Here is a 72,089-nt window from a genome sequence, read left to right on the forward strand (position 1 = left end):
ATTTAAAACGTTAATAATTAAACTTCCATTTTAGTTGGTTGATATAATACGGAGACCTGTAACCCCTCTTAAGATCGGAGCGAGGGGCCCATCTGAAGTCTGAAAACGAGAAAGAGAGTTATAAATTATGAAAATTATAAATTATGAACAGAAAAGACCTACTGCTGAGCGTGTACATCAAACCATATCTTCAGTCACTTCGCTTCTGTTTCAGTCCATCACTTCCCTTTGCAGTCTCTCCTCAGAGCTGAAACATTGTTCTTGAGTTTAATCATAATGGCATTTTTTTTCTCTCCATAGTTCTATGAAACACATCCCAGGGTTATTTGGTTTTAGAGTCTAAACTAAACCAGGGGCGCTTACATTTCTCCAGAGTGGCGTTTGCCTCTTTATTTATGATGTCTTTTCTTCCACCGATGTAGAAAATTTCTGACTTGGATTTTTCACTCCAAAATTGATTTGACACGGATATCCAGTATCCCTTTAAAGATAATCAAACTGAGTCTCTCCTCATTCCGCATATATCCCCACTCACTTTATGACCATATCGAGTTACCGCGAGCCTGTTGTGTGCAATAGACATTCTTCAATCTGAAAACATTATTATAGTGTTTATTGCACTGTACGCGGGGAAAATATCTCATGTTTGTCCTAAACATTTGTTCATAGCAGGCTTTTCTGAGATATGCAATGCAAAGAATTAATTAAAATAAAGTTTAATTACACCCCCCCCCCCCCCCCCACACACACACACACACACAAGCACGCAGCCTGAAATGCACGAGCAACCACAGGCCAAAGTACAAAGAAACAATTAGTTAACAGTCAGTTGAGCCAAATGTATCCAACCGAAATGCAAAACTTAAGGAACATGCATAAAGGTAAACAGGATGATTTTCTTAAATCTGAAAAACAGCCATATTATACTAACATTTTACAGCACACATGATAACATCGCATTCATACTATGCAAAGCATGCAAAATAATAATGAAATTACTGTCAACGTGTTTTGTCAGGAAACCGAAAATGTGCTTTATGTGGTTACTCTTAAATTAACTGCTTTATGTCATGAAAGCAAGTCATGAATATGATTTATTTAACTTTTAACAGACCTGACTATGGCAACAACGAGTTATTATAGGGGTATTTTGTAGTATTTTCTTCTGATAGTGGGCTACCTTTACATTTTCACTTTAACATTGTATTTAATGCAGGCCTATCCTATATTAAATAACTGCGACGTTTTCGCTAGTTGACTTTCCCTGAGACAAATTCCAGTCTACTAGTTAATAGGCTCAACTTTAACACAACATCACTTTTCCTTTATTATTATGTGACTTAAATGAGTTCACCTTACAACTTAGTTTTAAAAATGAGAGAATTGTTAATAGTGCGTAAATGAACGCCCTTTTCTCCATCTGTTGTCGAAGTTTAAAGTATTATTTTATCTATTATTATTAATGATTAATTATTACTATTATTATTATTATTGCTCAGGCTACTTTTTTGAAAAATTAAGAAAAACACCGATATTTGTTTAAAACAAAGTCTAAATCAACGCCATCAATAAACAATCTTTTTCTTCTTCCTCCACTTCTTGTTGTTAAAAATGATTTAATAAAATATAATACAAATACTATTAAATATGCTATTACTAATATTAATATGGTATTTTATGGGGTTTTCGATAGATAGATAGATAGATAGATAGATAGATAGATAGATAGATAGATAGATAGATAGATAGATAGATAGATGAGAAATTTCCGAAATTTATTCACGAAATATTAATTGCACTGATTTCATTTTCACTTCACTTTTGATGTTTTGTCCCTCAGGCCAATCCGGCAGAAACGGTCAGATGTCAATTAAAGTCAGTTGTGCGTCTGTGGGCTTCTCTTGTTCTTAGGGCAGCCTGGCCTGTGGCGCACCGCTCGGGCTCCGGGCTCCACTCTCCACGCCGCTGCGCTAATCCGTTTATGAAGCACCTGGGATCGCAATAACATGCGCTTATCCGCCGCCGCCGCGAAACATGCGATAATGCCTACATCCCAGAGGACCAGAGGGGCACTTTATACCCTCTGATTGAACTGTCGACGTCTCTGAGATGACAGCCAGCGTATTTGTCACATTAGTCTGATGGAAATCGGATTCAGGACTTTATATCCCCTCTCTCAGTATTGTTTAGCAACAGAACTAAGTTTTTTTTTTTTTTTTTTTTTTTAACTCGGAGTGGGTTCTTCTGTTTGAACAGTTGAAAGTGTGATAGTTTTTCTGTTTGATTGATAAGGGGTCACTCTGAATGAACGGGCCCGTTTGACTGACGTGAGGTTCTCAATGAGCTCCTGCAAAGAAAAGGAACTTCAGTGACTGCGGGGAATAGAGGGGGAGCATCTGAATGTGAGATTGAGAGAGTGTGTGTGTGTGTGTGTGTGTGTGAGAGAGAGAGAAATGCAGAGTAATGCAAGAGAATGAGTGGGATGGATGGCTATATTGAATGTCTCTGTGTTATAAATAACGCTTCTTCACAATTGTACTCGTCTCCACAGACACATTTTACGGCACTCTCGGCGTCATACCCTGCTGAGACCCCCGCAAGCTGCTCCTTTCATTCTGCAGAGACTCTACTGTCCACAAGCATACAATAAATACCTCTGTGCTGTGCAGCTTTGGGTTTTTTTACTTAAAAGTTGGGGTTTGAAAAGGATTCATGTTCAATAGATAAACACGGTTGTGGCAGAAGAACGCAAAATGCATGGAGCAACTCTGAAGTGCTTCCCAACTTTGTTCCCGAAAGCTTACCAACTCGTCCCACTACATTTTGAATTTGTATATCCTCCTCAGCTGACCCTTCCATTGCAGGTCTTGTGGCCTCTATTAACGATAAGTTTGATAAGAAAGGCATCAAAATTGTCTAAATTTGGAGCTTTAGGGAACGGTCGAGAACCACTGATCCAAAACAATGCATTAAAGAAACTGAAATGTTATTGAAATGAAATCATTTTAAGAAAACGTCAGTGTTATCTTCCAGATTGCTCTCAGCATCACAGTTTATGTCTGAGGGTGTTATCAGTGACACATCCCCTTGAACTCCCGAGGTCATGGCACAAGAAAGTTTCGGGATTTGGACCAATCAGAAGGCTTTCCCAGATCTTTGGACCCTCCCTCCTTGACCAATCACAGTCCTCGATGGGTAGAAGGAGCCAACAACTCAACAACTGATAAAATGTTTCGCCACTGATCACCATTTCAATTCACAACAACAAGTGTGTCAACAACAACGGAACTGAAGCTCTGAGAATTTTATCTTCCAAACCGCTTTGAGAAAACCTGGATATCCGTGATTAACTTCAGAGGATTGGCAGCGACGTTTTGACTTTTGAAGTTGACTTTTCGTTTTAAACCGAAGACTAGCTGTACTTCAACAGTCCACTGACACTTGACGATAAGTGCTTCTCCTTTGGATAAATCCCCTTCTTCTATCAAGTGCTCGTGAACCCGTTTATTTCCGCGCAGAGGAGATATGACCGCATTAGCGGGGGGCATTTCCAGGATGATGCGCCCCACGCCACCCCAAAACTACCCGAGAGGAGGCTATTCCTTGGAGGGTAAGGTGTTAGCTATAGCCTACTACACAGCCTGGGCTTAGATGCATTCACAAACTTGATTATTCATAAAGCAGATTTGGTCTGATGCACTTCAATATTCTGATTGGAGAAAGAAAAGGGACATTATAGGCCATAATATTGGAAATTACAGTGTAAAAATTTCAACTCACTAACACTGAAAACTTGAGTTTAATTATTTTGTAGTGTCAAGGTTACAAAATTTTAGTTTTTCAACGACGTTCAAGCTGCAACAAAACAAAGAACAATCAACATAATAGCGAACATTTTGTACAGTGATATAAATTTAATAGAGTAATGTAGCCTAATGCAATTTATTTAATAGCCTACTTAGCTAACATGTTCTATAAAAACTTTGGGTTACACTTTATTTCAAGGTGTCTTTGTTACACTGTAATAATACATTTAAGCACTGAGTAATATTAAGTAACATGTACTTACTATAGGGTTAGGGTTTGGTTGAGGGTTAGATGCTTGTAAATATGCATAATTTATAGTTATTACTATAGTAATTACATGTTACATATGTAACAATGACACTAAAATTAGTGTTTCCAATATATATATATTTTATATATAAAATATTATATATCTATATATATATAAACTTTACAGGTTTTATATAGCTACTTTTTAAATACTTTAAGTGTTCTGGCAACAAGTAAAATTTGCAAATTATTGTTATTAATTATTATTTTTTTGTTAGTAGTAGTATTTATAAATAATTAGCATTTGTTATTAGTATTACGCAATTAGTTTTATTGTTGTTGTGTAGTTGTTTGTAGGCTCGCTGATCATAGGAAAGAACTTACCGCTGTCATGCTGAATATATTTTGACTTTTAGCACAAGGAAATGGTTGAATACAGTGTCAGTCACTGACTTTTCCTCCTCTTGCTGCAGTCTCCACGCCGTTAGGTCAGGGCCGCGTGAACCAGCTCGGTGGAGTCTTCATAAACGGACGGCCTCTGCCCAATCACATCCGCCACAAGATAGTAGAGATGGCCCATCACGGGATACGACCGTGCGTCATCTCCCGACAGCTGCGCGTCTCGCACGGATGTGTGTCCAAAATTTTATGCAGGTACCAGGAGACCGGATCCATTCGGCCCGGTGCTATTGGTGGCAGTAAACCCAAGGTAGGACATATGTATAAGGCTGCATTGTATTATTGACTTTATTAAAGGCTAAGATATTTAATGGTTCTCACCTATAGGTTCAGCAAAAAATAAGTCCATTTGTATGGTTCTAATTAGCCAAAAATGTTCTTTATATCAGTTAATTTGTCTGTGAGTCTTTTGAAGCACCGATGCATTGATTTTTTCTTTAAATAATTAGAAAATAAAAAGGTATTCCATGGCATGAGTTTGTCATGACTCATGCCATGGATTTTTTAAGTGCAATGCGAATTTACTGTAAATTGTTTTACAAAACACAATATATTTTCCCCTCGTTTAATGACTGCCAAACAATGAAATAAACATTATATTCTGTTATGAACTTCAAAAAAATAAATACAAACCGATTATTTTACCCATACATTCTTGTTCTAATTGTTGCTAGATATTTTAAAAGTGTTTTAGAAAACTATATAAGGATATAAAAAATAAAATAAAGTATCGTGTTACCTTTGTAATAAAAGCAGAGCACAACTCCCGATGTGGAAAAGAAAATCGAAGAATACAAGAGAGAGAATCCAGGGATGTTCAGCTGGGAGATTCGGGATAAACTTCTGAAAGATGGAATCTGCGACCGAAATAACGTGCCCTCAGGTACTGAACTTTATCTGGCAATCTCTGCAGTTTAGTTCATGTTTTATTTAGATATTGTTTTACCACACCTGTTGCTTGAAGAAAAAAAACAAAGAAAAAAAAAAAACACGTGTGACTTTAAAACAGCCCTATAATCTTATATATTAAGATTTAAATGCCTCGTGTTAAGTATTTAAATGTTATACTAGCGCATTTTCAGGCGTTTAAACATTCAACAAGTGCAATTGTGTGATGTCATTTCATGAAGCTTTCCATGTCTCTCCGCAGTGAGTTCCATCAGCCGCATGCTGCGCTGTAAATTTGGTGGAAACGGAGATGAAGATGAGGATGATGATGAAGTGGAAAAAAGGGAGATCGAGGAAAACGAAAGACGAGCCAAACACAGCATCGACGGGATTCTCGGCGACAGATGTAAGTTCTGACGAGTTTTATTTTTTGCTTGCGGATTTGAGATAACCACAATGCGTTTAGTTTTATTACAGATAGCCTATAAGATCTTCTACTTAATACCAACAACAACAACAACAACAATAATAATAATAATAACAATACAATCATGCATATTATTATTATTATTATTATTAGATGCTAATATACATATTTTCAGTAGCCTATTAAAAAAAAAAAAAAAAAAAGAAAGCTGAGGGGTTTGGAAGTGCGTGAATGTCATAAGCTCATTAAGGCTGTTTTTTATGGATTTATTTTCCCCCGAATGAATATCGCTTTTAATGTTTCAGTCTGAATCTTTTGGCACCAAAATGCAGTAGGCTAGGCCTATATTTTTTAACGTTTTTGTTGTTGTTGTCTTTCCTTAAACTCGTTGAAACTCAATTGAGGAGCATCGGAGATTAACCTCCTAAAACGAGACGTTCCTGGAGTGAAACTGACCGAATCAGTAAATCAAACATTTGTCCAAGAATAGCGTTCACTAAAAGACGCTCCTGCGGTGCACAATCGGACACTTGAGGATGAACTTGGGAAACAAAAGCGAAAGAGTCCATGAGACTCACGCTTCAGTTTCCCCAGGACAAAGCTCGGCCTAGCAGTAGCTTGGTCCTGACAAAAGACTCCAAGCTTTTCAAAATTTGGAAAGAAAGGAAGAAAAAACGGTCCAACAAAAGGTGCAGAGAGGACATTATGGACGGGCAATGAGAGATGAATTATTCACGAATGACCGTAGTCCCGACTCAGAAGTGTTTTAGACTTCGAGGCCTGAATAATGTGTCCATTTCTAACTAGATCATGTCTTGGAATTTTCTCTTTTACCCTTAAAACTACGTCAATAACATTAAGAGGTTATGCTTAATTTTTAGGATGTTTTAATATTTACCTACATTTAAGCATCAAAGTAACACTTGTTGATCAGCATGTAGGTAGGCTAAGCATTTTAAGATCAAGGCCATTAAAAATAACGTTTCACATTTAAATACTTGGATTTAAATGGAATTCCTTGTTCGATTGTTTAAAGTAAAAGCGATTAATAGGCTTAATAAAAATATTATTTTTTACATAATATAGCCTACATTTTTTATAGCCTATGAAACAAGTAAATAATAGGCTATTGAAAGTTTGATCATCTGGCCCCCATGATGAACCTTCCCAAGGATGTCAAAACAAATATAGGTTGATGTCTGAAATTGATTCTTTTTGCATATGCTGTTTAACAATCGTTTCAGTAACCATAAAATCAAGATTACGAGTTCACATGAGAAGGTAGGCCTATTCATATCAGTTCGCCGCTCTTACGCTTTCCTGTATCAAACGGTAGGCTATATCGACAAACCAGAAGTGGCCTACTCTCAGATCAATTGTTAAAAATGCACACATCACATATATCATAAAAAAACAAAACATTTTTGTGCTTAAAATGTTGCTTGTTTAAAATGCTTTACTGATAGTTGATTGCTAACATTAGTGTTGGGAGACACGATAACGCCGCGAAAATCGCTGAAAAGTTCGAATAGATATAGTAATTCGTTAGATATGCCTAATTAGCGAATTTAAACTGCACATCGAATCTTAATTAGTAACTCAAACATTATCATAAAAACGTTTTTGTGCTTCAAATTTTGCTTGTTTAAAATCCTTTACCCCTAGGCCTAGTTGACAGTTACCACGGCTAACATTGATAAGTGTTGCGAGACACAATAACGAAAATCGCTGAAAAATTCTCACAGATAGTAATTCATTAAATAGGCTTAATTAGCCAATCAAACTGCATTTTTTTTTCATGGAAATGTAATTAGTGACACTCAAATGTCAAAACAGCGTGTCAAAATATCATAAAAATCTTTAACATTCACACAGGCGATAGCCTCGAGGCAAAACCCATTTCCCCAGTTGAAGAAGAAATTGTATGTATTAACTTGGAAATTGATATAGGCAGCGCGTTTTTCTAACCCCCACAGGCCTGAAATTCTTGCGCAGTGGAGTTTGTTCTAGATGTCAAGTGGAGAGAGAAACTGAGCTCTGTGCGCGCTATAGCCGGATTCACCCCGCGTCATGGGCCGCGCTACAATTGGCGCACATTATACTCAGTCATTGCAATGAAAACCTTTTCTAGTAGATTAAATCGAGCCCTTTATTCCTCCCCACTTTCATCTCAGGACAAAAACCCGCCCCCTTCCTCTCCGCCCGGGGCGCGCATTCATTCCTCACTGGCCTTTTCCTTCTCTCTTTTCCAGCACCGCCATCACGAATACAGATCAGTTGGTAATTAGTTTAACAAACGACTGTCGATATGTTGTTGTTGTTGTTTGGAGATTGATGATTGATATGAACTTTTGAAACGCACAACTTTGCTAATGCACTATAAAAACCTTGCTGCGTTAAGAAAAACTAGTGAAGTAAACTCAAAAGTTGTTTTAGTCATTAGTTCAACCCATATTGTTATTGTATTGTATCTTGACTAACTTTAGATTGTGCATTGCCTCAGTTGATATAGGCATTTTATTTAGCTTTTTAAACGTTGAAATGTGTATATTAAACAACATGCACTGTTCATTTGACCTGCTTTATTGTTTCAATGAGTTAATCCAGTTAAACAAACTTCTACAAAAAAAAGTGTTATCAGGTATTTGGAGTGTTTTTTAATCAGATATGAGAAATGTTGCTGATTTGATAAGAGTTTGTTGCAAGCTCCCAACAGGCATTTTTAAGTAATGTGATTGTTACAGTATGTTTTGCTGTTTGCAGACTTTTTTCCCATTACACTTAATCCAACCACTCTGAATTTATTTGTGATGTACTTGCCAGAAATGATTGTGATAAGTCAAAACATAGAACTTTTCTTTTAAACAATGTAGCAGAGCTATTTTTCATGAAACTTTTTAGGGCTAAAGCATTCAAAGCTTTTTGTGTTGTGTTTGCATGCATTTAAACCTGGACTTGCAACACAGTTAGTTAGATGTCTATATCTGCATTGGAAAAAAGAAAGAAAGAAAGAACAAAACAGTGAATGAAAGAAAGGAAGCGCAAGGGGAAAGGAGAAAGGAAAACAGCCTTTTCAAAGCCCCGTTAATGTTTTTGTTTTCCTAGAAGGATCAATCACCTCTGGCTTTTATTCACATGTAGATGTGTCTACATCATAAAACTCAATGAGTCCTGATCTCCATTGACACACTGTAAACTTCTCCTCTCTCCATTCACTCTCGTCCGTTTGTTTGCAGTGGGCTGATTCTGCGCTGGCTGTATTTCACTCTCTCCTCCCTGCTTGTGGGAGTTGTTGTTTTTTCCTATTCGGTACTCAGTTAAAATCTCAAAAGGGTGTTTTCAGAATCAAGAGGGTGTTCTCTAGCCAAATATTGATTAAGTACATGTTTGCTGAGTCTATAGTTGTCGGGTAAGAGGGGTGTGTTGGATCTGGGCCCCTGCTCCTTCAAAACCTATTGTTGGGCCCCTTAAAGGCTTGAGATCAAAGCAAAGACCCCTTCAGATTTATTTGTCTGGGAAAAGGCAGAGCAGAGGACCATTGCTTACTAATACATGGATTGAGCATACGCTTTAAAATATGTTTCTCGAAAGTTGTTTGATCAGAAGGCTCAGAGCAAACGTTTCGTGTAATTATTTAACATTTTTACACTTTTTTTAATGTTGAAATAAGTCTCTTATGCTCAGCATGTCTGCTTTTATTTGATAAAAAAATTCAGTAAAAACAGAAATATTATTACAATTTTAAATAACTGTTTTCTATTTAATTATATTTTAAAATGTAATTTATTCCTGTGACGCAAAGCTGCATTTTCAGCATCTTTACTCCAGTCTTAAGTCACATGATCCTTTAGAAATTATTCTATTTATTTATTTTAAAAAAAAAGCTAAAACTCTCCAAAGACAGTTTTTAAGAACGTCAAGGGACGGTTCTAGTGCCTGGCGTCATAAGTTAATCGATAAAACTTCTCCCACAATGCTGTGTTTGCCTGAGCACATCCCCTCCTTTTTCCTATACCATTAACTTTGGGAAAACTGACAATCCTCGAGCCTCATTTAGCTAATTAAAAGTAACTAAAGTCATCAAAGAGCCACGGCCCCTCTCTCACAGATTCTCATTCACGGCAGGCGAAAAAGAAAACTCAGAAATACAAACAGTCAAAGGGATCAAGTTTTTTTGAAAGGGAGTCCCGTGGAGGCCAATTGAATGAGCTTAGTGCTTTCAGACGTGCCATGGTGAACGCAGTCAACATGTAATAATTAGTTTCATTGAGCTGCATTCCAACAATCTGCTGCTTTTCTCCTGGGCTCATTGTCTCCCAGCAGGCCAATAGCCAGGAGGACAGAGAGAATCAAGCAATGACAACACATGAAAGATTCAGCTGCCTTTGTCCCAGAAAGCAAGGAGGACTTTGTTTGTGTAAATAAAATAGGGCTTTTGCCTGCTTTGCTGACTGGATACCTTCTCAATAGAAAAGGGGGGAGATTGAAGAGAGAGAGCAAAAGATGCACGGCAAAAACAGACAGCTGTGTCACACATTAACAAACAGATATTTTTGGGACGATTTCTTTTTTTCGCAACCACAATTGTACTCGGAGCTGTAAAGCCAGATGTATTTGTCCAAAACTGGACCACAGATGGGCAAGTATAGCCATATCTAGCTCGTTGGGGTCTAATTTTATACATTCTTTTGAGATCTGCCTCTTCGATCAATAAACAAGGGTTCTTCTCTCTCTGCTGGAATGTTCCTCAGTCATGATTCCGGGGCCCTGCGGGGATGGAGATGAGCAATCATCTGCCTTTTATTCAGCAGTTCCTTGAAACCCAACAAGCTTCGCCCTTCTCTCTCCGAGTTCATCGAGGTTACGGATCGCAAAGTTATCCGAACATCAATCGAGGTTTTTAGGCGGCAATAAAGATTAAACGTCTTTTGACCGAGAGACAATGTGTAGAGTCGTTGTTGTCCCATTCGCACGTTTGCGTGGCGTTCTCAGAAACGACGTAGACCGTGCATCATTTCCACATGATGTCATTCCATTTGATTTCAAAGTGGCACGCAAAGGAAGAAAACACGCATGCACGCGGTCGCACCGAGCTTATCTCCAAGTGAATGCCGCCTGTATGCTTCATTAGGTCCGCTTTATACGCTGGCACCAGCATTGTGATCCTCAAATATTAATTCAAAGAACAATTAATGAATGCGAAGCATCTTTGAAGTGGGGGTGCGGGGTCAAACCCGGACCAGCCCCTAGCGACTGATGGACTCCTCTTCCACTCCTCTCTTCTCAAAGACGGTTTGAAGTGTCCAAAAGAAAAAGTGAGCAATAGAAGGTCAATGAGAATAGGGGCTCCTCGCCGAATAGAGCGCTCTGTTTTCTTGCAAGTGTTTGTGTGAGTGAAACTCTGGCAAAGGAGCGATGAAAAGGAGGAGAAAGGAGAGGTCGAGGGTTTCAGGGGCCTTGCCATAAAGACTCACAATGAGCCAGTTAATTGAGAAGAGCTAGACGCCGTTGTCAATCACTTAACTTGAGGAAATTCACTACTTAACTGCCAAATGATGCTGGTGAGAGAGGGAGAGACACCGAGAGAGAGGGAATCTGTAAGAAATGACGGCAGAATCATGTTAAGATGTTTTCTCGTTGTTCTGGAAGGTTCAGTGTTTGCATGAAGCTCCAGCCTTATGACTTCCAGCTTCTACAGTGGACCATTGTTAGCTCACTTTATTTACTCTATGTAACTTAGACGAGCAGAAATCATCGTTTCCAACTCAAATGTGCAATTTCTGATTTGTTTCAGACAGAATTCATTTGGTTTTGGAGAATTTACAGAAGACTGTCAATTGAAACTTCAAACATGTTCCAACTGTTGTCTTCGCCTGTTTACATCATTTTAAAAAGTGAGTTTAATGAGTACAATTTTCAGGGGAAACACTTGTCATTTTACCAAACCATGTCTCAAATATGCTTTGTTTAGTGTCTCTTATGTATTACACGCTTTGTTGTGTAGGTTTTTGAACTTCATGTTTCATCAATGCATCATAGCCTTTGAACTTTAACAATTACGATTCTTCAACGCTGTAAAAAAATATTGTTGCAGTTACTTAAAATTTGTTGAGATAACTTAAATATCAACCTTACCTAAACTTAACTAAAGTTAATTAAACTTACAAACAAACATACTTTTTTTTTAAGTTGAAACAACACATTATTTATTATTCTTAATTTTTTATTTTAAATTGTGATAAATAATCACAGCAATACATTTTTTTTACAGTGAGTTTCTTCAAAGTGCCTTAATTTCAACAAATACCCGTATTCATATAAAGAATTAGGTTAAGTTCACTCAGTGGTATTTTGTTGGTTTAAAAAACTTGATGTTGCATACATTAAATCGATTTGATATTTTAAATAGGTTCCTTTTGGCATTAGACTGTAAACCCCTTTTTGATTCTTTTTTTTTTTTAAATGTGGTGCATATTACCTGTTGTTTAAAGAAACACAAGACGTTTTACCTACTTAGTGTGGTTACCAAGTTCCTGCTGAATCCAAACGTTTGTGTGTATTTGAATCAGGGCCGCAGGCTTTCAGTCTCTTATTTGTACCCCAGAGAGGGTGAGATGTGGCTGGGCAGGGTCAAGGGGGAGTCCTGGGTCAGTGGCTGAGCAAACTCCCTCTCTGTTGGAAGTGCGGGTTAAGATAATGTGTTTGTTCAGTGTGACAGGTAACAGACACTCTATGATGGCCAATAAATGCTTTGAAACTAAAGAACACAAAGGAGAACTGATTTGCATTAAATGGTTGCATTATACTGTGTATTGAATGTGCTATTTAGCATCTTTTTCCACAGAAAACAATGTAAAAAATTAATCACTCATTCTTAATCACTATATTTGTATTGTTTTGTTTTTTGAGCAAAAAACATCTAAATATCCCTAAAACAAGAGAAATGTTGCATACTATATCAGATTTTCAGAGCATTCTTGTTAAATAAAATTATATTTAGTCTTTTTTATTTTTTTATATTATAAAAAACATATTTTAAATATGATTCATTTTAAATATTATATTAAAGATAAACAAAATATTTTTATTTAATTTTTATTTAATTTTTAAGCATAAACGATTCAATTAATTCTATAGTTTATTTCATTTTTTTTTAATGCTGTGTAATAAGTTTTAGTTCTTTTGTAGACGCAGAAGTGAATATCAAAGATAATGTGTTTTGTATGTTGAGAAAGTCTACATTTTGCTCAACATGTGGATTGTATCTGCAGTGATGTTTTGTGTCATTTTGTCATATTAGCATTTGACCCACCTGTCCCAGTAATGGCTTACTCAATTTGTGCATGTTTGGTACAAAAGCATGCATAAATATAACGTGATGTCAATGTAATGAGCGCGTATATTTAGGAGCATGTGGTGTGTGTTCCTGCGGTGCAGTCGCTGCATGGGTGCTGCGTTTTGGCTTTGTCCCGTTGTTGGGAGCGATTCCATGCTGCAACAGGCACCTCTGTCCTGTTCTGACATCATAATGAGCAAAGCATGCTGGGAACCCAAAATGCCTCAGCATCCCACCTTTATGTTCCTTGTGTCCTTCTCTAAAATTGGACCTTAACGTATTTCTTTTTAATACACAGAACAACGATTTAAAAACTCACTGGCTTTTTTTAAACCATAATTCACTTTGTGTGATTATATATTTTATGAATTTAATTATTTATTTATTACATTAGCATTCAAAAGTTTTGGGTCAGTAAGTTTTTTTTTTTTTTTTTTTTTTTTTTTAATAAATACTTTTATTCAGCAAGGATGCATTAGATTGAACAAAAAGAAAGTAATTTATAAATATTTCTATTTCAAATGAATGCTGTTCTTTTGACATTTCTATTCATCAAAGAATCCTGATAGAAAAAAAGAAATAATATTAGGGTTTTCACAAATAACTTAAAATAGTGTCTTTACCAGAAAATCAGCATATTAGAATGATTTCTGTAGGATCATGTGACACTGAAGACTGGAGTAATGATGCTGAAAATACAGCTTTGCATCACAGGAATAAATTACATTTTAAAATATAATACAATAGAAAACAGTTATTTTTAAATTTTAATAATATTTCTGTTTTTACTGAATTTTTTATCAAATAAATACAGCCATGGTGAGCATAAGAGCATAACTTTTGAACAGTAGTGATAAATTGACATTATATAATGATATAATAAATAAATATCATATGAGCAATTCCAGGCCATTTTAAATTTATGTTTAATAACCTTTGGATCATGTATCTTTTGCACCCATACCCAAACTCGACCCCTGATACCATAGTATTTTAACAGTAAGCACAGTTAGCAGTTAGTCATCCAGAAAGTAGGCCTATTTCAAGGATGATACTGTCCAAAAGTGTCCGGTCTTGTTTTAGTCCACCTGCAAGGTTAAAAATGATCTTTCAAACGCGCTCTTCTCCTCTTTGTCTCTCTTCCTCCGTCTTCCTCTCTTTCTCTCTCGCTCGGTTTCTCTCGGAGCAGCTGCTGGGGTCGTGGCTCTTTAGCGAGTTGAGTGACTCCCTGCTCCTCCCTCTTAACAAAATGCCAACCCCAGATGGAGTCGTGATCGTTCCGTTAACCATTCTTCTCCCTACATCTGCTGGGATTCTATATACTCTTTAATTCACTCACCAGTGGCTGGCTGGGGCGCGGGCTGAAAGGGCCAGCACTCCTCCACGCTGCAAATAAATGCTTCATTTGTCTCTTCTCTCTTTTGTTTTGTTTGGGGAACACATGTCAGGAGCTCAATTACCCAACCATTTAACAGCCCCTGAGGAGGAGAAGACTCTCCCCTACCAGGAGCTATAAACTGCCCAGATGGTCGTCTGTGGACTCTGGTGCGAGCGCTCCAACATCCCCGTGTTTACTTTCACTTTATCTCTCTTTGTTTTTGCGGCTTTGTTTGCGTGTCAAAGTGCGTGTTAGAGTTAGAGTTGCCAACCTGACTTTCCTGTAGGAAAATCACAAAGGAGATCTTTTCCAAATCTCAATTTCTTCAGCAAATCGAGTCTGTTTCTTCTGAGGAAAAACACTCCAGTAATGTTGCAGATCAGACCCCTAAAACGCCTCAGACTGCGCTCAGATATGATGTCAGGTTAAAAGAACTCAAATGTTTCTCCTCAAATTCTTCCAAGACTAAATTCGGATTCATTTTATTGTATGTCAGTGATGAACACGTTTTTTTTGTGTGTGTTTTAAGAAACATTGGGAGAAGCATCTGAGACAAAGTTGATCATTAAAGGATAGTTCACCATCCCTCTTCCCCCCAAAAAAAGGTCATCATTTACTCACCCTCAAGTTGTTCCAAACCTGTATGAGTTTCTTTCTTCTGTTGAACACAAAAGACGATATTTTAAAGAATGTCGGTAACCAGAGAGTTGACGGTAGCCATTGACTTCCATAGTATTTCTTTTCCCCTATGGGGAAGTCAATGGGGTCCATCAACTGTTTGATTACCAACATTCTTCAAAATATCTTCTTTTGTGTTCAACTGAAGAAAGAAACTCATACAGGTTTGGAACAACTTGAGGGTAAGTGATGATAAAATAAATTTTTTTGGGTAATCTATCGCTTTAAATAGAAATTGTCATAATTTACTCATCCTCATTTTGTTTTAACTTTCTTTCTTCCGTGGAACATAAAAGAACATATTTTGAGAAGTAAGTTTGATGACATGCTGAGAACTCAAGTCGATTGAGCTATGAAATTAGCAACCTTCGAGCAATAGTTTTCCTCTGGGTTTTCAAATCCATCATTTTAAAGTCAGCAAACTCTCTTTGAGTTTTGCATAAAGCTGCGTTTGCTTTACGTCATTTTGGCTTCTGTTTTGCAGTCTTCTCTTGTTTCTCTGTGATTATGCCTGGAATTCACCACATCCACTTTAACGTCCATCCAAATGCTACGGAGTTCATTCAGAGCACTCATTTCTCTCTCTCTCTCTCTCTCTCTCTCTCTCTCTCTCTCTCTCTCTCTCTCTTTTCTTGAGTGCACTGATAAATGCTGTGTGTAGCTGGCAGGCTGCAGGTTTGTGGGGTTTGTCCTGTGTGTGAGAGGAATATAAATCTGATGTGTGAGCGAGAGGCACCATGTGCTGGTATCGTGAATTAACGCTCACTAAATAACAATAGACCTTCTGATGACTCTTCCTGTGGTTAGAAGCTCCAAAACTTGCACACGTCCTCCAGCTAATGAGATATTTAAGCAATGACTGCAGAATTACTATTATATTTTACTACTGTTAAGTTAAGCAGGTCATTTTACTATGTTTTTATCATTTTAGACATATTAAAGTGTCCAGAGGTGTAAAAATCTGACAAGTGCAATGCATTGATTACAGAATTTTATTTTGAATGTTATTAGTAATTTATTTGAATTAATACAACAAAACCCAATGTAATATGTGTTCATTTTCTATATAAAAATATAATTTTAGTCCTATTTACAGTAAAATTCCTCCATATCCAGATCATGTCAACTCGTAGGTGTAGATTGTCCTTCCAGTTACACTTTATTTTTGAAAGTAATTATGAGTCATACCAAACGAAGCCAAACCAAATCATGACAAAAAGTCCAGATTTTATGACACATTGCGTGATTTAGTTTTTCAAAGCAAATGTTCACTCCCCTAGTGCTTATGTATGTTGTTTCATAATTTAATTTCGTTGAATAATGTCTTTACTTTTACTTTACTTTACTTTTACTTTTAAGTGGTCCACAAGCTACCTGTCTTGCCTCCTCAGTCTTTTTCTTTTTCTCCTTTTCTTGGTGCATCATATCACTCATTGTAGCAAGACATTCAGTTGTCTGCTTTAATGGATTTTTTGCAGATGAAAGACAAAACCTCTGTCTAAAGTCAAAGAGATGCAGAGTAGATGAGCGTGAGAAGATAGATGGGCTGAGCTGTCGGTGGTGTATTGGGACAGGTATGCTGTGGGAAGTGGACACAGTGTGAGTTTCCTGTCCTGCTGAAATTCTGAAGGACAGTGACTGAATCTGTGAGTCTGTCAGTGTTGCCATTTACCAGTACGAGTCATAAGACCCTTGATTTATTAAGAATTAAAAAAATTTCAGTGGCATTTTCAGTGGCTTAACAAGTGTTTTCACACAATTACAGACTAAGGGTATGTTTACACAAGAAACAAGGAAAAAGTTTTTCCTTTGTGTTTTTCGCGTAGAGACGACAACGTTGTCAAAAGGATCCCCGTTCACACGGATCCGCGAAACCGACTACAAACGCTGTATCATTCATGCCAGGCCAGTACGCGCCTATAGACTGAACAAGCACATGCATGAAGTCACTGTTTTCACAAATTCTCATTTTTGTAGTTTACATGGAGACGATAACGCTATCTTTTACAGTAACGCTTGAACTTTGAAACCTGTTTTCAAAAGTTTGTGTTTTTTCAGGCCACCAAAACACAGTTGTCGTGTAAATGAACTGCCAAAATGTATAAAAAGTTTCCCTTTTTTAGTTGAAAATGGTGTGTAAACGGCCCCTAAGATGATTTGTTGACATACACTGCTCTCCATATGGGAAGCTTTTGGTTATTCTGTGAAAATTCTATGCATTCTGTTTCTTTTTAAAGGGGAATTATGGGAGCAATTTCTGTATCGATCTGATTCTCAGAGTAAATCTGGGGTAACACTTTATTTTACAGTGTCATTGTTACATTGTTACATGTAGTTACTATAGTAATAACTATAAATTACATGCAACTAACCATAAACTAAATTAAAACCTAATCCTAACCCTATAGCAAGTACATGTAGTTAAATAATGTTACTCAGTACTTAAATGTATAGTTACAGTGTAACAAAGACGCTTTCAAATAAAGTGTAACCAAATCTGGTTTATGATGTTAAATGAATCTCTAATCCGATCTATGGCTGTATGGCTGCTTTGTCGGTGAAGTTAAAAATCCATGTAAAATCATGGAATGATACATTTTTTCCGAGAAGTGCCTGTTTAGCGTACGTCAGTGCTGTAAATGGACATGATGGACGAGACCGGGGCTGACAATCATCTTAAACTAGAATCGCTATTCCCACACACCCTCTCTAGTCACTAAACTAGTCCCCCAGGTGCCATTGAGCGATCAGCCCCCTCTTCTTCATCTTCTTTTTTTCTCCTTAACTCTTTCCATATCGCTCTTTCCCCGTCACCCCCCCACCACCTCCACCTCCGTAACCCCCTGGCCGCGGAGGAGGAAGGGTTCGGGGGCGGCCCCCCGCTGTTCCCCTGCGGAGCCCCCATTGCCCTGCGTCCAGCCCTCATTGTGCCCACCTCCCCCCCCGCCCCCTGCCAGGCAGGTGACAGGGGCCTCAATGCTGCCCGGACCCAGCTCATGGAACCTACAGATGGAGCGTGGAAATCAGACTCCAAAGAGCTCAGTCACCATTCTCACTAAACAGGCCAACAAAAGACTGCCAAATAACTCCCCAAAAGAGATGGAGTGAGAGAGAGAGAGAGAGGGAGCGCGCAAGAGAGAAAGAGCCAAATGAAACAGTGTAATTTACAGATTACAGTCTGTAGCGTTTGACTTTTTTTTGCTGCAGTAATGATAGAAACTCAAGAGAATTATGTTTTATTTTATTTATTTACTTTTTATTTTGTGTTATTTTTTACTTTATTTATTTGCAGCGTTTGACTTTTTGCAGCAGTAATATTAGAAACTCAAGGGAATTATGGCAAGACCGACTTGCTTATTCACCTATTATTTCATTTTATTTATTTACTTTTTAATTTTATGTTTGCAGTGGCAATAATAAAAATTCAAGAGAATTAAGGGATGTCTGAGTTTATTTTTTTATTTTTTTTGTTTTATTTTTTCCATTTTTTTTTTTCAGCTGTAATGATAGAAACTCCAAGTAAATTGGAACACAAAGAAAAAGAAACCAAAAACTTGATGTTTTGATGTTGAGATGTTTTGCTTTTAAAGTGATTTGAAAGCTCTCTTGCTCTTTTTTTTTTTTTCTCATGCCCCTGTAAACCTGATTTGATTTCTGGATGTTAGTTTTGGGAGAATAACATGTTTTTATGTGCTTTTCTAATTTGTGAGTCAGTTCTGTGAGGGCTTTCTGTATGATGGATATGATGGATTCCATGTCCAAAAAAACTGTCCGTTCATTGATTCCAGTCTACTGAAAATAGTCCAGACTTTTGGGAAAAATGGCATGAAAAAAGAGACTTTTCACTAGTGTTAGAGGGTGGAAAAGTGGTAAAGGATTGCCATCCCTGTCTCTCTTTCCATTCCAATTCCTGTGAGATGCTGGAGAGATGCAGTAGCATTTCCTGTGTGGCTCCAGGGTGGAGACCGAAGGGTTTGCTTTGCGTGACTCTTCACTTTCAATTAAACCTTGAAATCTCTCTTCTCTTTCTTCTTCACTCCGAAGGAGAAATACACCTGTATATTTGTTGGGAAGTCCAGATGAGTTTCTGTTTGTGAAATAGAAGCATTACCTGGTTTATTTATGGCATCTGCATTACTTTTTCCATCTAAAAAAGTCAAAAAGATTTGACATCTCTACTGTAAAAATGTAGTAGATGAGTTCACATAGATTACTAAAGGAAAATTCATGTGATTGGCACATTGCGGATCCTACTTTTTGCATATCCTTTACTTTTTTGGTTATTATACTTGGTGAATGTGGACTCAAGCTTAATGAAAAGTAAGTTTAATGGACGTTTTTAATTAAAGTTGTAATTTTAGGGTCTGCGGATGCGGTGTGGCTTGGCGAAGTCTGGGCGTCTTTTTACGTTTTGTGTTTTCAACCATATGGGGGTGAAAATCGAAGAGAGAGCGAACAAGAGAAAGGAGATGGCTAGTGTCAGACGAAGCAGATGTGGCGTTGGCGAGTTCTGGACGGGGGCTTTCGAGGCGTATTACTGGACAATAGCTGGCTGTCACGCTAGTTTGAGGACCCTAATCATTTGATAGGGCCCCCCTCCTCTGGGTACAGATTCCCCGAGCTTTAGTCCACTCACACTAACATTCTCTTCTGCTGAATTAGCTACGAAAGAACCTCTCACCCGGTCCAACTTCACCCCAAATAATACCTGCATATGAGCGAGTGATGTGTGACGTGTGTATTGGGTGAGAGTAAATCTTACAGATACTGGCCTTCAATATTAAGCAGGTGGAAACAAAATAACTCACAACAATATTGCGGTCAATTTATCTAGCCCCATGTAAAGTTTTTAAATATCAGATATTGGTAAATTTCAGATATTGGTTTGCAGGTGATTTATAGAATTGTCATGCTGTGAATGCTGTATGCTGTAAATGTTTTCCTTATGGTATCTTGTAAATTTTTACATTAAATTTGTATGTTTTTGTATTCAGGATGTAGAATTTGTTTCATTTAAATATTAGTTATCCCTTGTGCATCAAGAAATAATTTCTAGAGTATTGCTGCTCAAAAACTATTTCTAGAGGACTTTAAATTATATTTAATTTAATTTAATTTTAATATATTTACTTACTTTTTTATTTTATTTTATATTTTATTTTATGTTATATATTATCTAATGTCTCCTTGAAAAAGTCAAGACTTTGGGGGGAAATGGCTTATTTTATTTTATTTTATTTTATTTTATTTTATTTTATTTTATTTTATTTTATTTTATTTTATCTATTTTATTTTATTTTATTTAACCTGTGACTTTCTTTAGGCTGTGTAATACAAATATTTTGGTCACTCTTTTCTATATCATGAAAAAGTCTTTTGAACTATATTGCAACTCTTTTGAAGCCATGCAATAGCTTTGTACAAGGAACAGATCCAAATTCTAGTCAATAACTTCTCATTTAAAAATGTGTGCTCTGCTGAAATAAATGAAAATCTCTCACAGCTGATAACAGAGTGCTGGTTTTATTCTTTTTTTAATAATCATCTCATTTTAATGTATACTTTGTAGCAAGCCACTCAGATGAGGGCTCAGACGTGGACTCAGAACCGGGTTTGCCACTAAAGAGGAAACAGCGGCGCAGTCGGACCACGTTTACGGCCGAGCAACTGGAGGAGCTGGAGAGAGCTTTCGAACGCACACATTACCCTGATATATACACCAGAGAAGAGCTCGCTCAGAGAGCCAAACTCACAGAGGCACGAGTACAGGTACATTCATGCACAGACTTTTAATATCCAACTCTTTTTCTTCCTGTAGAAGTTTTGTTAATGATGTGACCATAATATATTTGGCTCTTTTTTGTGTGTGCCTGTGATCACTCTACACACACTTTCTCGTAAGTTGCATTGCCGCTAAAAAAACTTTAATGTGGTTTACACTGGGAGACTAAATTTACCAGCATTTAGCCCTGCACCCCTGCCCCGAAGTCACATGACACACTCGCATAAACACAGGCTTCTTTGTGCCACGTCTGACCTCTTGTTTTTACCCTAGTATTTTGTCGTAGAAAACCCCCAAAACAGAATCTTTTAATAAACTCTATTATTAAGTCCTTCTAACCCAATTAAACTAGAACCCGTGACGTGATGTCATCGCTTTTTAATGAGCACAGATGTTTCGATCGAAATCAGACCAAACAAGCTTCGAGCTACTGAACACACAAAGAGAGCCTGTGTAAACTCAGATACATGACACTCACAAACACATTCTTATAGGAATAACATGGCTGAATATCATATTCCTGAATAAAGGAGGGTGTTATAGGAAGTCCATGCTGAAATGTGTCATGTTTTAAATTTAGTACCAGTTTGAGTATAAAAACAATCTTTCGAGTGTCTGAATGTTCACTATAAGTAAAAAAAAAAAAAATGTTTTTCTGTCCTGCAGGTTTGGTTCAGTAATCGAAGAGCTCGCTGGAGGAAGCAGGCAGGAGCCAATCAGCTGATGGCGTTTAATCACCTGATACCTGGTGGTTTCCCACCCTCTGCGATGTCGAGTCTTCAGCCCTATCAGCTGGCGGACAGCCCTTACCCTCCCTCATCTATCTCACAAGGTGAGAACTGTAAAGCATAGTAATACACTACTGGTCAAAAGTTTGGGCCCAGTAAGAACAAAAAATTGGTAACAGTTTATTTTAGTGTTCTTGTTACATATGTTACATGTACTTACTATAGCAATAACAGTAAATTATGCATAATTACATACAACTAACCCTCAACCAAATCCTGATCCTACCCTAACCCTATAGTAAGTACATGTAGTTGCTTAATCTTACTCAGTACTTAAATATATGATTACACTGTAACAATGACACCTTAAAATAAAGTGCAACCAAAAAAATAAATAATAATACTTTTATTCAGCAAGGATGCATGAACTTGAACAAAAGTGACAGTAAAGACATTTACAATGTTACAAAAGATTTCTATTTCAAATAAACAATGAAAAAAGAATCCTGACAAAAAAATGCATCATGGTTTACACAAAAATATTGAAAATAACAAGAAATGTTACCTGAGCACTAAATCAGCATATTATAATGATTTCTGAAAGATCATGTGACACTGAAGACTAGAGTAATGATGCTGAAAATTTAGTTTGTCATCACAGGAATAAATTACATTTTAAAATATATTCACATAGAAAACAAATATTACAACAATATTACAAAAACAATATTTCGTATTTTTGATCAAATAAATGCAGCCTTGGTCAGCAGAAGAGACTTACAGAAATCTTACAGACCCCAAACTTTTTTTGAACGGAAGTGTACTTCATTTTTTAAACAGTCATGTAAATGGTTAAATTGTAGCCCTATGGCACTTTAGAAACAGTTTCTGAAACTATTTTTGGTTCATTTAGTCCTTGGAAGCTCAAAGATATGAATTTGGATGGTATTTATATCAGCACAGCACCTTGATGTTTCTTAAAGAAGCTGTGTCTGATTCTTTACAACAATTATCATTCAAAAAGGCCTAGTTTTTACAAAGATCAACTTTTAATAATAAAACGGTATATAACTTTAACAAAGAGATTACTCTTGATTTTTCATCAATATCTTCTTGCCTCTGTCTTCCCTTTTTTTTCTTTCTCTTTCTCTTTCTCTTTTTCTTTCCCTCCCTCTCTCTCCCACCAGTGTCAGATCAGCCCAGCACTGTGCACAGGCCTCAGCCTCTTCCCCCCACCTCAGTGCATCAGTCTGGGCTTGGCAGTGGACCGGGGGCCCAGGAGGGGAGTTCGGCCTACTGCCTCTCCTCTGGACGTCATGGATTCTCTGGTTACTCGGATGGCTATGTGGCTGCGCCAGGCCATGCAAACCCAGTGAACCCCAACAGCCTCCCATCACAGGTCAGTATCATCTCATGCGACATATACGGTTCTGGATATATAGTATATGGCTGTATATATTGACCAGTTGCCAGAGGTTTCTACCACACAATCTGTGTTATGGTTGGGACGTTGTCGTTACTCAATTCTTTAGGCAATCATACAGGGTCATAAGGAACTCTTAAAGGTACAGTCACAAAATACAGCTGTTTAATTAGCTGTTTAATTCAACGCTAATAGAAAGCGTTGACCACTGGACTGTAGTCATTATCAAGGTTAGTACAGATACAGTTTGTGGTCAACATTTTTAAAAATGTCTTTGTAAGAAGCATTTTATACTCACTGAGGGTGCATTTATTTAATTAAAAACACAGTAATATTGTGAAATATTGTTACAATTTAAAATAACTGTTTTCTATTTTAATATGTTTTAAAATGTAATTTATTCCTGTGATGTCAAAGCTGAATTTTCAGCATCATTACTCCAGTCTTCAGTGTCACGTGACCCTTCAGAAATCATTCTAATATGCTAATTTGGTGTTTAAGAAACATTAATTATTATTATTATTTTCAATGTTGAAACCAGTTGTACTGCTTAATATTTCTTTGGAAACCGTGATACATTTTTCCAGGATTCTTTGATGAATAGAATGTAACATATATTTGAAATCTTCATTATAAACGTCTTTATGGTCACTTCACTTTAATCAATTTAATGCATCCTTGCTGAATAAAAGTATTGATTTCTTAAAAATAAAATAAAAATAAATAATCTTACTGACCCCAAACTTTTGAATAGTCTATACAAGCTTTATTTATTGTGATGTCTCTGTTTTTACACTGAGCGGATTGGCTATGTGAGTGAATGTGAGAATGAAGGTGTGAGAAGGGGTAGGACATGACCGATAGGATGATGATGGAAACGAGAAGTGAAAGACAATTATTTGTGATTACACACTCATCAGCTGTTATCTGTCGGCTCGCCTGCTGCGCACAACGTGCTAACAACCAGAAAATGAGCTCCTAACTGCCTCAAAGCATCCGGTATTAGACAGGAGCGGCATTCTGGGTACTGTCCTCAAGCTCAAACCCCTCTGAGTGCTGCGTGATACAGATAAATAGAATGAGAGATATGGACAGAGAGAGAAAGAAATGGACACGGAAGAAAGTGATTTAGATAGAGAGCGGCCCTGAGGCTATGAAACAGAAGATGGTGTTGAGAATGAGGTTCTTTCTCAAAACACACACACACACATAAAAGAGATAAAAGCCTTAAAACGCCAGGAAGATTTATGGAAAACAAGCAACACTGCTGTCTAAACACATATCGCCATTGATCAGATATGATATGTCACAATAACGTTTTTGTTAAAGGGGTAGTTCACCCAAAAATAAAAATCCGGTCTTTATTTACTCACCCTCATGTTGTTTCAAACTTGAATGGCATTCTTTCTTCCAGAGAACATTTTGAGGATTAAAACAACAGCTCACTGTTTCCATGTGTCTAAAAAATAAAACACAAAAAAGCACCATAAAATTATCATGAGTCCATTCAACTTAAATTTGGGTGTGTTCCTCATAAGTCTAAAATATTCATGGCTCCAGAAGACCACTTTTATGCTACTTTTTTTTTTCACTTTTGAGACTTGACAGTCCTTGTTCACAATGAACTGTTATTGCATGGAAAAATCTGCATGACAATTTGACTTTTGCCTTTAATGGAAAAAAATGGAATGACATGATGAGTAAATAATGACAGAATGTCAACATTTCGTTTGAAAAGTTTGGTAACGCTTTACAATAAGGTTCCATTTGTTACCATGACCTAACAATGAAAAATACTTCTAAAGCTTATATTATTGTTAGTTCATGTTCTTTTCAAAGTTGTATCTGTATCTCTTAATATTATTGGTTACACTTTATTTTAAGGTGTCATTGTTACAGTGTAATTAATATTAATTAACAACATGCACTTACTATAGGGTTAGGGTAGGATTAGGGTTTGGTTGAGTGTTAGTTGCATGTAATTATGCATAATTTACTGTTATTACGATGGTAAGGACACTGTAAAATAAAGTGTTAACATATTATTTAATGAACCTGAGCTAACACGAACTAACAATGAACAGTTGTATTTTTATATAATAAATAAATAATGTAACAAATGCATTGCTCATTGTTAGATAATGTTTGATATCTAATGTTAACTAATGGGACCTTATTGTAAAGAGTTACCAAAATGTCTTTATTTTTCTAAATATACAAAAGTTCACTTCATGATTTTAAAAAGCGTAAACCTTATGAAAAAACGACTCCTCTCCGTGGATTGTGACTATCGCCTCGTGTACAGTAATTGAACTGCACAAAGTTATTTAACATGACGTATTAATTGAAGTGTGTCTAATTGCAGTGCCCCCAGCAGCAGGGTTTGTAATCAGAACCAATTCCTAGTCATTAAGCCAGCATTCCTCCATCAGGAATGACTTAGAGGTCAGGTAACTCTCACACTCACACTCAGTCTGTTATTGCCATTAGTGTGTGTGTGTGTGTGTTTGTAACCTGGCACGGGGTCGGCCAGTGCCGTGGTGTTGTTGAAGGGCAGGGATTCTCGTCGTCATGACGATGTTGGAACTCTCAGCGTCTGGGATTCTAATTATGAGATCCTCCAGACTCTTAATTGATTGGAATGGGAGAATTTACCCTCTATAATGCGCTGTGTAATTTATGCAAATGAGCCACTTTGTTGGCTAATTGTTTGAATTATGTATTTATCTGTGGTTTAATGTATGCTGAAATAAGCTTGGGATTCGGGGTGTGTTGAGGAGGGTTGTCCCTGCAGATTGGTTTGTAATTTATTAGCAAACGAAACTGTAATTATTTAGAATTATATATTATTATATAATTATTATCTATTAATTTAACATAAATTATGATAGTACAGATATGTATTAGATGGAGATACTTTGATAAATGCCACAGTACTGAATGATTTCCATGGTACATGTTAAAAAACACAACATAAACGGATACTATATATATATATACACAGTATGTGTATATATATATATACACACACACACACACACACACATGGTTTTCTGATCCAATTCACTCTTTTTTTATCCCATAAATTCCTTTCCAATGTCTCAAGTGTACTTTTTAGTAAAAAATAAAACATTGTGGTGACACTTTATAATGCATTATAAAGGGATACATAGTGTATGTTATATGGCATTATATCTTTTCCTAAATAATTGTAAGCAAAGTTAAAATACATTATAATATTTGCAGATTCCTTGTTACACCTGAAGTGAGTTGTTTGTCATGTTTTAATGCATTATACTTTCTAAAAATGTGTTCAGTGAATAGATGAGTATCATAATAAGGATGCAATTATTTTCGAGATCATACAATGCATTATAAGGTCCATTAAAAGACATAATTAATGCATTAAAAATACTTTTATAATGCATTATATATAAAGGCTTTGTTACCAAATTCATAGTAAAACTCAGTAAATAGTGCTAAAAAAGGCAATTTTGTGAAAAGAAAATTTGTGTAGTGTTTTGCGGTGGTATTTAAATCAAATTAAATATAAAAAATAATTTCAATTTATGCATCAGTTTGTAAACACAACAACAAAAAAGAATTTGTAATTACAAAAAGCGCTTAACTTGTATTTAATCTAGAATATTCCATCAAAATGGCACTTTATATGGATTTGCTGTTTGAGCTCTAGCTGTGGTGGGATGCTTTATCCCACAGGTTCCTCTGGACAGCTGCGTACATGCATCACACTGGCTGGGAAAATGTTTTATGAGGAAGCTTTTTGTCAACAACTCCTGTCTGTGGTCTCGACATGGAAGGAAGATTTTCTCTTTCACCTCACATGTAGCCTGGGCCCGGGCCCCCCATGGGGAGGTGAACGAGAGAGTTTAACCTCCATGTGCTTTTCATTTGTTAAGCATCACACATCACCGTGTGACTCACACATGCGCTGCTGTACATGATATACACTGTCAGCTCGTGTGACCGTTGAGTTATCTGCAAGGTGGGGAAAGCACCTGAAAATCTGTGAGCGCTTAGAGCCTTGAGCCCGTTTCTGTCCTGAACAGCTGTTGAAGATGAACCCCGAGAGGAATTTCATGACCCTTCACACAGCTTGTAAAAGTGTTAACCGCACAAACACACATGGTTTCCTAGCTGAGTACCATATTGTTTTGAATTAATATACTGGGTTTAAAACAAGTTAAGATCAATGCACTGCATTTGTGGCATAATTCTGATTACCACAAAAAATTATTTCGATTGTCCATCATTATTTTATTTTTTAAAACAAAAACTTGGTTACAGTGTGGCATTAGAATGGAAGTGAATGAGGCCAATTTTTGAAGGATTAACTCTTCTATTAGAACTTTCATTTGTATTCATTTTTATAGTCATTTTAAGGATTGTGTTGTCAGAAAAATGAATGGAAATTTACACAGAAAAGTTAAGCATTTTTTCATGCTCATCATATGCAATTTTAGTATCGTTGAGATATTTTTATAGTTTTTATTAATATTTTTTAATTAGTTTTATTTTTACATTGTCCGTTTTCATTTTAATTTTAGATAAAGGTTTAGTAATTTTTTTGGTCATTTTAATTGTTTTCTTTAAATGTCTAAATATTTTTTATGAATTTTTATTTGAGTTATTTTAGTACGTCAAGTTAAACTATACGAAAATGAGAAATATTGCCTTGGCATCTAGCCAAAATCAATTTTTTTTTATATTTTCTTTGTTTATTAACGTTTATTTTATTTAAAAATATTTTGTATTGTTTTAGTTAACTGTAATAACCTTGGTAAGTGCATCGCTGCAACCGAGATTTTTGGTTTTAAATAAATAAAAACATGATTTATGAATTGTTTTTTCAATTGAGGACATTTCCAGATGTCCCCAAAGGGAGGTTTTTGTAAGATTTAGCTCACATCTGAGGACAAATCTGTCCCTAAAGTATATCTAAGCAAACCCACCCACGTATTTAATGTGCAATACTTTCTCTGCGACTGTTATTCCTCTTCCCACAGCATGTGGCACAGGCATTCCCTCTGCTTTTCTTGTTCTATTGGATTTCTTGAAATAAAAAAGTAGAAAGTTTTCTTTCTCTTCTTGTTTTCTCATCTGGTTATGCTCTTTACCCAAACACACGACTCTACAGTTTTTCAGGAACGGGGAAGGAAACACAGCCCCTCTCGTCTGACTCCGCCCCCTCTTTGGTTTCACCGGGTAACTGTTTAAAAGGAACCATGTGTCCTGCAGGATGGGGAATAATTTGACTCTCATGGACTCTGGACGGAGTCAGTGGGCCGGTTGTTCAGGCGGTGTGCTGGAGATTTTTTCTGGGCCGGGCTGGTTTTGATTAATGATTAGCAGGAGGGAACTGATATGTACTTGGCCCATCAAGGAGCGGTCGAGAGCTCACAGACACTGATGGCACACTCACGTCCCGCTTCCATCTGTCTGTCACTGGTGTCAATTAGACATGGGCGGCCAGAGACGCTGTGTGTGAGCTGGAGAGATCTTTACTCGCTGTCACCGAATCATTTCAGATGGTGTTTGATAGAAAGGAGGGTTTTTTGAATTAAAAACTTTACTGTTGTCATTATTAGTTTGGTATGCTGAATTCATTCCACATCACAGAACTCAAATTAAAAGCAAATGTTCATGGTTTTAATTGGTGAAAATGCAGCATTCTCATAGATCTGGGAACTAGTTATTCCAGGTGTATTAAAAATGGAAAAAACAATTTTCTTAGCTCTTACTAAGAGCTAAATGTAAATACTATGTTTTTACATACACAATTCAAAAATGATGTGGTCGCCAGGGTGTTGCTTGGTGCTTCAATCAGTGCTTCAGTCAGTGGGACTTTTCACCCATTTTATCATCTGCCAGGTGAAAATTTGAAGTCTGATCACTTGGAAAAATAATAGCATACCTGCAGGATTTGAGGTACCAAACAGTTTGAGCACAAATGTGGGACAAATTATGTGCCATTTCATATTAAAGGGATTGTTCACCAAAAAAACGAAAATTCTTTCACTATTTACTCAACCCTCAAGTTGTTGAGTTTTTCATCGGTAGCCACTAACTTCCATAGTATTTTTTTCCTTACTATGGAAGTTAGTGGCTACCGTCAAATATTTGGTTACCAACATTCTTCAAAATATCTTCCTTTGTGTGCAGCAGAAGAAAGAAACTCATACAGGTTTGGAACAACTTGAGAGTGAGTAAATTATGACAGAATTTTCTTTTTTGGGTGAACTATCCCTTTAAGTTTACTTAGTATGGTTAGCGGTTTGTTCAAAACTTAAACCGAAAGTATGAGCAATAGTAAAAGTGATGCTTGTACCAAAATTTGGTCATGTATCAGCCAACCAGAATAAACCAGCCTGAACAGCACAGAAATCTGTACTGGTCCAGGCTAGTCTTTTCAGCAACTTGCTTGTTAAAAAAAGGAACTCAACATAGTGTTCTCTTCTTCTTTCTTTCTCTCAGGTGATGGGGCTGTTGAATCCAGGTGGAGTTCCCCACCAGCCGCAGAGTGATTTTGCCCTCTCTCCGTTGACGGGCGGTTTGGAGCCCAGCGCGGGCATGGCTGCCAGCTGCCACTCTTCTCAGAGACTGGAGGCTCTGCCAGGCCTGGCCAGCATGCCGACTCTGCCCAGCTCCCAGTCCTACTGCCCCTCCAGCTACAGCTCACCTGGGTACAGCGTGGACCATGTGGCATCTTACCAGTACAGCCAGTATGGGCAGAGTAAGGTGAATACCAGGACTGTTTGTACTGTAGTGAGAGTGACCCACATATTTATATTCTAAAACATTCAAAAACATTAAATGTTCTATTTTGGAATTGCTTTGTAGTATGTGAGAACACAATTTAAATGTTTAGGAAAAAATCCACCAATGTTCTTCTAACATTGTGAAAACATTATTTTTTTATTATGCAAACAAATACTATATTAGAAAAAAAAAATATTAGCAAATGTTCCTAACATCATATGCATGTACCATTAAGGTTGGCATGAAACAGAAGTTGCGATTTTGTCAGAAGTTTTCTTTTCTTCCCTAATGTGACATATATCCGAGTGAAACGGCTTCTTGAACAAGAAACAATGTAGGGTGGGATTTGATTCTGTCCATTGGAAATTGATTGGATGGTTGGATGGTTGTGGTTTGCTATTGGTCGATCTCATTTGTGTGCCCATGTAAAGATTACGAGGGCACACAAATTAAAAAAATAATGATGTGCACAGAAAAATAATTTATAATGCTGCAATATTCCATAAAAATAGGATTCTACCATTTTGATTTCATGGTGACTTTAAGACCCTTCCTAATATTTACACATTCACATAACATTAACCAAAGAAACAAAATACTTTAGCCAACCGTTTTTTTCCTTCTGCTTAGCATATGACATTTTGGAAAGATTTTTTTTTTCTTGGTTAGCTTGGTTTAGCTTTTTAAAGTTGCGATGTAATGGAAGTAGAGGCAGGAAGAAGATATTTTAATTAAATTATACAAAAATGATAAAAATAAAATAAAAATGTAATTATATGCATTATAATCATTCACAATATGAAAATAGGGTGAAAAAGAGTGATTCATTCTACGGATGAAGACTTTAGTCTTTTCAAACTTTTTTAAACTTTAAAAAAATAAAATAAACATTGAAACATTGAAATTTGTAACATTGAATTATGCATTTTTGATTTGTACACTTTGACACAAGCAAGCCACATGATTTTGATAAATTGCATCACCACAGCTCCACTTTTTAGAGTAAAAGTGCTAAGCTAACAGTCCTTCCAGAGAACTAAAAAAACCCGTCATTGATTCTATAGAGAAACACGATCATCTGAACGTCAGCTGAGATTATTTCCAGTGGAGTATTCGTCTTCTAATCTGAGATGTAATCATCAGTTTACGTTAGTTAGTTGTAATCCGCTGGGCCGCCGCACAGGTTAGCGCTGTCATGGTTTATGATGCTTAACCCATAACCTTTCACGACCCTGTGAGATGAGCTATATCTCATCAGCTCCAGGCATCCGTCAGCCAGCCATGTAATGAGCTCTGGGTAACAAAGATATCGTTCATGATCCACTCAAACAGTGAAATGAGAGGAGCAGCCATCTCAGAACTTGTTTGACAGAGTCGGAGGGGGGAGGCCTTACACACCAGGACTGCATGTCGAGTGCCCAATCCAGGACTGCATCTTGATATCGTTAATTTGCTGGGGTCCGCACCCCGTAAGCACAGAGCTGGGGGTCCGTGGAGGAGTTAGCGGGGGTCTCGTGTTGGAGTAGAATGGCCCGTGGCAGGCAGATATTAGAACCATGTGTTTCAGACGGGTCAGATCTGTAGTTGCTGTTGATCATTGACTCTGATCCATACTGAGCTGAATATAGGACAGCTCTCTTTTCACCCCCCAAAAATCTCTCTTTTTTTGCTCTGTCTGTCTGTATTCTTAGAGGAATTGGCACGCACTGGCTCTCTCAATCATGTGCTTTATTTTGCTGGATCTTTTGCATATTTCAATTTGTCTTTCTATTGGCAAAGGCTATGTTGATATAATCTGTCAGTGGCCCTGTTTACAGCTGGTATTAAGATGCGTTTTGTTTGATTGGATCACAAGTAGACGAGGGAGACACATTCCTGTTTACACCTGGTGTTTTAATCGGACTCTTTTGCCCATTTTCGACCAGGAGGGCTATGGGTGGGTAAATGTATGTTTTTTTTTTGTTTGTTCAGATCTTTCGATCTAATGAACAAAATAAGGTCACGTGATTTTCATGACCGTGACCAGAGATGACAGAAAAACTTTTGTTTCTGCTCTTATAGTCGCAAAACAACACACTGTGAGTGCGTGTTAGAAATCAGGAATGGTGAGCGAACATTGTGCTTGGTATGTTTTTCATCTTCAGACCAAATTTGGTCCTTCAGCTGACAAAGTTTAAATCCCGTCTGGCTAGTGTGCTTCCCGTAATGTTTACTCATTAAGTCAGTAGGCGGAGAGTAGGCAGTCTTTTGTGGCTGTTTGAACACATTTGGCCACATGAGCGTTTACACTATACAAAAGCAATCCGGTCAATGAGTTTTCGATTACCTCTGGAAGTGGTTGAAAGTGGACAAGGTCAAAACATTTTAGACCCTGCTTACACCTGTATTTAGCATCATACACTTGTAAATGGACTGCATTTATATAGCACTTTCACAGACCTATGACCACCAAAGCGCTTTACATAGCCTCACATTCACCCATTCACTCACTCATTCACACACCGACGGCGGTGTCAGCCATGCAAGGCGCCATCCAGCTCGTTGGGAGCAGCTGGGGTTAGGTGTCTTGCTCATGGACACCTCGACACTTGATCAGGTGGAACCGGGGATTGAACCACCAACCTTTCGGTTTGTAAACAACCTACATGAACCACTGAACCTCTGCCGCCACTTGTGATCTGATCGACCAAAACACATCTTAATACCAGTTGTAAACAGAGCCAGTGTTTCTCAGCCATTGTCCCAGAGCCCACTAGGAGGCATCAGTAAACTTCCCAATGTTTAATATAATTTAATTAATGTAAATATATAAAATCATATCATTTCAAGCCTATAAAATAATAAAAAAAATGCTAAAGGCTACTAAAAATATAAAATTCTGCAACATATAAACAAAACGGTCAAATTTTAATTAGTCCCCAAAACAATTAGAAAAGGTTAATTAGCAAAAATGATGTGATATTTATTGTATTGTATTTTGTTATTTTATTTAGTTTATTTTCTCTCCAGAGATATTTACTGATGTTAAATTTGTCCACAGAAACAAAGTAATATAAAATATTGTAGAATCAGGTTGAAATGTACATTAATTTATATGCAATTATATACATTTACATGTGTATTTAATTTTTTAAACATAGATGTTTAAATTTGTGTACTGTATATTTAATAAAAAAATAGTCATACATTTTAATTTTCATTTTCATTTTAGTTAAAGTTTTACTATTTTTGTTGTGTGTTTTTGTCATTGTCATTTTGTCATTTTGTTATGTTTATATAGTTTTTATTATGTTTTATTTTTATTTTTAGTTATTTTAGTATTTCAACCTAAACTATATGAAAATGAGAAATAAAATAAGTGAACTAGCTAAAATAAAATGTTTAATTTTTCATGTTTTTAATGTATGTGTCTGTCTCTTTCAGGTGCCTTTCATTATCTGAAACCCAGCATTGACTGAATGAAGACAGACAGGAAGGAGATGAAGAGATCTATGGATGGCCTGACCATAAACTCTTGCACTTGAGCTCTCCTTGAATGTTTGACCAAAATGACCATCCATCCTCAAACTCCCGCTCCTTACTGGGTCTCTGAGCGAGGAGCGTTGTGGAGAAGCCAGGGGTGACGGCGGTCCTCCCCAACGCACGTGGGTCCAAAGTGCGACCGAGTTGTTTTTATGAGGGGGATATTGTGGGTAGGGTTGGGTTGGGTTTAGGACCAGGATCGAGGTGAGTGTTTGTTTGAGGCTTAGTTTGACAGTTTAGTCCTGGAGGAAACAGCCTCTCTGTATATCCATCCCGTTTTGGAGCAGGCCACTGCATCACACGTTCTCACGACACTTACTGCCTCCTTCCTGAAGAGCGACATGGGACACACGGAGGACAAAGGGAAAGGACAAATAAACAACTCAAAGACTGAGACTGTGCTTATAAACAGCATGGAATGGCAGGGAAGATATACTCTGATATCAGCTGTCCACTGACGGACGCACTTTAGTGACGGTGACTCTTTGGTTGAGACATTTTTATTGATATATTTAGGAAATAAGGGCTCGGAAAAGTGTGCCAATTTTCCTTGTTTTTCATCCATAAATAGACAAGAATGACATGTTCGCAAAGTCAACGCTCTCAGGTCCTCTTCAAAGAGAGAAAGAGGTTGACCTTGAAGGAATGCACTCAAGTGTCCGATGGCATTTCAGTCGTGTCAGAGAGATAGACGGACTAAACGAAGAAGTGTGATCCCTTTACTACCAGTTCATCTGAGCACACACAAAATACCATAGTATGAGACAGAAGTGATGTTCAGAATGGAATACTATCGTATTGCTTATTGCATACTGTATACTACAGTATATACTACAATTGTTTGAGAAACAGAACATATGCAATGATAAATATTGTCAATTGTAGTATGCAACCTGTTGCATTTTAATGTCATTTAGTGTAAAACATCTTTTGTATGAATCAAGAAAATCGAATTACTATCATACATCTATCATACATCCAGCGCAATGCAGCGCAAGGCGCGACTCAAGTGTTTTTTGCTAGTTTCAGCCCGACGCAGTTATCATTTTCACGTCCTGCGCCACGTTGTTTAAATAGCAAATGCATTTGCGCCCATCTGTTCGCCCATGGGCTGCTGGTCTGAAAACGAGGTGTGTTCTGGCGCATTGATGGCACGTTGCTATGAGGCAATTGAAATAGACTGTGCCATTGACCAACTGAAACCTGGTCTAAAGTAACAAAAAAAAAAAAACAGTCTTTTTGTCATTTAAAGAGTGTGTTAGTAATATGCGCCTATAGTTTCCTCGCTAGAGAAGCGTTCAGTTTTTCCGCTTGCAAATTCTGTCATGTAAATAGCGAATCCGCCATGGTGCGAGCGCAACTGGCCTTTAAAGGGAATGGGAGATGAGACTCTGATTGGTTTTTTGCAAGTTACGCCCAAAACACACTTATTACTCATTAAGTGAATAGGGACAACCCTTTTAGACCATGCGCCGGGCACGCTGACCATTTTTCCCGTCGTTAAACTAGCAAAAGTGGATTCGGACACGGCCTAAGTGCACTTGGGCCGTGCGTTTTAGACCATGTGCTTAGCTCGTTAAAATAGGGCCCAAAGAGTTCATTGGTCACAATGGAATAGGAAGGTCAAGTTGAATCTATTGCATTGTGGTATTACGTATTTCACAGTGCAATGGCAAATGTAGAAGGTCATCTAGTTAGTTTTGCTGTCAGAAAATTCACATAATACACACTGCAGAATTAGTATGAGTAGTATGGTAGTATGCTATTCTGAACATTCAGAGAGAGACACGCCACAAAACGAACCCAATGAAAGTGCAATACACACTCAATACCTCATAAACACTCGTCTGTTCTCACTCGCTCAAGAAGATCATCTGTTCTTCAACTCTGTGTGTTCCGATTGTTTTTCGTGCAAGAAAAGATTCCAGATGATGCAGCGGTTCATAATGTTTCATAATATTTTTACATTGCAGTTTGCATAACTGAGTACTTTGTTCTGTCTCTGTAACACAATGTTCATCTGCCTTCACATCTTAAGAATTGGAACTTTTTTTTTTACCTTGTTTGTTTTTTATACTTTGTTTTTTTGGTTCTCGACTGCATATAATTGTTGATGGAGAATGTGTCAAATGCAGCACTATTTACTATTTATAAGAAAAAAATAAATAAATTGCATTCAAGCTTATTGTTTTGAAATGATTGATTTTTTTAAACCTTTAAAAAAACAAAACAAAACAATGGGATCTTTCTTGTTCATCTTTATCTTTCCCATCTTTTATTTTTTGCTCTCCCTTTTTTCCCCCTTTAATTTTTTTATAGTCCTTCTACATTTTTTTTTGTGTGGAAATAAACAACAAATTGCATTATCTTTCTGGATCACGTCTAACATTTTTAAAATGATTCTGCACCTGTGTAAAACAATAAACCATGTATGAAATGCTGTTTTTGGAATATTAGAATGAGGGTTAAATATAACTATCAGATTTATTCAGCCGTTAACTTCATAGAGCAATTTTATTCATTCAGAAATATATTGAGTCTCATAAACACTCTTTCATGACAAAGTCCTTCTCTCCAGGGAGCTCTTAAAGGGTTAATGACTGAAGCACAGCCTGCTGTAAACCATCAAACACTACAGGGATCTTTCTTTCACTCTTTCTTTCTTTCTTTCTTTTGCTCGTTCACTCTTTCTTTCTTTTGTGCTGTCACTTTTTCTTTTGCTCTTTTTCTTTTTCACTCTTTCTTTCCTTTCACTCTTATACGATTCTTGATTCAAATACTTTTTATTTGCATGGTGAAAGAAATCTTTACATAATATCATCAATAACACTATACAATAAAAAAATTTATAATAACAATAATGAAGAAAATAAAAATCTATCAAAGTGTCTATAGTGAGTGTGGTGGTAGTTCATTCTTTCTTTTGCTCTTTCTTTGTCTCTTTCAGTTTTTCTTTCGCTCTATTTCTTTTTTTTCTTCTTTAGCTATTTCACTCTTTCTTTCTTTTGCTCTTTCACTTTTTCTTTCGCTGACGTACAACCCAGAAGCGCTGCGCTGTTACACTACGTGAACTCACTCAGAGGCCCACACAGAAGAAAATGAATAGTTGAATAAAGTCGTTATTTTTGTTGATTGTTGCGCACAAAAAGTATTCTCGTCACTTGATCAACTTAAGGTTGAGCCACTGTAGTCACTTGGGCTATTTTAACAATGTCTTTACTAACTTTTCTGGGATGGCATATCGATTACCTAGCAGCCGATGCAGAAGTGAGCCAGCTCTCAGATTTCATCAAAAATATCTTAATTTGTGTTCCGAAGATGAACGAAAGTCTTGCGGGGTTGGCATGAGGGTGAGTAATTACTGACAGAATTTTTGGGTGAACTAACCCTTTAAAGGGGTAATTGATTATGATTTCACTTTTCTAACTTTAGTTAGTGTGTAATGTTGCTGTTTGAGCATAAACAACATCTGCAAAGTTACAACGCCCAAAGTTCAAAGCAAAGGAAGATATTTGCTTTTACGTTTACATTTGCTTTTAAAGAAATAGTTTTTCAGGACTACAACAAAAGGCTGGTAGGGACTACAGGACATTCCTCCCGGGTTAGTGACATCACTAACCCTAAAATGTACATAAACCCCGCCCCCGAGAACACACAGTCTATGTTGAGAAGTCTGTACATTTGTGAGTCTGCTCAAGCTGTGGCATCTGTCTTTTCACATGCAATGTACGTAACACAAATGCAATAGCATGTCACTCTGTAGGCATCTTCCAACAGTTCCCATACGAGCGATTTTATAGATTATCATGACAGAATATGCTAATTAAAAAATAGTTAACTCCACATCAGCAACATAAATTTATCAACTAACCATTCAGAAACATCCTGTTGCATTCTACATGTTGTCACTTCTTCTTGAGTCTCTCCATCATTGTCCGACTGTTTAAACGGTTTCTGACATTTTAGTGCTTGTCTGCGTGAGGTAATAGGATCTGCTAACACACGAGCTCTTGAAGCTCCGCCCTCTGTGCCGGGAGCAGCAGCTCATTTGCATTTAAAGGGACACACACAAAACGATGCGTTTTTACAGACACTCAAAAAGGGACAATTTTAACACGCTGTAAAAAATTATCTGTGGGGTATTTTGAGCTAAAACTTTACATACACACTCTGGAGACTTATTTTACATATTGTAAAAAGCCCATTATACCACCCCTTTAAAATCCCCCTGTGGTGAAAATCAAGCTTTAAGATAAACCATGTGTAAATTCATACTGTAAGTCAACACCATTGCTGAGTATTTTCTCGTTAAAACTGCTGTGAATCAAAAACAGTCTCAAAAACGCAGTTTGAAATCGCTTGAAACCAATTACGTCATCATGTGGATCTCTGAGCTGGTGTGAGTGGAGGCGGGGCTAATTTGCATATTCATAGAACCGCATATACTAAATGAGGCAAGGGTGTAGAGTTAAATTCAAGCTATTTTAAGGCATGAAGAAATGTTTATTTTTTTTCAAGGAAAACCATTTAAATGTGTCATTTTGTGTTTCCCAACCTGTTTTTCCTCTTGTGCCAGTCTGAAGTGTGAAACCAGATCAGAAATGTATTCCCATCCACATTAATTCACAAAATGCACAACCATTTTTGGTAACACTTTAGTTTAGGGTCCAATTCTCACTTGCTTAGCCTGCATATTACTAGGATATTGGCTGTTTATTAGTACTTATAAAGCACATATTAATGCTTCATTCTGCATGACCATATTCTACATCCCTTAATCTACCAATACCTAAACTTAACAACCTTACTAACTATTAATAAGCAGTAATTAGGAGTTTATTGAGGCAAAAGTTGAATAAAATCATGAGATCATTAACTAAATGTATCAAATTAATTTTTAATTTTGCCCTCATATTTGTATTTTAATTCCATCAGTTTTGTTTTATAGGCTTTGTCAGAGCAGTTCAAATCTTTCCATCTTTCTGGAGTCTGTTTAAGGATCCCCTGGGGTTGGGAATCGCTGCTTTAAACCATCCTTTGGACATTAAATTTAATGTAGCACATCTTTTTACATTTGTTTTTCACATCCACAAAATCTGGATGGCTATGGAAGTGTCCCTCTCTTTTGCTCGCTTTTCCAGCATGGAGCCTGGTGTCAGACACAATAACATATACTGGAGACAACTTAACCTTTGACCCCTCGCACTCTTTGAAATCAGTAGACAATCACAGCATAGCTGACAGGGCAAGAGTTTCTCCCCACTCCCCCACGTCATTCTGAGACAGACGGCTGAAAGAGGAGAGAAACGGTGAAAAAAAACAAAAAAAAAACAAAACATGAAAGACATGAGACTGTTTCTCGCAGTAACAGATGACGTGGAATTTGGTCAGTTGAACCTTTCGGCTCATGCACAAACATGCAGGACAGAATGTGAGAACAAATAATTCAGGAATTCAAACAACTTTTTGAATGTTTTTCAAAGTCCTGAACAGCTACATCAGTCCTACAGAATTAATCATTACTGAAATATTTACAGCAGTCATTCTGAACTGGACCAGAGCGGCTTGCATGTCTGTTCTGATTGGTCACGGACAGCTTGGAAAAAGATAATGCTGCTAAATGCTAAGTGATAAAATGCAACTAACTATATTATTGTGTATAGTTACAATGGCAAATAAATAGGCTCAGTAACTAAAGGGAGAAAGAAACATGTCCAGTCAAACGCTAATGTGTTAATCTGTCACTTGGAAGAGACTACGGCCAAATTAGACAGATGCCAATGAGTTGCGTCACATGTTCTCATGCTCAAACACCTTCAAAGACTATTGTTTTTTAAATGATTGTTCATGGTAATATTACAGTTTTTTTTCAATTGCTTACACACAATTTCTCAAACTATGGCTCCTTTTCTTACTCTACACACAAAGCCATAAAACACACACGCACAAGATGCAATCTCTTGCAAAATATTCAAAACTATTTTAACTCTTCCAAAAATTGTGTTTTTGTATAGTAACTCTATACACAACAAACCATTAAATGATTAGCCACATACACGTCAAACTACACACAGACGTGAAAAGTGTAAATCATATCTTGCTTGTTCAGTGTGCAATGGAGTGTACAGGAGTTTGTCACATATATATATCTGTGCATATATACACTGTATATACAGTATATTATGCACACTTTACAGTTGATGAACTTTACATTTATTGAAGTGAACTGAATCAACACTGAACTGACTTGAGCTGTATGATGACACTTTTGGCTTGTTAGAGCTGCTTTACAACATCATTTGAATATGTAACTATTGTGAAGTCACTTTGAAACTATTTGTATTGAATAAAGCGCTATAGAAATAAAGGTGATGACTTATGTATATGTATATTCAGAATACATCCACAAAATAAACAGGAATGCTAGGGTGAGACTTTTATTTGTTTCTCAAAACATTGAGGTGTATTTATACACTTAAACAATGCAAGGGGGCAAAATCATTTCTTTCTTAAAATACTGAGTTTTGATTTCTAAGTGGTTATGTATAAGTGTTTTCACACACGATCATTGGGTATAGGTAATCGGGAAATGATTGTGGCATTGGCAATGTTTTCTCAATGAAACACAGTAGCTGTTAGTTTTGAATGATGCGTCTAATGTAGAGAACTGTTTAGCATTTTGCACAAAAAAATATCAAACTGAGTGTAAAGCAGATAATGTGCTTGCAGTTTTGCAGACTTGGTCTGAAGATTAGGTACATGAGAGATGGGTTCACTGAGTGGGCATCAGATACCACTTTTAGTGTGTAGCAATTTTAAAAACGTTTAAAGTTTTTTAAAAAAAACGTGTTTGCATGTGTGGTAAACAATGAGATCTTTATTACTGTATTGCAAATTACATAAAATGCATATGCAGTAAATATCAGTTGTCACTCTATTTCTCCCAAAAATATGTAAAATTATATTTAAACGCTAATTTTAGTTTATATAGCTCTGTTGTTTATATTGAGGGGGGCAAAATATATAATACAATACAAAATACAAAGATCATTGAGAGATGTACAAATAAACATTCCTCAAATGCCTGATACATCATATTTTATATTCAAATTTTAAAGGGTTAGTTCACCCAATTTTTTTTTAATTCTTTCAGTAATTACTCACCTTTATGTCATCCTAACCAGGGGTGCGTTTCCCAAAAGCATCGTGGGCCAACTATGAATGCAATTTCCATTGAACTCTATTGGTAACGACGGAGCTTGCGACCATAGTTGGCTTGAATAAAAAATTGAGAGCTTTCTATCCCTCTATTGACAGCCAATAAGCAGCTGCCACATTTTTATATAAAAAAGTATAAACTATCAATCAGACGACAGAAGGCATGTTGTAGACTGTGTGTGTTCAACAGGTTTATCAGCAAAGTTGATTATACATATTTGGTAGGATTGAATTGGAATTGCATTGCATCCTGCTGCTCAGTGTATAGGCCTACAATACTTTCAGCTGATTTTGTCAGATAATAAATTAAATAAATAGTGATGTTCTGTTGTCAGCTTTAGAAGAGCATGTGGACCATGTAGCCTACTGTATGTTCAGTAGTAGTGGTGGTGCAGGGCCTTTATCACAACATGAATGATAAAGAGGGTTTATCATGGCAGTGAGAGAACAGACAGCATTCCTTTCCAAAAGTGTCCCGCTATCGTTTCTCTCTCTCTATCTCTTTCTTTGGTCATGGCTATGGTGTTCATGCAATAGACCGAAACCCTCACAATCATCAGAGCAGCTCCAGTGGATGAACTTCAGCAGAATCCTATTAAAGTCTCTCTGACATGAAGTTTAAGGAGCAAAACAAGCTGCTTTCGATAATTGAGTGACTCCAGCATGTCCAGGACTGAAGTTGAGTGACAAAAGAAATCAGAAGCCTGAAGAAAATGTCTAACTGAAGAAAAAGAACTTCAATCGCACATTGACATTCTGGAGTAAAACGCCTCCATCAGAGCGGCACGGATAATCTATCCCATACTTCTCCAGCAGCTCCATATCTACTCTTTACATCAGTATCAGCAAGTCTTAGTGAAAATATCAGCGATGTTCATGGACAAACAGTGTATGTTCTGAACTATTGTTTTTACCACAGCTCAAGGTGAAGGAGTCTTTTTGACCTTCTGGAGAACTACAAACAGATGATTTCTTGAAATTCAGTGAAGTTAAAGCATCTGTTTCCTTTCGAGAGATTGAAACCTTGAATCTCATCACATCATTAGTATCAATATGCCTCTAGGTGGCGCAACAATGAACCAAACTTTGCTCCTCGCTCTGCTGGACAGGTGCAGACAAGCCATTCTGAAGGAAATCGAGACGAATCTTCAGGTTTCCCAAGAGAATGCGAACACAACAGCCCCGACATCCACGGCTCCTGTCACAACAAGCAGACGTTCCTATGACAACGCCTACTTCTACATCCTGTTTGTGATGTTCTTCTACTCTTTCCTGGCTCTGACTCTGTTTAAAGGTTTTGTTCAATATGATAAAGGCAAGAAGGATTCCTACGAAGAGTTTATAACCCCCACTGACTCCTCAAAGCAGAAACACAACGCAGGCCCAGTCGCTGACAAAATCGATTTTGAGGAGGAGAACAGCATCTGAGTATCTATATTTCTCATGCATCGGCTGAGATTCTAACAAGAACGCTACCGTTCAAAGTTTGGGGTCAGTGAGATTTTTTTTTTCCAAAGAAATTTCATTCAGCATGTATTAAATTGATCAAAAGTTACAGTAAAGTCTTTTAAATTGTTAAAAATATATTTCAAATAAATGCTGTTTGAACTTTCTATTCATAAAGAGATCCTGAAAAAAAGGATCACGGTTTCCATACGCATTGATAATAATGTTTCTTGAGCAGCCAATCAGCATATTAGAATGATTTCTGAAGGACCATGTGACTGAAGACTGGAGAAATGATGCTGAAAGACATCACAGGGATAAATTACAGTTTAAAATGTAGAAAAATAGAAAACAGTTCATTGTAATATTTCACAATATTATATATAAGCTTATTAGCCTATATATTATATACACTGTAAAAAATGATCGTAATTTGAATGGTAAAAGACTGTAAAAATGCTACAGTGAAAAACTGTTAATTGGTTACAGAAAGTTTCCGTACTATATACGGTAAATAACTGTGATAGATCTAATGGTACATTTAATGTAATTTTACTGTAAAATACCGTTAAATTTACAGTTTTTGAAAGTGAAAAAGAACAACTCATTGTATAATTTACAGTGAAAAACCGTAAATTGACATTCCCACAATTCCCTGTGTGACACTTCACATTTGATGTATTTTTGTTGAAATAACTATGTTTCTTCATAGTTTTTTTCGTTTTTTTCTAATCAGTTATGTACATTAGGGTTTTATGTTACATTTAATGTTGTTAAATTAATGTTTATTGCATTTTTAAAATTTCATGTGTGTTACCGTGATGGTGTTTAATGTTTGTGTGAATGACACTGCAGCTTCTATAGTATTAACTTTCTTGTGGAAGAGCTGCTTGTGATGAGCTTTGATTGATCATGTGACTATCATCACTGCTGTGATTGGTGGTTATCACACTGTTAATTATTTGACTGTAAATTTACAATAAATTGCAGGTTACCAGTTGCATGACTTTCACAGTAGGTTACCGTATCATTTTTACAGTAAATAATTGTGAAATGACAGCTGTTTACTGTGACTTCACAATAATTATGTCGTCATATTACTGTAGAATTACTGTATTTTACTGTGAAATTAGTTAGTGTCTATCGTATTACTGTAATTTAGCAGTAAGCTGCTGTAGAATTACTGTATTTAACTGAATGTCTATACATTACTGTGATTTAGCATGCATTACAATGGTACAAAACAGATATTAATACTTCAATAGGACGGTAAATTCACATTATATCAGATAATAAAATACGGTTTATTACTGTCAATTTTAAGTTAAGTCTGTAAAACCAATAACGGGTTGCTACCGTATTTTTGACGGTAAAGTTCTGGCAACCACAGCTGCCGTTTTTTTTACCGTAAAAATCACGGTTAAATTTTTTACAGTGTATGTTGAACAACAACAATTTAACAGTTACAATTTAATATGTCTATATCAAAAGGCAAAAAATATCTTAGCTAGATTCTACAAACAAGCTTTGCATATAAAACAACAACATTACCTTTTACTGGCTGTAAAATTAATGGAAGAATATGCATGAAATAACAAGATCAAGAAAGGAAACCCAAGGTCTAGGACCAAGGAACAGGACCGGAGCACACAACGTTTTAAATAATTTATTATTGATAAATACCGACTAGTTCATAGACTCCTTTCTATGAAATAACAAGATGTTTTACTTCATCTAAATATGAACATACTGAACCATAAATGTGTCTATGCAAAAAATAGGATGTTTTAAAAAACTGTAAACATTGAATATGGACAGTTTGTCACCTTCAGGACCTGACCTGCATTAAAGTTTAAATGACACTTGTCTGAATGTATGCCAGTCTGGTTTGTGTTCACTTGTTTACTCAATAGGTGATATGGTAATATTTACATAAAAAAAAAATACAACCCCTATATGGCAATCTCCATCTTGTCTTCCCTACTTGAATCAAATAAAACAGTCAATTTATGTTTTTTCGGTGGTTATTTGGCAACACACATTATTTGACACTGTAAAGTTTATGATTTGAAAAAAGTGAACTTAATTTTGAAGTGACCATTTTTAATAGCAAGACCAGCCGTTTCTCTCTCAGTGACCCCTGTGCGCAAACTTACCAGCAATTGCAAGGTGAATTTACAAATTAACAAACGCAGCCCTGTAATTACATTTGTTTTGACAAAATCAGTATTAGGAAGTAAGGTTATACGACGTGTGCTCGAAGGTTTTCTGATGTGGAGAGGTTAGATTTAATCAAGCAGAAGGCAGGAGGCAGGGATGCGGAGCAGGGGACGGTCATGTACGGGATCTGATCCGTGCAGAAAGCGGCGCAGAGAGCGCTCGTCTAATTTCAACCTCCCGCTGACCCCGTGTGATCTTCCAGTGAGCGGCGAGGACGCATGGAACCTTAGACTTTATCGGTTCTGTGAATTAACGTCAATTGCATCTTGCAAGGACGGCGGGGATGCCTTTAATGAGAACATACGCTTTTCATTTTGACGACATTCTCTCGGCCAGATCATGAAAGCCAGATTGAGAGAGAGAGAGAGAGAGAGAGAGAGAGAGAGAGAGAGAGAGAGAGCGCAAGCGGTGTAACCTTCAGTAACGCACCAACAACTTGCTATACGCAGTTTTTAATTTCCTCGAGTTTCCAAAAGCAAATCAAGGGCGCATCATATGATGGTGGTCGGAGCTGGAGATGACGGAGGGACCCGAGCGTCACACTGAAGCTGGAAACGGGTAGGCTACCTACATATAGCATTAGCGAGGACAGGTTAGTTGTGGGTTAGATGTTTTGTAAAAAAAAAAAAAAAAAAAAAAAAAGAGAGAGAGATGAGTACATCACAAATATGAGAAGGTCGCGATTGTGAGATGAAAAGCAAGAAATAAAGTTGAACATAACAGATGGAACAAACACATTCAAAGAGAGAATGTACCAAGATAGGGTTTTCAGTCTTTTAGATGTCACGGACCCTCAAATTTGACCATCCTCGAGTGAGGGACCCCCAATGTCCCCATCCTAAAACTTAAAAGGCTTCTATCTTTGATATACCTACACATACAGTACATATACACATATATACATATACCTATACATACATACATATATATATATATATTTTTTTTTTTTTTGTTATATATATATATATAGCGTATTTATGCAATTTTAATCCCATTTCTATTTATTTTAATCCCATTTCCATTTTTATTTATTTATATTAACCAAAATTGTTATTTATTTATTTATTCTATTCTAATCTAATTTCATCTGTTTAATCATAACTATAGTTATAACTAATCATTTTATTTATTTTAATCTAATTTGTTTATTTATTTATTTTTATACTATTAATTAATTTACATTTTATTTTATTATTATAATGTTTTTTACAATTTTTATCCAGATTTTTCCACAAACCCCCTGTGACTCCCTTGTGGACCCCTGGACCCAGTTTTAAAACCCTGTACTAGAAGGTGTTAAGGAGGAATATTTATTTTTATGTATTTTACATAGTGGCTGATGCCACATGCACATACTAGTTATTATAGATATTACTATAACTGGTAGTAAGGTACTAACCCTGAACCTACCCCTAAACCTAACCTTAACTCATGCAGTTATCTTATATTAACCAGTACTTTCTTTTATTTGTATTAAATTGTAAGTGCATGTACTGTAAAATAAAGTGCAACCCATTTAAGTGCTGTTTTTTTTTTGTGATCAAATGTTTATTGAACAAAAATAAAAGGCCAACAACAAACAACAATACAAAGAATCTAAGTAAAACAAATTAATACACATATATTACAAAACAGAACAGAAACTAGGGGGAATTACTCAAGTTCAGGAGCTCAAATTAACGAGTAAACAGAATTGAATCAAATGAATTTAAATCAGATAGAGTGATCACCTCTGCCAGTCTTTCAGTGACGACAAAGTGTTTTCTCATATGCAGCATTAGCTCGAGCAGTAGATAGCTCTAGAAGAATCACATCCAGAATTATAAGAATCCAATATTAACAGAAAGTGAATGATCAGGGTTTAATACAATAATATTTTTATTTACCGTATGCTTGGAGGGTCGATCTGAGCTGTAAATAGAAGCTGGTAAACCTGAAGGAAGTGCTGTTTGTCTGTCTATATCAGTTGCACATCTGCAGTGGCTTGTTTCCAGCTGTTGGGTCACAGTGGGCCTCTCAGTTTGGCCTCAAGGCAAAAGCTCATTTGGCCGGGTTATAATCCATCATAATCCATTCAGCATCTTCATATTAATATGTGTTTGTACACTATACCAAATCTACCCCACTAAAACTGAAATGTTAAGATGCTGCCTTAAGTTTTTAGGTAAAAACAAACAACAACTCATTTCACAAGTTCTTTGCAACTATATCAAATTAATTTTCCAATGAAACTGAAAACTTTGGAATTATTGCGACAAGTTTAATTTAATGATGGTTTTTCTTTTACACTGCTCTCTTTCTCTGCCAGCAAAGGTTTTTGCACAGTAACCGCAGGAATTCATTCTCTGACGTGTTTGAATGTTGTTAAATCACAGCATGTCTGATTTGAACTGAGTTTAAATTGCAAGAAATTTTTTAATAATAAATATATATAATGAATAAATGAATTATTGAGTGGGTTCATCTCATCACTGATTAGAATTACACACTATGTCTTCAAGATGGTTTGTCAGTTTGCTGGTTTTAGATGGGTTTGGTGTTTTTCAGATGCTTTTTTGATTTTTTCCTGCATAGATGATGGTAAAATCACTGCAAGGAGTGACTTTGAGTGGCTTATTGTAAAATACCTGCAATAACAATCTAATTGAAGACATGCTAAATTTTATTTTTCTAATACATTATAAACATTGTTTCGAAGCAGATTTACAAAAAAAATAAAAAATAAAAAATGTGCTAAACAAATCACAAATCCCCAGTGAACATAATATATGTATATATATTATTACATTATATATATAAACACATGCACACACACACAGAATAATTACGTCTGTGGAAGCAATGACATGTGCAAACACATCCGATGACTTGAGTCTGATGGAATATCAGCGACTGGATATTTGACTGGAGCCCAGAAACTGTTTCTCTGAGGGCAGCTGATATCCTGGGTCAAGAGAGGAGCATCCTGACCCGAGGAAAGGCCCGACCTGTCTTAATTTAATCTATCCGCCCGCTGTTCTTTGAAGACATGTTGAAGCCTGGGGGCAGAGCTGAGCTGACCATCTCACTTCTGTGACCTGCTCATACCTCCACAACTTCAGAGAAGAGCCAAGACAAGCTATCAAAACAAGAGATGTTTTCAGTCGCAAAAAACTGCTTGACTCAAAAGATTATTTTACAGAGAGTGACCATTTTTATTTGACTTCAAGATTGAAAATAATGATGACCACTTTACATTGTGTTTGCATAATTAATAATTCATGGTAACACTTTACAATAAGGTTTCATTAGGTAACATTATAGTTAACTACATTAGTTGACTGACATGAACTAAAAAAACGTGTTAATCTTATTAAGTTCATTTCTACATTTACTAATACATTTTTAAGAATTAAAACGTTGTATCTGTTAATATTAGTTAATGCAATGAACTGACATGAAATATCAGAAATATCAAACTATTGTTTTGAAACAAAGAAAAAGAAAGACTACAATAAATAAATTGTATCACTTTTTTGGGACATGTGGCCATGTTTTTTTCTTGATGAAAGGGGACTTTTAAAGTTTTAAATGTACATTTCACAGTATTTTCTGGTGCATTTGGCTTTGAGTTAGAACTTTTCCAAGAATAAATAATGGTTGCATAATGTGTAAGTAAGTAACGCATTTGATTTTGCACAGAAACATGCATTATCCATAACTCTACAAAACAAAACAATCAGTCTATTGAATTGTGTGACAATATCGTCTTATTTGATTTTAATTTTTAACTTTGTTAACTTTTATTTTTTAGGTAATGATAATAAGATAAGATGAGTTGCAAAGATAAATAGAAAATATATATATAAAAAATATATAACTCAAACTTTACTTAAAACTTAGTAAATGTGTTACTTAGTTTATTATTATTATTATTATGAAATGCTTGTAGAAGAAAAATGAGTTACGTTACTTAGTGACGCACACCAAACGATGTTCTAATACAAGGTTCGTTCTCTAGTGCCATCTAGTGCCATCATTTACACACCGCGCGCGGAGTATTAACCAAACAAACCAAACACGTGGAGGAAGAGCAGATGCAGAAGGTCAGGTAATAATAAACTACTAAAACATTACAGAGGTATTGCTGTTCTAATGTAGTAAAAATTATCTGACGGTGTTATTTCCTACTAATGTTTCGCGCTCGTGCTGCATTCACACTGCTGTTTTGTTTCCTCATCAAACCCTCGTGGTGGAGAGTGAACTAAAGCCAGAAAGGAAGTAGGTTTATAGATATTCCTGACAGTATTATTATCTAATTTGTGCTGTAGCATGTGTTATGAACGTATTAATGTTAATCAGCACTCCAGATAAGTTCTCCCTCAAATACCAATGATCAAAAAACAATTACTACACTTTATTGTAATTTTCTAAATAATTAATTATTTGCTACCACTGTCAAAAATACAGCGTCTTAAATGTGTAAAAAAAAAGAAAAAAAAGCCAACTATAAAATGGATTATAAATATTTGCATCAGATGTCAATCAAATTTAGGCCTATTTATTACATGTTTCGTTACAAATGTTATTTTTAGTCATGTAGCCTAATGAATCACAAATATTAATAATCTGTTCCAGCTTAGTTTTCTGAAGACATTTACCCAGCACTGGCAACTAATTACCCAGATTTATGCAAACAGTGATGAAATTAGTTAATAATCTAACTAATCTAACTAGTTAAGACTCTGGAGCGAACACACATGTAGATGACTGTGATCATGCTCACATTTTCAGAAAATTATGGAAAATAATTGTATTAGGCATTTATGCAGTTTTAAAATTTTTGAATTCTAATTCATAATACTTACATACGAAATGTAACAGTATGCTACAGTACCTATAACATTTGAAACAGCATTTATTATATATTATCTAGTAACACTTTACAATAAGGTTTCATTTGCTAACATTAGTTAACATGAAATAACAATGAATGACACTTCTAGCATTTGCTAATCTTAGTTAATGTTAATTCAAACACTATCTGTTAACATTAGCTAATGCACTGTGAACTAACATTTTTATGAACTAACATGCTGTAAAATGCTGTAAAAATAAATTGCTCATTCATTCATGTTAACCTTATTGTAAAGTGATACCAATTATCTTATATACATAATTGGGCCACATTCAAATATATATATATATATATATATATATATATTAAATTGATTGATATTTGTTGCAAAGATATATAGAAACTCTAAATTGAATTAAGACTTTAAGAGTTATTTGTGATTAGGCAATCCATGATGTTTCGTTCTCTAGTGCCATCTAGTGCCATCATTTACACACCGCGGAGAATTAAACAAACACCTGGAAGAAGACCAGATGCTGAAGGTCAGTTAATGATTAACTACTAAAAAACAGTGCATTATCACACACATTATTTGCTGCTCTACTATAGTAAATATGATTTGATGTTATGATCAGTGATATTTCTTGCTGATGTTTATCACTCGTGTGCTGCAGTCTTCATATCGCTGTCTCCTCATCAAACTGAGGTGAAGAATGAACTAGTAAAGCCAGAAGGGAAAAAATAGATATCACTGACAGTATTATCTAATATGAGTGTGCTGTATTAATATGAATCATCTCTCAAAATAAGAATCACTTACATCCTGCACAGATTTCCGCATTGCCGCCTCATTGGCTGTGGAGCGAACGCGTATGTGGAAGACTGTGATCGCTCTGATATTCTCTGAAAATTATGGAACATTACACAATATATTTATTACAAGGAATTTATGCATCACTTCAATTCAATTCTATTCTATTCTATTCTATTCTATTCTATTCTATTCTATTCTATTCTATTCTATTCTATTCTATTCTACTGAAATTAGAGTTGAGTATCAAAATGTAAGAAATATCTATGAAATACAAGATATATATTATCATATGCACAGCAAAACAACATGGTTTTGACCACACAATGAATCTAAAATCTCAAATTATTTGCATAAATATAATTTGTATTTGAGCATTTTCAGTAGTTGAACAATAGTATAATGTACCTTTTTGCTGGGGTGTTGAAGAGAATGCAGAGGTTGGTGATGAGGATAATGATGTTGGTGATTGGTTGGTTGTAGGTGAGGTTGATGAAGAAGATGAAGGTGGTGAGGTTGGTGATGAGGATAATGATGTTGGTGATTGGTTGGTTGTAGGTGAGGTTGATGATGAAGATGAAGGTGGTGAGGTTGGTGATGAGGATACTGATGTTGGTGATTGGTTGGTTGTAGGTGAGGTTGAAGGTGAAGAAGATGAAGGAGGTGAGGTTGGTGATGAGGATACTGAGGTTGATGAAGATGATGAAGGTGGTGCTGCTGGTGATGAGGATAATGATATTGGTGATTGGTTGGTTTTAGGTGAGGTTGATGATGAAGAAGATGAAGGTGGTGTGGTTGGTGATGAGGATAATGATGTTGGTGATTGGTTGGTTTTAGGTGAGGTTGATGATGAAGAAGATGAAGGTGGTGTGGTTGGTGATGAGGATACTGATGTTGGTGATTGGTTGGTTGTAGGTGAGGTTGATGATGAAGAAGATGAAGGTGGTGAGGTTGTTGAGTATAATGATGTTGGTGATTGGTTGTTTGTAGGTGAGGTTGATGGTGAAGAAGATGCAGGTGGTGAGGTTGGTGATGAGGATACTGATGTTGGTGATTGGTTGGTTGTAGGTGAGGTTGATGGTGAAGAAGATGGTGGTGGTGAGGTTGGTGATGAGGATACTGTTGTTGATGAAGAAGATGAATGTGGTGAGGTTGGTGATGAGGATAATGATGTTGGTGATTGGTTGGTTGTAGGTGAGGATGGTGAAGAAGATGGTGGTGGTGAGTTTGGTGATGAGGATAATGATGGTGAGGTTGGTGCTAAGGATACTGATGTTGGTGATTGGTTGGTTGTAGGTGAGGTTGATGATGAAGGTGGTGAGTTTGGTGATGAGGATACTGATGTTGGTGATTGGTTGGTTGTAGGTGAGGTTGATGGTGAAGAAGTTGAAGGTGGTGAGGTTGGTGATGAGGATACTGAGGTTGATGAAGAAGATGAAGGTGGTGAGGTTGTTGATGAGGATACTGATGTTGGTGATTGGTTGGTTGTAGGTGAGGTTGATGAAGAAGATGAAGGTGGTGAGGTTGGTGATGAGGATAATGATGTTGTTGATTGGTTGGTTGTAGGTGAGGTTGATGAAGAAGATGAAGGTGGTGAGGTTGGTGATGAAGATAATGATGTTGGTGATAGGTTGGTTGTAGGTGAGGTTGATGATGAAGGTGGTGAGGTTGGTGATGATGATAATGATGTTGGTGATTGGTTGGTTGTAGGTGAGGTTGATGATGAAGAAGATGAAGGTGGTGAGGTTGGTGATGAGGATAATGATGTTGATTGGTTGGTTGTAGGTGAGGTTGACGAAGAAGATGAAGGTGGTGAGGTTGGTGATGAGGATACTGAGGTTGATGAAGAAGATGAAGATGGTGAGGTTGGTGATGAGGATAATGATGTTGGTGATTGGTTGGTTGTAGGTGAGGTTGATGATGAAGAAGATGAAGGTGGTGAGGTTGGTGATGAGGATAATGATGTTGTTGATTGGTTGGTTGTAGGTGAGGTTGACGAAGAAGATGAAGGTGGTGAGGTTGGTGATGAGGATACTGAGGTTGATGAAGAAGATGAAGGTGGTGAGATTGGTGATGAGGATAATGATGGTGATGTTGGTGATGAGGATACTGATGTTGGTGATTGGTTGGTTGTAGGTGAGGTTGATGATGAAGAAGATGAAGGTGGTGAGGTTGTTGAGTATAATGATGTTGGTGATTGGTTGGTTGTAGGTGAGGTTGATGGTGAAGAAGATGGTGGTGGTGAGGATGGTGCTGAGGATACTGATGTTGGTGATTGGTTGGTTGTAGGTGAGGTTGATGATGAAGATGAAGGTGGTGAGTTTGGTGATGAGGATACTGATGTTGGTGATTGGTTGGTTGTAGGTGAGGTTGATGGTGAAGAAGTTGAAGGTGGTGAGGTTGGTGATGAGGATACTGAGGTTGATGGTGAAGAAGTTGAAGGTGGTGAGGTTGGTGATGAGGATACTGAGGTTGATGAAGAAGATGAAGGTGGTGAGGTTGGTGATGCGGATAATGATGTTGATTGGTTGGTTGTAGGTGAGGTTGATGATGAAGGTGGTGAGGTTGGTGATGATGATAATGATGTTGATTGGTTGGTTGTAGGTGAGGTTGACGAAGAAGATGAAGGTGGTGAGGTTGGTGATGAGGATACTGAGGTTGATGAAGAAGATGAAGGTGGTGAGGTTGGTGATGAGGATAATGATGTTGGTGATTGGTTGGTTGTAGGTGAGGTTGATGATGAAGAAGATGAAGGTGGTGAGGTTGGTGATGAGGATAATGATGTTGTTGATTGGTTGGTTGTAGGTGAGGTTGACGAAGAAGATGAAGGTGGTGAGATTGGTGATGAGGATAATGATGGTGACGTTGGTGATGAGGATACTGATGTTGGTGATTGGTTGGTTGTAGGTGAGGTTGATGATGAAGATGATGAAGGTGGTGAGGTTGTTGAGTATAATGATGTTGGTGATTGGTTGGTTGTAGGTGAGGTTGATGGTGAAGAAGATGGTGGTGGTGAGGTTGGTGATGAGGATAATGATGGTGAGTTTGGTGATGAGGATACTGATGTTGGTGATTGGTTGGTTGTAGGTGAGGTTGATGGTGAAGAAGTTGAAGGTGGTGAGGTTGGTGATGAGGATACTGAGGTTGATGAAGAAGATGAAGGTGGTGAGGTTGGTGATGAGGATAATGATGTTGGTGATTGGTTGGTTGTAGGTGAGGTTGATGATGAAGAAGATCGTGGTGGTGAGGTTGGTGATGAGGATAATGTTGGTGAGGTTGGTGATGAGGATACTGATGTTGGTGATTGGTTGGTTGTAGGTGAGGTTGATGATGAAGATGAGGGTGGTGAGGTTGGTGATGAGGATAATGTTGGTGAGGTTGGTGATGAGGATACTGATGTTGGTGATTGGTTGGTTGTAGGTGAGGTTGATGATGAAGATGAAGGTGGTGAGGTTGCTGATGAGGACACTGATGTTGGTGATTGGTTGGTTGTAGGTGAGGTTGATGATGAAGATGAAGCTGGTGAGGATGGTGATGAGGATAATGATGTTGTTGATTGTTTTTTTGTAGGTGAGGTTGATGAAGGAAGTGAAGGTGGTGCTGCTGGTGATGAGGATAATGATGTTGGTGATTGGTTGGTTGTAGGTGAGGTTGATGAAGAAGATGAAGGTGGTGAGGTTGGTGATGAAGATAATGATGTTGGTGATAGGTTGGTTGTAGGTGAGGTTGATGATGAAGGTGGTGAGGTTGGTGATGATGATAATGATGTTGATTGGTTGGTTGTAGGTGAGGTTGACGAAGAAGATGAAGGTGGTGAGGTTGGTGATGAGGATACTGAGGTTGATGAAGAAGATGAAGGTGGTGAGGTTGGTGATGAGGATAATGATGTTGGTGATTGGTTGGTTGTAGGTGAGGTTGATGATGAAGAAGATGAAGGTGGTGAGGTTGGTGATGAGGATAATGATGTTGTTGATTGGTTGGTTGTAGGTGAGGTTGACGAAGAAGATGAAGGTGGTGAGATTGGTGATGAGGATAATGATGGTGACGTTGGTGATGAGGATACTGATGTTGGTGATTGGTTGGTTGTAGGTGAGGTTGATGATGAAGATGATGAAGGTGGTGAGGTTGTTGAGTATAATGATGTTGGTGATTGGTTGTTTGTAGGTGAGGTTGATGGTGAAGAAGATGAAGGTGGTGAGGTTGGTGATGAGGATACTGATGTTGGTGATTGGTTGGTTGTAGGTGAGGTTGATGATGAAGAAGATGAAGGTGGTGAGGTTGGTGATGAGGATACTGATGTGGGTGATTGGTTGTTTGTAGGTGAGGTTGATGGTGAAGAAGATGAAGGTGGTGAGGTTGGTGATGAGGATACTGATGTTGTTGATTGGTTGGTTGTTGGTGAGGTTGATGAACAAGATGAAGGTGGTGAGGTTGGTGATGAGGATACTGAGGTTGATGAAGAAGATGAAGGTGGTGAGGTTGGTGATGAGGATAATGATGGTGAGGTTGGTGATGAGGATACTGATGTTGGTGATTGGTTGGTTGTAGGTGAGGTTGATGATGGAGAAGATGAAGGTGGTGAGGTTGTTGAGGATAATAATGTTGGTGATTTGTTGGTTGTAGAAGAGGTTGATGATGAAGAAGATGGTGGTGAGGTTGGTGATGAGGATAATGATGTTGGTGATTGGTTGGTTGTAGGTGAGGTTGATGAAGAAGATGAAGGTTGTGCGGTTGGTGATGAGGATAATGATGTTGGTGATTGGTTTGTTGTAGGTGAGGTTGGTGATGAGGATAATAATGTTGGTGATTGGTTGGTTGTAGGTGAGGTTGATGATGAAGAAGATGGTGGTGAGGTTGGTGATGAGGATAATGATGTTGGTGATTGGTTTGTTGTAGGTGAGGTTGATGATGAAGATGATGAAGGTGGTGAGGTTGTTGAGTATACTGATGTTGGTGATTGGTTTGTTGTAGGTGAGGTTGATGATGAAGATGAAGGTGGTGAGTTTGGTGATGAGGATACTGATGTTGGTGATTGGTTGGTTGTAGGTGAGGTTGATGGTGAAGAAGATGAAGGTTGTGAGGTTGGTGATGAGGATACTGTTGTTGATGAAGAAGATGAAGGTGGTGAGGTTGGTGATGAGGATACTGATGTTGGTGATTGGTTGGTTGTAGGTGAGGTTGATGGTGAAGAAGTTGAAGTTGGTGAGGTTGGTGATGAGGATACTGAGGTTGATGAAGAAGATGAAGAAGATGAAGGTGGTGAGGTTGGTGATGAGGATAATGATGGTGAGGTTGGTGATGAGGATACTGATGTTGGTGATTGGTTGGTTGTAGGTGAGGTTGATGATGGAGAAGATGAAGGTGGTGAGGTTGTTGAGGATAATAATGTTGGTGATTTGTTGGTTGTAGAAGAGGTTGATGATGAAGAAGATGGTGGTGAGGTTGGTGATGAGGATAATGATGTTGGTGATTGGTTGGTTGTAGGTGAGGTTGATGAAGAAGATGAAGGTTGTGCGGTTGGTGATGAGGATAATGATGTTGGTGATTGGTTTGTTGTAGGTGAGGTTGGTGATGAGGATAATAATGATGGTGATTGGTTGGTTGTAGGTGAGGTTGATGATGAAGAAGATGGTGGTGAGGTTGGTGATGAGGATAATGATGTTGGTGATTGGTTTGTTGTAGGTGAGGTTGATGATGAAGATGATGAAGGTGGTGAGGTTGTTGAGTATAATGATGTTGGTGATTGGTTTGTTGTAGGTGAGGTTGATGATGAAGATGAAGGTGGTGAGTTTGGTGATGAGGATACTGATGTTGGTGATTGGTTGGTTGTAGGTGAGGTTGATGGTGAAGAAGATGAAGGTGGTGAGGTTGGTGATGAGGATACTGTTGTTGATGAAGAAGATGAAGGTGGTGAGGTTGGTGATGAGGATACTGTTGTTGATGAAGAAGATGAAGGTGGTGAGGTTGGTGATGAGGATACTGATGTTGATAATTTGTTTGTTGTATGTGAGGTTGATGATGAAGAAGATGGTGGTGGTGAGGATAATGATGGTGAGGTTGGTGCTGAGGATACTGATGTTGGTGATTGGTTGGTTGTAGGTGAGGTTGATCGTGAAGAAGATGAAGGTGGTAAGGTTGGTGATGAGGATACTGTTGTTGATGAAGAAGATGAAGGTGGTGAGGTTGGTAATGAGGATACTGATGTTGGTGATTGGTTGGTTGTAGGTGAGGTTGATGGTGAAGAAGTTGAAGGTGGTGAGGTTGGTGATGAGGATACTGAGGTTGATGAAGAAGATGAAGAAGATGAAGGTGGTGAGGTTGGTGATGAGGATAATGATGTTGGTGATTGGTTGGTTGTAGGTGAGGTTGATGATGAAGAAGATCGTGGTGGTGAGGTTGGTGATGAGGATAATGTTGGTGAGGTTGGTGATGAGGATACTGATGTTGGTGATTGGTTGGTTGTAGGTGAGGTTGATGATGAAGATGAGGGTGGTGAGGTTGGTGATGATGATAATGATGTTGGTGATTGGTTGGTTGTAGGTGAGGTTGATGATGAAGATGAAGGTGGTGAGGTTGGTGATGAGGATACTGATGTTGGTGATTGGTTGGTTGTAAGTGAGATTGATAGTGAAGAAGATGAAGGTGGTGAGGTTGGTGATGAGGATAATGATGTTGTTGATTGGTTGGTTGTAGGTGAGGTTGATGAAGAAGATGAAGGTGGTGAGGTTGGTGATGAAGATAATGATGTTGGTGATAGGTTGGTTGTAGGTGAGGTTGATGATGAAGGTGGTGAGGTTGGTGATGATGATAATGATGTTGGTGATTGGTTGGTTGTAGGTGAGGTTGATGATGAAGAAGATGAAGGTGGTGAGGTTGGTGATGAGGATAATGATGTTGTTGATTGGTTGGTTGTAGGTGAGGTTGACGAAGAAGATGAAGGTGGTGAGGTTGGTGATGAGGATACTGAGGTTGATGAAGAAGATGAAGGTGGTGAGGTTGGTGATGAGGATAATGATGTTGTTGATTGGTTGGTTGTAGGTGAGGTTGACGAAGAAGATGAAGGTGGTGAGGTTGGTGATGAGGATAATGATGTTGGTGATTGGTTGGTTGTAGGTGAGGTTGATGATGAAGAAGATGAAGGTGGTGAGGTTGGTGATGAGGATAATGATGTTGGTGATTGGTTGGTTGTAGGTGAGGTTGATGGTGAAGAAGATGGTGGTTGTGAGGTTGGTGATGAGGATAATGATGGTGAGTTTGGTGATGAGGATACTGATGTTGGTGATTGGTTGGTTGTAGGTGAGGTTGATGGTGATGGTGAAGAAGTTGAAGGTGGTGAGGTTGGTGATGAGGATACTGAGGTTGATGAAGAAGATGAAGGTGGTGAGGTTGGTGATGAGGATACTGATGTTGGTGATTGGTTGGTTGTGGGTGAGGTTGATGGTGAAGAAGATCGTGGTGAGGTTGCTGATGAGGACACTGATGTTGGTGATTGGTTGGTTGTAGGTGAGGTTGATGAAGAAGATGAAGCTGGTGAAGTTGGTGATGAGGATAATGATGTTGTTGATTGTTTTTTTGTAGGTGAGGTTGATGAAGAAAGTGAAGGTGGTGCTGCTGGTGATGAGGATAATGATGTTGGTGATTGGTTGGTTGTAGGTGAGGTTGATGAAGAAGATGAAGGTGGTGAGGTTGGTGATGAAGATAATGATGTTGGTGATAGGTTGGTTGTAGGTGAGGTTGATGATGAAGGTGGTGAGGTTGGTGATGATGATAATGATGTTGATTGGTTGGTTGTAGGTGAGGTTGACGAAGAAGATGAAGGTGGTGAGGTTGGTGATGAGGATACTGAGGTTGATGAAGAAGATGAAGGTGGTGAGGTTGGTGATGAGGATAATGATGTTGGTGATTGGTTGGTTGTAGGTGAGGTTGATGATGAAGAAGATGAAGGTGGTGAGGTTGGTGATGAGGATAAGGATGTTGTTGATTGGTTGGTTGCAGGTGAGGTTGACGAAGAAGATGAAGGTGGTGAGATTGGTGATGAGGATAATGATGGTGACATTGGTGATGAGGATACTGATGTTGGTGATTGGTTGGTTGTAGGTGAGGTTGATGATGAAGAAGATGAAGGTGGTGAGGTTGTTGAGTATAATGACGTTGGTGATTGGTTGTTCGTAGGTGAGGTTGATGGTGAAGAAGATGAAGGTGGTGAGGTTGGTGATGAGGATACTGATGTTGGTGATTGGTTGGTTGTAGGTGAGGTTGATGATGAAGAAGATGAAGGTGGTGAGGTTGGTGAAGAGGATAATGATGTTGTTGATTGGTTGGTTGTTGGTGAGGTTGACGAAGAAGATGAAGGTGGTGAGGTTGGTGATGAAAATAATGATGGTGAGGTTGGTGATGAGGATACTGATGTTGGTGATTGGTTGGTTGTAGGTGAGGTTGATGATGGAGAAGATGAAGGTGGTGAGGTTGTTGAGGATAATAATGTCGGTGATTGGTTGGTTGTAGGTGAGGTTGATGATGAAGAAGATGGTGGTGAGGTTGGTGATGAGGATAATGATGTTGGTGATTGGTTGGTTGTAGGTGAGGTTGATGAAGAAGATGAAGGTTGTGCGGTTGGTGATGAGGATAATGATGTTGGTGATTGGTTTGTTGTAGGTGAGGTTGATGATGAAGATGAAGGTGGTGAGGTTGGTGATGAGGATACTGAGGTTGATGAAGAAGATGAAGGTGGTGAGGTTGGTGATGAGGATAATGATGTTGGTGATAGGTTGGTTGTAGGTGAGGTTGATGAAGATGATGAAGGTGGTGAGGTTGTTGAGTATAATGATGTTGGTGATTGGTTGTTTGTAGGTGAGGTTGATGAAGAAGATGCAGGTGGTGAGGCTGGTGATGAGGATACTGAAGTTGATAATTTGTTTGTTGTAGGTGAGGTTGATGATGAAGAAGATGGTGGTGGTGAGGATAATGATGGTGAGGTTGGTGCTGAGGATACTGATGTTGGTGATTGGTTGGTTGTAGGTGAGGTTGATGGTGAAGAAGATGAAGGTGGTGAGGTTGGTGATGAGGATACTGTTGTTGATGAAGAAGATGAAGGTGGTGAGGTTGGTGATGAGGATACTGTTGTTGATGAAGAAGATGAAGGTGGTGAGGTTGGTGATGAGGATACTGATGTTGGTGATTGGTTGGTTGTAGGTGAGGTTGATGATGGAGAAGATGAAGGTGGTGAGGTTGTTGAGGATAATAATGTTGGTGATTGGTTGGTTGTAGGCGAGGTTGATGATGAAGAAGATGGTGGTGAGGTTGGTGATGAGGATAATGATGTTGGTGATTGGTTTGTTGTAGGTGAGGTTGATGATGAAGGTGGTGAGGTTGTTGAGTATAATGATGTTGGTGATTGGTTGTTTGTAGGTGAGGTTGATGAAGAAGATGAAGGTGGTGAGGTTGGTGATGAGGATAATGATGTTGGTGATAGGTTGGTTGTAGGTGAGGTTGATGAAGATGATGAAGGTGGTGAGGTTGTTGAGTATAATGATGTTGGTGATTGGTTGTTTGTAGGTGAGGTTGATGAAGAAGATGCAGGTGGTGAGGTTGGTGATGAGGATACTGAAGTTGATAATTTGTTTGTTGTAGGTGAGGTTGATGATGAAGAAGATGGTGGTGGTGAGGATAATGATGGTGAGGTTGGTGCTGAGGATACTGATGTTGGTGATTGGTTGGTTGTAGGTGAGGTTGATGGTGAAGAAGATGATGGTGGTGAGGTTGGTGATGAGGATACTGTTGTTGATGAAGAAGATGAAGGTGGTGAGGTTGGTGATGAGGATACTGATGTTGGTGATTGGTTGGTTGTAGGTGAGGTTGATGATGGAGAAGATGAAGGTGGTGAGGTTGTTGAGGATAATAATGTTGGTGATTGGTTGGTTGTAGGCGAGGTTGATGATGAAGAAGATGGTGGTGAGGTTGGTGATGAGGATAATGATGTTGGTGATTGGTTTGTTGTAGGTGAGGTTGATGATGAAGATGATGAAGGTGGTGAGGTTGTTGAGTATAATGATGTTGGTGATTGGTTGTTTGTAGGTGAGGTTGATGAAGAAGATGAAGGTGGTGAGGTTGGTGATGAGGATACTGATGTTGGTGATTGGTTGGTTGTAGGTGAGGTTGATGGTGAAGAAGTTGAAGGTGGTGAGGTTGGTGACGAGGATACTGAGGTTGATGAAGATGATGAAGGTGGTGAGGTTGTTGAGTATAATGATGTTGGTGATTGGTTGGTTGTAGGTGAGGTTGATGATGAAGATGAAGGTGGTGAGGTTGCTGATGAGGACACTGATGTTGGTGATTGGTTGGTTGTAGGTGAGGTTGATGATGAAGATGAAGCTGGTGAGGTTGGTGATGAGGATAATGATGTTGATTGGTTGTTTGTAGGTGAGGTTGATGAAGAAGGTGAAGGTGGTGCTGCTGGTGATGAGGATAATGATGTTGGTGATTGGTTGGTTGTAGGTGAGGTTGATGATGAAGAAGATGAAGGTGGTGAGGTTAGTGATACGGATTCTGTTGTTGGTGATTGGTTGGTCGTAGGTGAGGTTGATAATGAAGAAGATGAAGGTGGTGAGGTTGGTGATGAGGATAATGATGTTGGTGATTGGTTGTTTGTAGGTGAGGTTGATGAAGAAGATTCAGGTGGTGAGGTTAGTGATACGGATTCTGTTGTTGGTGATTGGTTGGTCGTAGGTGAGGTTGATAATGAAGAAGATGAAGGTGGTAAGGTAGGTGATGATGATAATGATGTTGGTGATTGGTTGGTTGTTGGTGAGGTTGATGATGAAGATGAAGGTGGTGAGGTTGGTGATGAGGATACTGATGTTGGTGATTGGTTGGTTGTAAGTGAGGTTGATGAAGAAGATGAAGGTGGTGAGGTTGGTGATGAGGATAATGATGTTGATTGGTTGGTTGTAGGTGAGGTTGATGAAGAAGATGAAGGTGGTGCAGTTGGTGATGAAGATAATGATGTTGGTGATAGGTTGGTTGTAGGTAAGGTTGATGAAGATGATGAAGGTGGTGAGGTTGTTGATGAGTATAATGATGTTGGTGATTGGTTGTTTGTAGGTGAGGTTGATGAAGAAGATGCAGGTGGTGAGGTTGGTGATGAAGATAATGATATTGGTAATTGGTTGGTTGCAGGTGAGGTTGATGATGAAGATGAAGGTGGTAAGGTTGGTGATGAGGATACTGATGTTGGTGATTGGTTGTTTGTAGGTGAGGTTGATGAAGAAGATGAAGGTGGTGAGGTTGGTGATGAGGATACTGAGGTTGATGAAGATGAAGGTGGTGCGGCTGGTGATGAGGATAATGATGTTGGTGTTTGGTTGGTTTTAGGTGATGTTGATGATAAAGATGATGAAGGTGGTGTGGTTGGTGATGAGGATAATGATGTTGGTGATTGGTTGGCTGTAGGTGAGGTTGATGATGAAGAAGATGAAGGTGGTGAGGTTGGTGATGAGGATAATAATGTTGGTGATTGGTTGATTGTAGGTGAGGATGATGGTGAAGAAGATGAAGGTGGTGAGGTTGGTGATGAGGATAATGATGTTGGTGATTGGTTGGTTGTAGGTGAGGTTGATGAAGAAGATGAAGGTTGTGCGGTTGGTGATGAGGATAATGATGTTGGTGATTGGTTTGTTGTAGGTGAGGTTGATGATGAAGAAGATGAAGGAGGTGAGGTTGTTGAGTATAATGATGTTGGTGATTGATTGTTTGTAGGTGAGGTTGATGAAGAAGATGCAGGTGGTGAGGTTGGTGATGAGGATACTGATGTTGATAATTTGTTTGTTGTAGGTGAGGTTGATGATGAAGAAGATGGTGGTGGTGAGGATAATGATGGTGAGGTTGGTGCTGAGGATACTGATGTTGATGAAGAAGATGAAGGTGGTGAGGTTGGTGATGAGGATAATGATGTTGGTGATTGGTTGGTTGTAGGTGAGGTTGATGGTGAAGAAGATGGTGGTGGTGAGGTTGGTGATGAGGATAATGATGGTGAGGTTGGTGCTGAGGATACTGATGTTGGTGATTGGTTGGTTGTAGGTGAGGTTGATGGTGAAGAAGTTGAAGTTGGTGAGGTTGGTGATGAGGATACTGATGTTGATGAAGAAGATGAAGGTGGTGAGGTTGGTGATGAGGATACTGATGTTGGTGATTGGTTGGCTGTAGGTGAGGTTGATGATGAAGAAGATGAAGGAGGTGAGGTTGTTGAGTATAATGATGTTGGTGATTGGTTGTTTGTAGGTGAGGTTGATGAAGAAGATGCAGGTGGTGAGGTTGGTGATGAGGATACTGATGTTGATAATTTGTTTGTTGTAGGTGAGGTTGATGATGAAGAAGATGGTGGTGGTGAGGATAATGATGGTGAGGTTGTTGTTGAGGATACTGATGTTGGTGATTGGTTGGTTGTAGGTGAGGTTGATGGTGAAGAAGATGAAGGTGGTGAGGTTGGTGATGAGGATACTGTTGTTGATGAAGAAGATGAAGGTGGTGAGGTTGGTGATTGGTTGGTTGTAGGTGAGGTTGATGGTGAAGAAGTTGAAGGTGGTGAGGTTGGTGATGAGGATACTGAGGTTGATGAAGGTGGTGAGGTTGGTGATGAGGATACTGATGTTGGTGATTGGTTGGCTGTAGGTGAGGTTGATGAAGAAGTTGAAGGTGGAGAGGTTGGTGATGAGGATACTGAGGTTGATGAAGAAGATGAAGGTGGTGAGGTTGGTGATGAGGATACTGATGTTGGTGATTGGTTGGTTGTAGGTGAGGTTGATGGTGAAGAAGTTGATGGTGGTGAGGTTGGTGATGAGGATACTGAGGTTGATGAAGAAGATGAAGATGGTGAGGTTGGTGATGAGGATAATGATGTTGGTGATTGGTTGGTTGCAGGTGAGGTTGATGATGAAGAAGATGGAGGTGGTGAGGTTGGTGATGAGGATAATGATGGTGAGGTTGGTGCTGAGGATACTGATGTTGGTGATTGGTTGGTTGTAGGTGAGGTTGATGGTGAAGAAGTTGAAGGTGGTGAGGTTGGTGATGAGGATACTGAGGTTGATGAAGAAGATGAAGGTGGTGAGGTTGGTGATGAGGATACTGATGTTGGTGATTGGTTGGCTGTAGGTGAGGTTGATGAAGAAGTTGAAGGTGGAGAGGTTGGTGATGAGGATACTGAGGTTGATGAAGAAGATGAAGGTGGTGAGGTTGGTGATGAGGATACTGATGTTGGTGATTGGTTGGTTGTAGGTGAGGTTGATGGTGAAGAAGTTGAAGGTGGTGAGGTTGGTGATGAGGATACTGAGGTTGATGAAGAAGATGAAGATGGTGAGGTTGGTGATGAGGATAATGATGTTGGTGATTGGTTGGTTGCAGGTGAGGTTGATGATGAAGAAGATGGAGGTGGTGAGGTTGGTGATGAGGATACTGATGTTGGTGATTGGTTGGTTGTAGGTGAGGTTGATGATGAAGATAAAGGTGGTGAGGTTGCTGATGGGGATAAAGATGTTGTTGATTTGTTGGTTGTAGGTGAGGTAGATGAAGAAGGTGAAGGTGGTGCTGCTGGTGATGAGGATAATGATGTTGGTGATTGGTTGGTTGTAGGTGAGGTTGATGATGAAGAAGATGAAGGTGGTAAGGTAGGTGATGATGACAATGATGTTGGTGATTGGTTGGTTGTTGGTGAGGTTGATGATGAAGATGAAGGTGGTGAGGTTGGTGATGAGGATACTGATGTTGGTGATTGGTTGGTTGTAAGTGAGGTTGATGAAGAAGATGAAGGTGGTGAGGTTGGTGATGAGGATAATGATGTTGTTGATTGGTTGGTTGTAGGTGAGGTTGATGAAGAAGATGAAGGTGGTGCGGTTGGTGATGAAGATAATGATGTTGGTGATAGGTTGGTTGTAGGTAAGGTTGATGAAGATGATGAAGGTGGTGAGGTTGTTGATGAGTATAATGATGTTGGTGATTGGTTGTTTGTAGGTGAGGTTGATGAAGAAGATGCAGGTGGTGAGGTTGGTGATGAAGATAATGATATTGGTAATTGGTTGGTTGCAGGTGAGGTTGATGATGAAGATGAAGGTGGTAAGGTTGGTGATGAGGATACTGATGTTGGTGATTGGTTGGTTGTAGGTGAGGTTGATGGTGAAGAAGATGAAGGAGGTGAGGTTGGTGATGAGGATACTGAGGTTGATGAAGATGAAGGTGGTGCGGCTGGTGATGAGGATAATGATGTTGATGTTTGGTTGGTTTTAGGTGATGTTGATGATAAAGATGATGAAGGTGGTGTGGTTGGTGATGAGGATAATGATGTTGGTGATTGGTTGGCTGTAGGTGAGGTTGATGATGAAGAAGATGAAGGTGGTGAGGTTGGTGATGAGGATAATGATGTTGGTGATTGGTTGATTGTAGGTGAGGATGATGGTGAAGAAGATGAAGGTGGTGAGGTTGGTGATGAGGATAATAATGTTGGTGATTGGTTGGTTGTAGGTGAGGTTGATGATGAAGAAGATGGTGGTGAGGTTGGTGATGAGGATAATGATGTTGGTGATTGGTTTGTTGTAGGTGAGGTTGATGATGAAGAAGATGAAGGAGGTGAGGTTGTTGAGTATAATGATGTTGGTGATTGATTGTTTGTAGGTGAGGTTGATGAAGAAGATGCAGGTGGTGAGGTTGGTGATGAGGATACTGATGTTGATAATTTGTTTGTTGTAGGTGAGGTTGATGATGAAGAAGATGGTGGTGGTGAGGATAATGATGGTGAGGTTGGTGCTGAGGATACTGATGTTGATGAAGAAGATGAAGGTGGTGAGGTTGGTGATGAGGATAATGATGTTGGTGATTGGTTGGTTGTAGGTGAGGTTGATGGTGAAGAAGATGGTGGTGGTGAGGTTGGTGATGAGGATAATGATGGTGAGGTTGGTGCTGAGGATACTGATGTTGGTGATTGGTTGGTTGTAGGTGAGGTTGATGGTGAAGAAGTTGAAGGTGGTGAGGTTGGTGATGAGGATACTGAGGTTGATGAAGAAGATGAAGGTGGTGAGGTTGGTGATGAGGATACTGATGTTGGTGATTGGTTGGCTGTAGGTGAGGTTGATGATGAAGAAGATGAAGGAGGTGAGGTTGTTGAGTATAATGATGTTGGTGATTGGTTGTTTGTAGGTGAGGTTGATGAAGAAGATGCAGGTGGTGAGGTTGGTGATGAGGATACTGATGTTGATAATTTGTTTGTTGTAGGTGAGGTTGATGATGAAGAAGATGGTGGTGGTGAGGATAATGATGGTGAGGTTGGTGATGAGGATAATGATGTTGGTGATTGGTTGGTTGTAGGTGAGGTTGATGGTGAAGAAGATGGTGGTGGTGAAGTTGGTGATGAGGATAATGATGGTGAGGTTGGTGCTGAGGATACTGATGTTGGTGATTGGTTGGTTTTAGGTGAGGTTGATGGTGAAGAAGTTGAAGGTGGTGAGGTTGGTGATGAGGATACTGAGGTTGATGAAGAAGATGAAGGTAGTGAGGTTGGTGATGAGGATACTGATGTTGGTGATTGGTTGGCTGTAGGTGAGGTTGATGAAGAAGTTGAAGATGGTGAGGTTGGTGATGAGGATACTGTGGTTGATGAAGAAGATGAAGGTGGTGAGGTTGGTGATGAGGATACTGATGTTGGTGATTGGTTGGTTGTAGGTGAGGTTGATGGTGAAGAAGTTGAAGGTGGTGAGGAGGTTGGTGATGAGGATACTGAGGTTGATGAAGAAGATGGAGGTGGTGAGGTTGGTGATGAGGATAATGTTGGTGAGGTTGGTGATGAGGATACTGATGTTGGTGATTGGTTGGTTGTAGGTGAGGTTGATGATGAAGATGAAGGTGGTGAGGTTGCTGATGGGGATAAAGATGTTGTTGATTTGTTGGTTGTAGGTGAGGTAGATGAAGAAGGTGAAGGTGGTGCTGCTGGTGATGAGGATAATGATGTTGGTGATTGGTTGGTTGGAGGTGAGGTTGATGATGAAGAAGATGAAGGTGGTGAGGTTGGTGATGAGGATAATGATGTTGGTGATTGGTTGGTCGTAGGTGAGGTTGATGATGAAGAAGATGAAGGTGGTGAGGTTGGTGGTGATGATAATGATGTTGGTGATTGGTTGGTTGTAGGTGAGGTTGATGATGAAGATGAAGGTGGTGAGGTTGGTGATGAGGATACTGATGTTGGTGATTGGTTGGTTGTAAGTGAGGTTGATGATGAAGAAGATGGAGGTGGTGAGGTTGGTGATGAGGATAATGTTGGTGAGGTTGGTGATGAGGATACTAATGTTGGTGATTGGTTGGTTGTAGGTGAGGTTGATGATGAAGATGAAGGTGGTGAGGTTGCTGATGAGGACACTGATGTTGGTGATTGGTTGGTTGTAGGTGAGGTTGATGATGAAGATGAAGCTGGTGAGGTTGGTGATGAGGATAAAGATGTTGTTGATTTGTTGGTTGTAGGTGAGGTAGATGAAAAAGATGAAGGTGGTGAGGTTGGTGGTGATGATAATGATGTTGGTGATTGGTTGGTTGTAGGTGAGGTTGATGATGAAGATGAAGGTATTGAGGTTGGTGATGAGGATACTGATATTGGTGATTGGTTGGTTGTAAGTGAGGTCGATAATGAAGATGATGAAGGTGGTGAGGTTGGTGATGAGGATAATGATGTTGGTGATTGGTTGTTTGTAGGTGAAGTTGATGAAGAAGATGCAGGTGGTGAGGTTGGTGATGAGGATACTGATGTTGGTGATTGGTTGGTTGTAGGTGAGGTTGATGATGAAGATGAAGGTGGTAAGGTTGGTGATGAGGATACTGATGTTGGTGATTGGTTGGTTGTAGGTGAGGTTGATGATGAAGATGAAGGTGGTAAGGTTGGTGATGAGGATACTGATGTTGGTGATTGGTTGGTTGTAGGTGAGGTTGATGGTGAAGAAGATGAAGGAGGTGAGGTTGGTGATGAGGATACTGAGGTTGATGAAGAAGATGAAGGTGGTGAGGTTGGTGATGTGGATAATGATGTTGGTGATTGGTTGGTTGTAGGTGAGGTTGATGGTGAAGAAGATGGTGGTGGTGAGGTTGGTGATGAGGATAATGATGGTGAGGTTGGTGCTGAGGATACTGATGTTGGTGATTGGTTGGTTGTAGGTGAGGTTGATGGTGAAGAAGTTGAAGGTGGTGAGGTTGGTGATGAGGATACTGAGGTTGATGAAGAAGGTGGTGGGGTTGGTGATGAGGATACTGATTTTGGTGATTGGTTGGCTGTAGGTGAGGTTGATGATGAAGAAGTTGAAGGTGGTGAGGTTGGTGATGAGGATACTGAGGTTGATGAAGAAGATGAAGGTGGTGAGGTTGGTGATGAGGATACTGATGTTGGTGATTGGTTGGTTGTAGGTGAGGTTGATGGTGAAGAAGTTGAAGGTGGTGAGGTTGGTGATGAGGATACTGAGGTTGATGAAGAAGATGAGGGTGGTGAGGTTGGTGATGAGGATACTGATGTTGGTGATTGGTTGGTTGTAGGTGAGGTTGATGGTGAAGAAGTTGAAGGTGGTGAGGTCGGTGATGAGGATACTGAGGTTGATGAAGAAGATGAAGATGGTGAGGTTGGTGATGAGGATAATGATGTTGGTGATTGGTTGGTTGCAGGTGAGGTTGATGATGAAGAAGATGGAGGTGGTGAGGTTGGTGATGAGGATAATGTTGGTGAGGTTGGTGATGAGGATACTGATGTTGGTGATTGGTTGGTTGTAGGTGAGGTTGATGATGAAGATGAAGGTGGTGAGGTTGCTGATGGGGATAAAGATGTTGTTGATTTGTTGGTTGTAGGTGAGGTAGATGAAGAAGGTGAAGGTGGTGCTGCTGGTGATGAGGATAATGATGTTGGTGATTGGTTGGTTGGAGGTGAGGTTGATGATGAAGAAGATGAAGGTGGTGAGGTTGGTGATGAGGATAATGATGTTGGTGATTGGTTGGTCGTAGGTGAGGTTGACGATGAAGAAGATGAAGGTGGTGAGGTTGGTGGTGTTGATAATGATGTTGGTGATTGGTTGGTTGTAGGTGAGGTTGATGATGAAGATGAAGGTGGTGAGGTTGGTGATGAGGATACTGATGTTGGTGATTGGTTGGTTGTAAGTGAGGTTGATGATGAAGAAGATGGAGGCGGTGAGGTTGGTGATACAGAGGTTGGTGGAGCTGGTGATGGTGAAGATGATGGTGTGGATGATGGTAGAGAAGTTGGAGATGAGGATGGTGAAGAAGGTGCTAAGGTTGATGATTAAAAAGTTAAATATTAAAAACAGAATTAGATATTTATTTATCAAACAAGTTGTAGTTATATCATTCAATAATTAATTTAGCAAATTGTTGGCTAGTGTTTGTTTCAGAGAAGGACTAAACTGGGACTGTAGTGCCTTCATAGATTCATTTGATCAGTTCCAATGAACTAGTTACTGATTAATGTGGAGATACTAGTGGCCTCTCTAACTTGCAAACACCTGCGGAAATTTGTCTTTTTTCAGGCACTGTTGAGCTGATTCTAGTGGATGTATATTTTATGTTGAGAGTAGTCTTACGTAGCTGGCATGTTTGAATGTAGTCAGCACAGCAGTCTCCGACTGTGACGCAGAACTCATCACAGTAACAATCCTGTGTGCAACCGTCATTCCTGCCTGCACAGCAGAGCACTGTGGGTGCTGAACACAGGGCTGAAAGATACAAGACCCGAGACAGGGCAGAGTTGAGTGCAGCTCTTACAATTATCAAGACATGACAACATCAACAACATATACTTGGGGATCCAAATATAATGGATATATCAAGAGAAAACATCTTTTCACAGTTTTCAAATCAACACTTTTGGCAAGTTTTTACCCCCAATTCCTTCCCCTTGTGGTGCACATTGCAGCTTTGGGGCTATCTGAAATTATACCAACATATCTTCTCATGCAGCGAAGAAAGAATTCAAATTAGTGGCTCTCTTTTAAAGTTTCTGGTGCTTAAAAATACTATTTATATTTAAGTTTGGGGTAAGTAAGAATTTTTATATTATATATAAATATATAAACAAAAATAAAATAAAAATTCTTATATATATATATATATATACACAAAAATAAAATACAAATTCTTACTTACCCCAAACTTTTGAACAGTAGTGTTTGTTACAAAAGCTTTCTATTTCAGATAAATGCTGTTCTTTTGAACTTTCTATTCATCAAAGAATCCTAAAATAAAAATGTAAATAACTGTTTTCAACATTGATAATAATGATAAATGTTTCTTGAGCATCAAATCATCATATTAGAATGATTTCTGAAGAACAATGCAACACTGAAGACTGGAGTAATGATGCTGAAAATTCAGCTTTGATCCCAGGAATAAATTACACTTTACTATACACATAGAAAACAGCTGTTTTAAATTGTAGTAATATTTCACAATATTACAGTTTTTTGTTGTTGTATTTTTAATCAAATAAAATATGTAAAATATTTGTTGACATATTCCAGTTAAAGTTTTTACAGAGTGGAGTTTTGGATTCTCTTTTATCACTCTATAAATCAAAGTAAAATGTTATATAAATCAGGTGAATGATATACGAAACTTTCAGAAGCATAGATAGGAATAAAACTGGTAAGTCTGGTGTATGTAAGTGCTTCTGAAGTGGAAAGAAAATGCCTTTTAAAGATATGCAACTGAAATCTACAGACGCAAATAGATAAAGTGTTATAAAAGAAACAGTTAAATGTAGGCTATACTTTGGATGTTTTCTTTCCACTAGTTAAGAAAGCAAAATAGGCCAAAATCTCAAAATTAACCAATACGTGAAAGTTTCTTTTTACCTGTAGTTTCTCACAGAACATGTGTACACACATGGCAGGTTACCTGTACAGTGTCGTCTGACTTACCTGATACTAGGTTCACGTTTCTTTGGTACAGGAGTAGAAATAGAAGCCAGACGTGGACAGCTAAAACCTTCATTCTCTTCAGGTATGTGTGTCCAGTTCAACTGACTTTCTTGCCATTTAACTGTGTTTTCTACTTGACCGGCTGAGTTTTCTTGAGGCTACATACGGATTGCATCTTGCTCAGCAGGTTTTGTTGTACATCACTGTAATTTGTCATCACGCGTAATAGTCTGAAACTATGACAGGAATGCTGGAAAACAATTATTTAATTGTGATTTTGTTAGTTAAAAAAAGTTAAATAAGCAACAGGACCATCACAGGTTTTATTGAATGAAATTTAAATGTTTATTAAATGCAAGTCATAAACAAGTTTGTCTTGTTTGCAAACACACACACACACACACACACACACACACACACACACACACACACACACACCAACCTCACCATCAAACAACTTTTGACAAAAATAAGTTTGCTAGTTTTCAAATGATAATAGATAGATTTTTGACAATTAAAATAAGCATATGGACATTTTGTGGATGTTCAAACATTAGTGGAACATGTTCATAGTTAATGTAATGGAGGAACTAGGAGACCTTGTGAACTTGAGAAGAAAATTCACTGTGACATTAGGGGGTTAACACCTTATCTATAAAAAGCTGATAAGCATTTTGTTGTACATCATATAATGAAATGACTATGTTAGAGACTGTTATATATAACCGATACTTCCTTGGTAAACAACACCAACACACCCAGCTTCCTAAAGATCTTGCTAAAACTAGTGCGTGTGATTGATGAGTTATGATGATGAGGAGGTCCATATGGACAGGTGCTGTCAGCTGATTGCTTGCCACGTATAAAGTAAGTCTGTTTCAGCTCAAGCCTGAGAATGTTTTTTTAACAGCAAGGACCGCCTGCATTTCAAAGATGAAAGAAGAACAATCATACAGGTGTCAATTATGTTTGTAAAAAACAAACAAAAAACAAAAACAAAAAAACAATAACATTGGCCAACATCACTGGTTCATGAACAGTCTAAAATTGCAAATCAGTAAAGGCTATTTTAACCTAAAACCTCTCTTAACCAATTAAAATGTGATGTAAAACGATGAAAAAAATAAAACACAATAATATTTGTATTATAGGTGACTCACAATATTATAATCAAAAAGCATTTTTAGTTTGATATCTAAAAACAGTTTGCATAATTTCACCTCATAAATGTACAACTGATTAACATGATCACATTTTAGTTTTCTGTCATATACAGTACCAGTCAAAAGTTTGGAAACATTACTATTTTTAATGTTTTTGAAAGAAGTCTCTTATGCTCATCAAGCCTGCAGTTAAAAAAAAAAAAAAAAAAATATTATGAAATATTATTACAATTTAAAATAATGGTTCTCTTTTTTAATATACTTTAAAATGTAGTTTATTTTTGTGATGCAAAACTGAATTTTCATCAGCAAGTACTCCAGTCTTTGGTGTCTTATGATCCTTCAGAAATCATTCTAATATGCTGATTTATGATCAATATTGGAGCTTTTTTCAGGATTATTTGATGAATAAAAAGTTAAAAAGAACTGTATTTATTTAGAATAGAAATCTTTTGTAACAATATACACTACCGTTCAAAAGTTAGGGAACAATAACTTTTTTTTTTTAAAGAAATTAGTACTTTAATTCAACAAGGATGCGTTAAATTGATAAAAGGTGATGGTAACGATTTATATTGTTAGAAATGTTTTTATTTTGAATAAATGCTGTTTTTATGAATAAATGCTGTTAACGTTTTACTCATCAATGAATCCTGAAAAAAGTATTCCAAAAAAATATATTAAACAGCACAACTGTTTCCATCATTGATAATAACTGAGTATCAAATCATCATATTAGAATGATTTCTGAAGGATCATAAGACACCAACGACTGGAGTACTTGCTGATGAAAATTCAGCTTTGCATCACAAAAATAAATTACATTTTAAAATATATTAAAAAAGAGAACCATTATTTTAAATTGTAATAATATTTCATAATATTACTGTTTTTTTTTTTGTTTTTTTTTTAACTGCAGGCTTGATGAGCATAAGAGACTTCTTTCAAAAACATTAAAAATAGTAGTGTTTCCAAACTTTTGACTGGTACTGTACAAGAA

At 37.9% G+C, this 72,089-nt stretch overlaps 1 protein-coding gene across 2 annotated transcripts; it reads left to right on the forward strand.

Annotated features, from left to right (window-relative positions):
* Positions 1-3,187: 3,187 nt before the first annotated feature.
* pax3a (paired box 3a) lies at positions 3,188-34,672 on the forward strand. 2 transcript variants are annotated; one of them, XM_084120799.1, is made up of 9 exons: positions 3,188-3,610; positions 4,530-4,765; positions 5,269-5,398; positions 5,666-5,809; positions 20,792-20,991; positions 21,671-21,836; positions 22,920-23,131; positions 29,651-29,914; positions 33,359-34,672. In XM_084120799.1, the coding sequence occupies exons 1-9, from the start codon at positions 3,526-3,528 to the stop codon at positions 33,374-33,376; spliced, it is 1,455 nt and encodes a 484-aa protein (XP_083976925.1). In that variant the 5' UTR covers positions 3,188-3,525; the 3' UTR covers positions 33,377-34,672. The 2 variants fall into 2 exon arrangements, with proteins under 2 accessions (XP_083976925.1, XP_083976926.1); XM_084120800.1 differs by having other exon boundaries at positions 3,423-3,610; positions 5,272-5,398; positions 33,359-33,489.
* The last annotated feature ends 37,417 nt before the right edge of the window (positions 34,673-72,089 follow it).

Source organism: Abramis brama (assembly GCF_963993115.1).
Source record: "Abramis brama genome assembly, chromosome: 7".
NCBI lineage: Eukaryota > Metazoa > Chordata > Actinopteri > Cypriniformes > Leuciscidae > Abramis > Abramis brama.

Bases quoted from the DNA above. Each gene is read 5' to 3' on its own strand.
- pax3a (XM_084120799.1), top strand. From the start codon at position 3,526: ATGACCGCATTAGCGGGGGGCATTTCCAGGATGATGCGCCCCACGCCA. The intron at 21,837-22,919 runs GTGAGAACTGTA...CTCTCCCACCAG, and splicing joins TCCCTCATCTATCTCACAAG to TGTCAGATCAGCCCAGCACT. The intron at 23,132-29,650 runs GTCAGTATCATC...TCTTTCTCTCAG, and splicing joins CCAACAGCCTCCCATCACAG to GTGATGGGGCTGTTGAATCC.